Source organism: Mesoplodon densirostris, chromosome 6 (genome assembly GCF_025265405.1).
Source record: "Mesoplodon densirostris isolate mMesDen1 chromosome 6, mMesDen1 primary haplotype, whole genome shotgun sequence".
Lineage (NCBI taxonomy): Eukaryota > Metazoa > Chordata > Mammalia > Artiodactyla > Ziphiidae > Mesoplodon > Mesoplodon densirostris.
The window spans coordinates 98,602,920-98,675,008 of NC_082666.1; positions in this window are offsets into that span (position 1 = coordinate 98,602,920).

Here is a 72,089-nt window from a genome sequence, read left to right on the forward strand (position 1 = left end):
CTTTGTCCATTGATTCGTTTGCGAACGTTTTCGCCCATTCTGAGCGTTGCTTTTTTCCATTCCCGTTTTTTTTAACCAAAAAAGAAAGAAAGCAAAAGAAGCAGAACACTAATGTGCGTGAAATATGCCTCTTGAAACTGTCGTTTTGAAATATGGACGTCTTTTGAACTTTTTGGTTGATATATGACCCCAGGATTTGTTTTCAGGGCCGGTGTCATTTACAGGCCTGAAATGATTTGGAATATCCACTGACCATTAGCGCTGGGATTAAAGCTGCTGTTGTGTGAAACGGCCACAAGGTGGCAGCAGTTCTCCCTTAGCAAATCTGCTTACTAGGGCAACAGAGCCTCAATGGAAGCCGTGTTCTAGATTGGAATTTAGAATGGAATGTGCCAGGAGAAAGCCCCTCAAGTTTGTCTCACTACTTCTTGTTCGTGTTTTTAATTTAATTTTTAATTTTTTATTACAGCAAGTTTGATTACATCGTTTGGCTTGTTGTAGGTGTGCAAGATGTGGTTCTTTTACACATATACATATGTCTATTCTTCCTGGGACCCTTTTCCCATGTACGTTATGACAGAATGTTGAGTAGTCTTCTCTTGGCATTCCGTAGGTCTTTGGTGATTATATATTTCACCTGTGTTTGTATATGTCTCTTAACACCAATATTGTAATGAATCCAATCCTCACACCTTTCCATTGGTGAACCATAAGTTTGTTTAATGAATCTGTGATTGCCCTTCTCCGTGGAAATATCTGCCCTGGTATCCGTTTTTAGGTAACACCTGTAAGTGATATCCTACGATATGTGTCTTTCACTTTCTGACTTACTACAAGTCACGTGATTACCTGTAGACTCATCTACGGGGCTGCAAATGGCATTGTGTCCTTTTTTTCCTTGGCTAATATTCTGTCTTAGCGAGGTCCATTTTCTGCAATGTGATTCCCTGAGGGCTGAGGATTAGCTGACCTGGGCAGCCTGACCCTGCCGGCAAGCCCTCCCCAGGTGTGCCTGGGTTGAGGTCAATAGAAACAGCACTCCAGGCAGCAATAGCCCCTGCAGCTGTGCCTGACTCCATATTCTCTGCCCCGTCAGCAGTCTCGGGGCTGTGCTGGTGGGAGGGTGTGAGGGTCCATGGCTTTGTTGGTGGCCCGGTGTGAGTGGGGCTCTGCTGGACTTTCTGCAGGAGTTGCCAGGCTGCCACTTGTAAAGAAGAGGATGTGTCACCCATAAGTTCCGCTGGAATTTCTCTCCGGGTTGAGGTGAGGAAGGAAAAAAAGGAGTGGGGAACGGGACAGGAGGGGTATCTCAGGCAGGGAAATGGAAAGCTTCCAGAAGAGCACCCGGGGCCAGGACCATCCTGGCTGGCCTGCAGGCACCAAGTTGGCCTGCGTGCTGTCGCTGGTGTGGCTCCAAGACCCTTCCTCTAGGCTTTCAAGCCCTTGTACATATTCAGGTGTTTTACCTGGGAAGGGTGGGAACAGTTCAGCAACAGCTGGCCTGGGGCTCTGCTCACGTTTACTCACAGAGGCCCCGGCACGGTCCCCCAGCTTTGCAATGAGGACGCTCCTTGCGTGGAGGGGCTGGACTGCTGGCTGTATGGGAGATGATTCCCCACCTCTGACCAATTTCAGAATTGTTTATCGCTGGAGCAAGTGCCCTGATAGGGTTTTACTCTGTATAACTGCTGGGTTCAGGTTTTTTTTTTTCTTTTTTGGTTCAAGTTGGAATTTATTCATCTTTTATGTATTTATTGATATAAGCATGGAAATAATTCATTCATAGAAATACATCTGTGTGAAGGGAAGAACTTTATTCTGTTTTATTTTTAAATTTCATTTCTAAAAATTTTGAAGTTTAATTATTTTTATTTTTCTATACAGCAGGTTATTATTAATTATTTATTTTATTCATATACATATATACAGGTCAATACCTGTCTCCCAACTCATCTGACCACAACACCCCATGGCTTCCCCGACTTGGTGTCCATACGTCTGTTCTCTACCTCTGTTTCTCTATTTCTGCCCTGCAAACCTGTTCATCTGTACCATATATCTAGGTTCCACATACATGCATTAATACAGAATATTTGTTTTGCTCTTTCTGACTTACTTCATTCTGTATGACAGTCTCTAGATCCACCGACTTCTCTACAAACAACCCAGTTTCATTCCTTTTCATGGCTGAGTCATATCCCATTTTATATATGTACCACATCTTTATCCATTCGTCTGTCTATGGTCATTTAGGTTGCTTCTATTACCTGGCTATTGTAAATAGTGCTGCGATGAACATTGTGGTGAATGTGTGTTTTTGATTTATGGTTGTCTCTGGGTATATGCCCAGAAGTGGGATTGCTGGATCCTATGGTAATTCTATTTCTAGTTTCTTTAAGGAAACTCCATACTGTTCTCCATAGTGACTGTATCAATTTACCTTCCCACCAATAGTGGAAGAGGGTTCCTTTTGTCCACACCCTCCCCAGAATTTGTTGTTTGTAGATTTTCTGATGATGCCGATTCTAACAGGTGTGAGGTGATACCTCATTGTCGTTTTGATTTGCATTTCTCTAATAATTAGTGGTGTTGAGCAGCTTTTCATGTGCGTCTTGGCCGTCTCTGTGACTTCTTTGAAGAAAAGTCTATTTAGATCTTCTGCCCATTTTTGTATTGGGTTGTTTGTTTTATTAATATTAAGCTGCCTGAGCTGTTTATATATATTGGAGATTAAACCTTTGTCCATTGATTCGTTTGCGAACGTTTTCGCCCATTCTGAGGGTTGCCTTTTTCCATTCCCGTTTTTTTTAACCAAAAAATAAAGAAAGCAAAAGAAGCAGAACACTAATGTGCGTGAAATATGCCTCTTGAAACTGTCGTTTTGAAATATGGACGTCTTTTGAACTTTTTGGTGGATATATGACCCCAGGATTTGTTTTATGGGAAGGTGTCATTTACAGGGCTGCAATGATTTGGAATATCCACTGACCAGTAGCGCTGGGATTAAAGCTGCTGTTGTGTGAAACGGCCACAAGGTGGCAGCAGTTCTCCCTTAGCAAATCTGCTTACTAGGGCAACAGAGCCTCAATGGAAGCCGTGTTCTAGATTGGAATTTAGAATGGAATGTGCCAGGAGAAAGCCCCTCAAGTTTGTCTCACTACTTCTTGTTCGTGTTTTTAATTTAATTTTTAATTTTTATTACAGCAAGTTTGATTACAACGTTTGGCTTGTTGTAGGTGTGCAAGATGTGGTTCTTTTACACATATACATATGTCTGTTCTTCCTGGGACCCTTTTCCCATGTACGTTATGACAGAATGTTGAGTAGTCTTCTCTTGGCATTCCGTAGGTCTTTGGTGATTATATATTTCACCTGTGTTTGTATATGTCTCTTAACACCAATATCGTAATGAATCCAATCCTCACACCTTTCCATTGGTGAACCATAAGTTTGATTAATGAATCTGTGATTGCCCTTCTCCGTGGAAATATCTGCCCTGGTATCCGTTTTTAGGTAACACCTATAAGTGATATCCTACGATATGTGTCTTTCACTTTCTGACTTACTACAAGTCACGTGATTACCTGTAGACTCATCTACGGGGCTGCAAATGGCATTGTGTCCTTTTTTTTCCTTGGCTAATATTCTGTCTTAGCGAGGTCCATTTTCTGCAATGTGATTCCCTGAGGGCTGAGGATTAGCTGACCTGGGCAGCCTGACCCTGCTGGCAAGCCCTCCCCAGGTGTGCCTGGGTTGAGGTCAATAGAAACAGCACTCCAGGCAGAAATAGCCCCTGCAGCTGTGCCTGACTCCATATTCTCTGCCCCGTCAGCAGTCTCGGGGCTGTGCTGGTGGGTGGGTGTGAGGGTCCACGGCTTTGTTGGTGGCCCGGTGTGAGTGGGGCTCTGCTGGACTTTCTGCAGGAGTTGCCAGGCTGCCACTTGTAAAGAAGAGGATGTGTCACCCATAACTTCCGCTGGAATTTCTCTCCGGGCTGAGGTGAGGAAGGAAAAAAAGGAGTGAGGGCCGGGACAGGAGGGGTATCTCAGGCAGGGAAATGGAAAGCTTCCAGAAGAGCGCCCGGGGCGAGGACCATCCTGGCTTGCCTGCAGGCACCAAGTTGGCCTGCGTGCTGTCGCTGGTGTGGCTCCACGACCCTTCCTCTAGGCTTTCAAGCCGTTGTACATATTCAGGTGTTTTACCTGGGAAGGGTGGGAACAGTTCAGCAACAGCTGGCCTGGGGCTCTGCTCACGTTTACTCACAGAGGCCCCGGCACGGTCCCCCAGCTTTGCAATGAGGACGCTCCTTGCGTGGAGGGGCCGGGCTGCTGGCTGTATGGGAGATGATTCCCCACCTCTGACCAATTTCAGAATTGTTTACCGCTGGAGCAAGTGCCCTGATAGGGTTTTCCTCTGTATATCTGCTGGGTTCAGGTTTTTTTTTTTCTTTTTTGGTTCAACTTAGAATTTATTCATCTTTTATGTATTTATTGATATAAGCATGGAAATAATTCATTCATAGAAATACATCTGTGTGAAGGGAAGAACTTTTTTCTGTTTTATTTTTAAATTTCATTTCTAAAAATTTTGAAGTTTAATTATATTTATTTTTCTATACAGCAGGTTATTATTAGTTATCTATTTTATTCATATACATATATACAGGTCAATACCTATCTCCCAACTCATCTGACCACAACACCCCATGGCTTCCCCGACTTGGTGTCCATACGTTTGTTCTCTACCTCTGTTTCTCTATTTCTGCCCTGCAAACCTGTTCATCTGTACCATATATCTAGGTTCCATATACATGCATTAATACAGAATATTTGTTTTGCTCTTTCTGACTTACTTCATTCTGTATGACAGTCTCTAGATCCACCGACTTCTCTACAAACAACCCAGTTTCATTCCTTTTCATGGCTGAGTCATATCCCATTTTATATATGTACCACATCTTTATCCATTCGTCTGTCTGTGGGCATTTAGGTTGCTTCCATTACCTGGCTATTGTAAATAGTGCTGCAATGAACATTGTGGTGAATGTGTGTTTTTGATTTATGGTTGTCTCTGGGTATATGCCCAGAAGTGGGATTGCTGGATCCTATGGTAATTCTATTTCTAGTTTCTTTAAGGAAACTCCATACTGTTCTCCATAGTGACTGTATCAATTTACCTTCCCACCAATAGTGGAAGAGGGCTCCTTTTGTCCACACCCTCCCCAGAATTTGTTGTTTGTAGATTTTCTGATGATGCCGAGTCTAACAGGTGTGAGGTGATACCTCATTGTCGTTTTGATTTGCATTTCTCTAATAATTAGTGGTGTTGAGCAGCTTTTCATGTGCGTCTTGGCCGTCTCTGTGACTTCTTTGAAGAAAAGTCTATTTAGATCTTCTGCCCATTTTTTTATTGGGTTGTTTGTTTTATTAATATTAAGCTGCCTGAGCTGTTTATATATATTGGAGATTAAACCTTTGTCCATTGATTCGTTTGCGAACGTTTTCGCCCATTCTGAGGGTTGCCTTTTTCCATTCCCGTTTTTTTTAACCAAAAAAGAAAGACAGCAAAAGAAGCAGAACACTAATGTGCGTGAAATATGCCTCTTGAAACTGTCGTTTTGAAATATGGACGTCTTTTGAACTTTTTGGTTGATATATGACCCCAGGATTTGTTTTCAGGGCCGGTGTCATTTACAGGCCTGAAATGATTTGGAATATCCACTGACCATTAGCGCTGGGATTAAAGCTGCTGTTGTGTGAAACGGCCACAAGGTGGCAGCAGTTCTCCCTTAGCAAATCTGCTTACTAGGGCAACAGAGCCTCAATGGAAGCCGTGTTCTAGATTGGAATTTAGAATGGAATGTGCCAGGAGAAAGCCCCTCAAGTTTGTCTCACTACTTCTTGTTCGTGTTTTTAATTTAATTTTTTATTTTTTATTACAACAAGTTTGATTACATCGTTTGGCTTGTTGTAGGTGTTCAAGATGTGGTTCTTTTACACATATACATATGTCTGTTCTTCCTGGGACCCTTTTCCCATGTACGTTATGACAGAATGTTGAGTAGTCTTCTCTTGGCATTCCGTAGGTCTTTGGTGATTATATATTTCACCTGTGTTTGTATATGTCTCTTAACACCAATATAGTAATGAATCCAATCCTCACACCTTTCCATTGGTGAACCATAAGTTTGTTTAATGAATCTGTGATTGCCCTTCTCCGTGGAAATATCTGCCCTGGTATCCGTTTTTAGGTAACACCTATAAGTGATATCCTACGATATGTGTCTTTCACTTTCTGACTTACTACAAGTCACGTGATTACCTGTAGACTCATCTACGGGGCTGCAAATGGCATTGTGCCCTTTTTTTCCTTGGCTAATATTCTGTCTTAGTGAGGTCCATTTTCTGCAATGTGATTCCCTGAGGGCTGAGGATTAGCTGACCTGGGCAGCCTGACCCTGCCGGCAAGCCCTCCCCAGGTGTGCCTGGGTTGAGGTCAATAGAAACAGCACTCCAGGCAGCAATAGCCCCTGCAGCTGTGCCTGACTCCATATTCTCTGCCCCGTCAGCAGTCTCGGGGCTGAGCTGGTGGGTGGGTGTGAGGGTCCACGGCTTTGTTGGTGGCCCGGTGTGAGTGGGGCTCTGCTGGACTTTCTGCAGGAGTTGCCAGGCTGCCACTTGTAAAGAAGAGGATGTGTCACCCATAACTTCCGCTGGAATTTCTCTCCGGGCTGAGGTGAGGAAGGAAAAAAAGGAGTGGGGGCCGGGACAGGAGGGGTATCTCAGGCAGGGAAATGGAAAGCTTCCAGAAGAGCGCCCGGGGCCAGGACCATCCTGGCTGGCCTGCAGGCACCAAGTTGGCCTGCGTGCTGTCGCTGGTGTGGCTCCACGACCCTTCCTCTAGGCTTTCAAGCCCTTGTACATATTCAGGTGTTTTACCTGGGAAGGGTGGGAACAGTTCAGCAACAGCTGGCCTGGGGCTCTGCTCACGTTTACTCACAGAGGCCCCGGCACGGTCCCCCAGCTTTGCAATGAGGACGCTCCTTGCGTGGAGGGGCCGGGCTGCTGGCTGTATGGGAGATGATTCCCCACCTCTGACCAATTTCAGAATTGTTTACTGCTGGAGCAAGTGCCCTGATAGGGTTTTCCTCTGTATAACTGCTGGGTTCAGAATTTTTTTTTTCTTTTTTGGTTCAAGTTAGAATTTATTCATCTTTTATGTATTTATTGATATAAGCATGGAAATAATTCATTCATAGAAATACATCTGTGTGAAGGGAAGAACTTTTTTCTGTTTTATTTTTAAATTTCATTTCTAAAAATTTTGAAGTTTAATTATATTTATTTTTCAATACAGCAGGTTATTATTAATTATTTATTTTATTCATATACATATATACAGGTCAATACCTATCTCCCAACTCATCTGACCACAACACCCCATGGCTTCCCCGACTTGGTGTCCATACGTTTGTTCTCTACCTCAGTTTCTCATTTCTGCCCTGCAAACCTGTTCATCTGTACCATATATCTAGGTTCCACATACATGCATTAATACAGAATATTTGTTTTGCTCTTTCTGACTTACTTCATTCTGTATGACAGTCTCTAGATCCACCGACTTCTCTACAAACAACCCAGTTTCATTCCTTTTCATGGCTGAGTCATATCCCATTTTATATATGTACCACATCTTTATCCATTCGTCTGTCTGTGGGCATTTAGGTTGCTTCCATTACCTGGCTATTTATTGTAAATCGTGCTGCAATGAACATTGTGGTGAATGTGTGTTTTTGATTTATGGTTGTCTCTGGGTATATGCCCAGAAGTGGGATTGCTGGATCCTATGGTAATTCTATTTCTAGTTTCTTTAAGGAAACTCCATACTGTTCTCCATAGTGACTGTATCAATTTACCTTCCCACCAATAGTGGAAGAGGGCTCCTTTTGTCCACACCCTCCCCAGAATTTGTTGTTTGTAGATTTTCTGATGATGCCGAGTCTAACAGGTGTGAGGTGATACCTCATTGTCGTTTTGATTTGCATTTCTCTAATAATTAGTGGTGTTGAGCAGCTTTTCATGTGCGTCTTGGCCGTCTCTGTGACTTCTTTGAAGAAAAGTCTATTTAGATCTTCTGCCCATTTTTTTATTGGTTTGTTTGTTTTATTAATATTAAGCTGCCTGAGCTGTTTATATATATTGGAGATTAAACCTTTGTCCATTGATTCGTTTGCGAACGTTTTCGCCCATTCTGAGGGTGCCTTTTTCCATTCCCGTTTTTTTTAACCAAAAAAGAAAGACAGCAAAAGAAGCAGAACACTAATGTGCGTGAAATATGCCTCTTGAAACTGTCGTTTTGAAATATGGACGTCTTTTGAACTTTTTGGTCGATATATGACCCCAGGATTTGTTTTCAGGGCAGGTGTCATTTACAGGCCTGCAATGATTTGGAATATCCACTGACCATTAGCGCTGGGATTAAAGCTGCTGTTGTGTGAAACGGCCACAAGGTGGCAGCAGTTCTCCCTTAGCAAATCTGCTTACTAGGGCAACAGAGCCTCAATGGAAGCCGTGTTCTAGATTGGAATTTAGAATAGAATGTGCCAGGAGAAAGCCCCTCAAGTTTGTCTCACTACTTCTTGTTCGTGTTTTTAATTTAATTTTTTATTTTTTATTACAACAAGTTTGATTACATCGTTTGGCTTGTTGTAGGTGTGCAAGATGTGGTTCTTTTACACATATACATATGTCTGTTCTTCCTGGGACCCTTTTCCCATGTACGTTATGACAGAATGTTGAGTAGTCTTCTCTTGGCATTCCGTAGGTCTTTGGTGATTATATATTTCACCTGTGTTTGTATATGTCTCTTAACACCAATATAGTAATGAATCCAATCCTCACACCTTTCCATTGGTGAACCATAAGTTTGTTTAATGAATCTGTGATTGCCCTTCTCCGTGGAAATATCTGCCCTGGTATCCGTTTTTAGGTAACACCTATAAGTGATATCCTACGATATGTGTCTTTCACTTTCTGACTTACTACAAGTCACGTGATTACCTGTAGACTCATCTACGGGGCTGCAAATGGCATTGTGCCCTTTTTTTCCTTGGCTAATATTCTGTCTTAGCGAGGTCCATTTTCTGCAATGTGATTCCCTGAGGGCTGAGGATTAGCTGACCTGGGCAGCCTGACCCTGCCGGCAAGCCCTCCACAGGTGTGCCTGGTTTGAGGTCGATAGAAACAGCACTCCAGGCAGCAATAGCCCCTGCAGCTGTGCCTGACTCCATATTCTCTGCCCCGTCAGCAGTCTCGGGGCTGTGCTGGTGGGAGGGTGTGAGGGTCCACGGCTTTGTTGGTGGCCCGGTGTGAGTGGGGCTCTGCTGGACTTTCTGCAGGAGTTGCCAGGCTGCCACTTGTAAAGAAGAGGATGTGTCACCCATAACTTCCGCTGGAATTTCTCTCCGGGCTGAGGTGAGGAAGGAAAAAAAGGAGTGGGGGCCGGGACAGGACGGGTATCTCAGGCAGGGAAATGGAAAGCTTCCAGAAGAGCGCCCGGGGTCAGGACCATTCTGGCTGGCCTGCAGGCACCAAGTTGTCCTGCGTGCTGTCGCTGGTGTGGCTCCACGACCCTTCCTCTAGGCTTTCAAGCCCTTGTACATATTCAGGTGTTTTACCTGGGAAGGGTGGGAACAGTTCAGCAACAGCTGGCCTGGGGCTCAGCTCACGTTTACTCACAGAAGCCTCGGCACGGTCCCCCAGCTTTGCAATGAGGACGCTCCTTGCATGGGGGTGGCCGGGCTGCTGGCTGTATGGGAGATGATTCCCCACCTCTGACCAATTTCAGAATTGTTTACCGCTGGAGCAAGTGCCCTGATAGGGTTTTCCTCTGTATAACTGCTGGGTTCAGGTTTTTTTTTTCTTTTTTGGTTCAACTTAGAATTTATTCATCTTTTATGTATTTATTGATATAAGCATGGAAATAATTCATTCATAGAAATACATCTGTGTGAAGGGAAGAACTTTTTTCTGTTTTATTTTTAAATTTCATTTCTAAAAATTTTGAAGTTTAATTATATTTATTTTTCTATACAGCAGGTTATTATTAGTTATCTATTTTATTCATATACATATATACAGGTCAATACCTATCTCCCAACTCATCTGACCACAACACCCCATGGCTTCCCCGACTTGGTGTCCATACGTTTGTTCTCTACCTCTGTTTCTCTATTTCTGCCCTGCAAACCTGTTCATCTGTACCATATATCTAGGTTCCACATACATGCATTAATACAGAATATTTGTTTTGCTCTTTCTGACTTACTTCATTCTGTATGACAGTCTCTAGATCCACCGACTTCTCTACAAACAACCCAGTTTCATTCCTTTTCATGGCTGAGTCATATCCCATTTTATGTATGTACCACATCTTTATCCATTCGTCTGTCTGTGGGCATTTAGGTTGCTTCCATTACCTGGCTATTGTAAATCGTGCTGCAATGAACATTGTGGTGAATGTGTGATTTTGATTTATGGTTTTCTCTGGGTATATGCCCAGAAGTGGGATTGCTGGATCCTATGGTAATTCTATTTCTAGTTTCTTTAAGGAAACTCCACACTGTTCTCCATAGTGACTGTATCAATTGACCTTCCCACCAATAGTGGAAGAGGGTTCCTTTTGTCCACACCCTCCCCAGAATTTGTTGTTTGTAGATTTTCTGATGATGCCGAGTCTAACAGGTGTGAGGTGATACCTCATTGTCGTTTTGATTTGCATTTCTCTAATAATTAGAGGTGTTGAGCAGCTTTTCATGTGCGTCTTGGCCGTCTCTGTGACTTCTTTGAAGAAACGTCTATTTAGATCTTCTGCCCATTTTTGTATTGGGTTGTTTGTTTTATTAATATTAAGCTGCCTGATATGTTTATATATATTGGAGATTAAACCTTTGTCCATTGATTCGTTTGCGAACGTTTTCGCCCATTCTGAGCGTTGCTTTTTTCCATTCCCGTTTTTTTTAACCAAAAAAGAAAGAAAGCAAAAGAAGCAGAACACTAATGTGCGTGAAATATGCCTCTTGAAACTGTCGTTTTGAAATATGGACGTCTTTTGAACTTTTTGGTTGATATATGACCCCAGGATTTGTTTTCAGGGCCAGTGTCATTTACAGGCCTGAAATGATTTGGAATATCCACTGACCATTAGCGCTGGGATTAAAGCTGCTGTTGTGTGAAACGGCCACAAGGTGGCAGCAGTTCTCCCTTAGCAAATCTGCTTACTAGGGCAACAGAGCCTCAATGGAAGCCGTGTTCTAGATTGGAATTTAGAATGGAATGTGCCAGGAGAAAGCCCCTCAAGTTTGTCTCACTACTTCTTGTTCGTGTTTTTAATTTAATTTTTAATTTTTTATTACAGCAAGTTTGATTACATCGTTTGGCTTGTTGTAGGTGTGCAAGATGTGGTTCTTTTACACATATACATATGTCTATTCTTCCTGGGACCCTTTTCCCATGTACGTTATGACAGAATGTTGAGTAGTCTTCTCTTGGCATTCCGTAGGTCTTTGGTGATTATATATTTCACCTGTGTTTGTATATGTCTCTTAACACCAATATTGTAATGAATCCAATCCTCACACCTTTCCATTGGTGAACCATAAGTTTGTTTAATGAATCTGTGATTGCCCTTCTCCGTGGAAATATCTGCCCTGGTATCCGTTTTTAGGTAACACCTGTAAGTGATATCCTACGATATGTGTCTTTCACTTTCTGACTTACTACAAGTCACGTGATTACCTGTAGACTCATCTACGGGGCTGCAAATGGCATTGTGTCCTTTTTTTCCTTGGCTAATATTCTGTCTTAGCGAGGTCCATTTTCTGCAATGTGATTCCCTGAGGGCTGAGGATTAGCTGACCTGGGCAGCCTGACCCTGCCGGCAAGCCCTCCCCAGGTGTGCCTGGGTTGAGGTCAATAGAAACAGCACTCCAGGCAGCAATAGCCCCTGCAGCTGTGCCTGACTCCATATTCTCTGCCCCGTCAGCAGTCTCGGGGCTGTGCTGTTGGGTGGGTGTGAGGGTCCACGGCTTTGTTGGTGGCCCGGTGTGAGTGGGGCTCTGCTGGACTTTCTGCAGGAGTTGCCAGGCTGCCACTTGTAAAGAAGAGGATGTGTCACCCATAACTTCCGCTGGAATTTCTCTCCGGGCTGAGGTGAGGAAGGAAAAAAAGGAGTGGGGGCCGGGACAGGAGGGGTAACTCAGGCAGGGAAATGGAAAGCTTCCAGAAGAGCGCCCGGGGCCAGGACCATCCTGGCTGGCCTGCAGGCACCAAGTTGGCCTGTGTGCTGTCGCTGGTGTGGCTCCACGACCCTTCCTCTAGGCTTTCAAGCCCTTGTACATATTCAGGTGTTTTACCTGGGAAGGGTGGGAACAGTTCAGCAACAGCTGGCCTGGGGCTCTGCTCACGTTTACTCACAGAGGACCCGGCACGGTCCCCCAGCTTTGCAATGAGGACGCTCCTTGCGTGGAGGGGCCGGGCTGCTGGCTGTATGGGAGACGATTCCCCACCTCTGACCAATTTCAGAATTGTTTACCGCTGGAGCAAGTGCCCTGATAGGGTTTTCCTCTGTATAACTGCTGGGTTCAGGTTTTTTTTTTTCTTTTTTGGTTCAAGTTACAATTTATTCATCTTTTATGTATTTATTGATATAAGCATGGAAATAATTCATTCATAGAAATACATCTGTGTGAAGGGAAGAACTTTTTTCTGTTTTATTTTTAAATTTCATTTCTAAAAATTTTGAAGTTTAATTATTTTTATTTTTCTATACAGCAGGTTATTATTAATTATTTATTTTATTCATATACATATATACAGGTCAATACCTATCTCCCAACTCATCTGACCACAACACCCCATGGCTTCCCCGACTTGGTGTCCATACGTTTGTTCTCTACCTCTGTTTCTCTATTTCTGCCCTGCAAACCTGTTCATCTGTACCATATATCTAGGTTCCACATACATGCATTAATACAGAATATTTGTTTTGCTCTTTCTGGCTTACTTCATTCTGTATGACAGTCTCTAGATCCACCGACTTCTCTACAAACAACCCAGTTTCATTCCTTTTCATGGCTGAGTCATATCCCATTTTATGTATGTACCACATCTTTATCCATTCGTCTGTCTGTGGGCATTTAGGTTGCTTCCATTACCTGGCTATTGTAAATCGTGCTGCAATGAACATTGTGGTGAATGTGTGATTTTGATTTATGGTTTTCTCTGGGTATATGCCCAGAAGTGGGATTGCTGGATCCTATGGTAATTCTATTTCTAGTTTCTTTAAGGAAACTCCATACTGTTCTCCATAGTGACTGTATCAATTGACCTTCCCACCAATAGTGGAAGAGGGTTCCTTTTGTCCACACCCTCCCCAGAATTTGTTGTTTGTAGATTTTCTGATGATGCCGAGTCTAACAGGTGTGAGGTGATACCTCATTGTCGTTTTGATTTGCATTTCTCTAATAATTAGAGGTGTTGAGCAGCTTTTCATGTGCGTCTTGGCCGTCTCTGTGACTTCTTTGAAGAAACGTCTATTTAGATCTTCTGCCCATTTTTGTATTGGGTTGTTTGTTTTATTAATATTAAGCTGCCTGATATGTTTATATATATTGGAGATTAAACCTTTGTCCATTGATTCGTTTGCGAACGTTTTCGCCCATTCTGAGCGTTGCTTTTTTCCATTCCCGTTTTTTTTAACCAAAAAAGAAAGAAAGCAAAAGAAGCAGAACACTAATGTGCGTGAAATATGCCTCTTGAAACTGTCGTTTTGAAATATGGACGTCTTTTGAACTTTTTGGTTGATATATGACCCCAGGATTTGTTTTCAGGGCCGGTGTCATTTACAGGCCTGAAATGATTTGGAATATCCACTGACCATTAGCGCTGGGATTAAAGCTGCTGTTGTGTGAAACGGCCACAAGGTGGCAGCAGTTCTCCCTTAGCAAATCTGCTTACTAGGGCAACAGAGCCTCAATGGAAGCCGTGTTCTAGATTGGAATTTAGAATGGAATGTGCCAGGAGAAAGCCCCTCAAGTTTGTCTCACTACTTCTTGTTCGTGTTTTTAATTTAATTTTTAATTTTTTATTACAGCAAGTTTGATTACATCGTTTGGCTTGTTGTAGGTGTGCAAGATGTGGTTCTTTTACACATATACATATGTCTATTCTTCCTGGGACCCTTTTCCCATGTACGTTATGACAGAATGTTGAGTAGTCTTCTCTTGGCATTCCGTAGGTCTTTGGTGATTATATATTTCACCTGTGTTTGTATATGTCTCTTAACACCAATATTGTAATGAATCCAATCCTCACACCTTTCCATTGGTGAACCATAAGTTTGTTTAATGAATCTGTGATTGCCCTTCTCCGTGGAAATATCTGCCCTGGTATCCGTTTTTAGGTAACACCTGTAAGTGATATCCTACGATATGTGTCTTTCACTTTCTGACTTACTACAAGTCACGTGATTACCTGTAGACTCATCTACGGGGCTGCAAATGGCATTGTGTCCTTTTTTTCCTTGGCTAATATTCTGTCTTAGCGAGGTCCATTTTCTGCAATGTGATTCCCTGAGGGCTGAGGATTAGCTGACCTGGGCAGCCTGACCCTGCCGGCAAGCCCTCCCCAGGTGTGCCTGGGTTGAGGTCAATAGAAACAGCACTCCAGGCAGCAATAGCCCCTGCAGCTGTGCCTGACTCCATATTCTCTGCCCGGTCAGCAGTCTCGGGGCTGTGCTGGTGGGAGGGTGTGAGGGTCCATGGCTTTGTTGGTGGCCCGGTGTGAGTGGGGCTCTGCTGGACTTTCTGCAGGAGTTGCCAGGCTGCCACTTGTAAAGAAGAGGATGTGTCACCCATAACTTCCGCTGGAATTTCTCTCCGGGTTGAGGTGAGGAAGGAAAAAAAGGAGTGGGGAACGGGACAGGAGGGGTATCTCAGGCAGGGAAATGGAAAGCTTCCAGAAGAGCACCCGGGGCCAGGACCATCCTGGCTGGCCTGCAGGCACCAAGTTGGCCTGCGTGCTGTCGCTGGTGTGGCTCCAAGACCCTTCCTCTAGGCTTTCAAGCCCTTGTACATATTCAGGTGTTTTACCTGGGAAGGGTGGGAACAGTTCAGCAACAGCTGGCCTGGGGCTCTGCTCACGTTTACTCACAGAGGCCCCGGCACGGTCCCCCAGCTTTGCAATGAGGACGCTCCTTGCGTGGAGGGGCTGCACTGCTGGCTGTATGGGAGATGATTCCCCACCTCTGACCAATTTCAGAATTGTTTATCGCTGGAGCAAGTGCCCTGATAGGGTTTTACTCTGTATAACTGCTGGGTTCAGGTTTTTTTTTTTCTTTTTTGGTTCAAGTTGGAATTTATTCATCTTTTATGTATTTATTGATATAAGCATGGAAATAATTCATTCATAGAAATACATCTGTGTGAAGGGAAGAACTTTATTCTGTTTTATTTTTAAATTTCATTTCTAAAAATTTTGAAGTTTAATTATTTTTATTTTTCTATACAGCAGGTTATTATTAATTATTTATTTTATTCATATACATATATACAGGTCAATACCTGTCTCCAAACTCATCTGACCACAACACCCCATGGCTTCCCCGACTTGGTGTCCATACGTCTGTTCTCTACCTCTGTTTCTCTATTTCTGCCCTGCAAACCTGTTCATCTGTACCATATATCTAGGTTCCACATACATGCATTAATACAGAATATTTGTTTTGCTCTTTCTGACTTACTTCATTCTGTATGACAGTCTCTAGATCCACCGACTTCTCTACAAACAACCCAGTTTCATTCCTTTTCATGGCTGAGTCATATCCCATTTTATATATGTACCACATCTTTATCCATTCGTCTGTCTATGGGCATTTAGGTTGCTTCTATTACCTGGCTATTGTAAATAGTGCTGCGATGAACATTGTGGTGAATGTGTGTTTTTGATTTATGGTTGTCTCTGGGTATATGCCCAGAAGTGGGATTGCTGGATCCTATGGTAATTCTATTTCTAGTTTCTTTAAGGAAACTCCATACTGTTCTCCATAGTGACTGTATCAATTTACCTTCCCACCAATAGTGGAAGAGGGTTCCTTTTGTCCACACCCTCCCCAGAATTTGTTGTTTGTAGATTTTCTGATGATGCCGATTCTAACAGGTGTGAGGTGATACCTCATTGTCGTTTTGATTTGCATTTCTCTAATAATTAGTGGTGTTGAGCAGCTTTTCATGTGCGTCTTGGCCGTCTCTGTGACTTCTTTGAAGAAAAGTCTATTTAGATCTTCTGCCCATTTTTGTATTGGGTTGTTTGTTTTATTAATATTAAGCTGCCTGAGCTGTTTATATATATTGGAGATTAAACCTTTGTCCATTGATTCGTTTGCGAACGTTTTCGCCCATTCTGAGGGTTGCCTTTTTCCATTCCCGTTTTTTTTAACCAAAAAATAAAGAAAGCAAAAGAAGCAGAACACTAATGTGCGTGAAATATGCCTCTTGAAACTGTCGTTTTGAAATATGGACGTCTTTTGAAATTTTTGGTGGATATATGACCCCAGGATTTGTTTTATGGGAAGGTGTCATTTACAGGCCTGCAATGATTTGGAATATCCACTGACCAGTAGCGCTGGGATTAAAGCTGCTGTTGTGTGAAACGGCCACAAGGTGGCAGCAGTTCTCCCTTAGCAAATCTGCTTACTAGGGCAACAGAGCCTCAATGGAAGCCGTGTTCTAGATTGGAATTTAGAATGTAATGTGCCAGGAGAAAGCCCCTCAAGTTTGTCTCACTACTTCTTGTTCGTGTTTTTAATTTAATTTTTAATTTTTATTACAGCAAGTTTGATTACAACGTTTGGCTTGTTGTAGGTGTGCAAGATGTGGTTCTTTTACACATATACATATGTCTGTTCTTCCTGGGACCCTTTTCCCATGTACGTTATGACAGAATGTTGAGTAGTCTTCTCTTGGCATTCCGTAGGTCTTTGGTGATTATATATTTCACCTGTGTTTGTATATGTCTCTTAACACCAATATCGTAATGAATCCAATCCTCACACCTTTCCATTGGTGAACCATAAGTTTGATTAATGAATCTGTGATTGCCCTTCTCCGTGGAAATATCTGCCCTGGTATCCGTTTTTAGGTAACACCTATAAGTGATATCCTACGATATGTGTCTTTCACTTTCTGACTTACTACAAGTCACGTGATTACCTGTAGACTCATCTACGGGGCTGCAAATGGCATTGTGTCCTTTTTTTCCTTGGCTAATATTCTGTCTTAGCGAGGTCCATTTTCTGCAATGTGATTCCCTGAGGGCTGAGGATTAGCTGACCTGGGCAGCCTGACCCTGCTGGCAAGCCCTCCCCAGATGTGCCTGGGTTGAGGTCAATAGAAACAGCACTCCAGGCAGCAATAGCCCCTGCAGCTGTGCCTGACTCCATATTCTCTGCCCCGTCAGCAGTCTCGGGGCTGTGCTGGTGGGTGGGTGTGAGGGTCCACGGCTTTGTTGGTGGCCCGGTGTGAGTGGGGCTCTGCTGGACTTTCTGCAGGAGTTGCCAGGCTGCCACCTGTAAAGAAGAGGATGTGTCACCCATAACTTCCGCTGGAATTTCTCTCCGGGATGAGGTGAGGAAGGAAAAAAAGGAGTGAGGGCCGGGACAGGAGGGGTATCTCAGGCAGGGAAATGGAAAGCTTCCAGAAGAGCGCCCGGGGCGAGGACCATCCTGGCTTGCCTGCAGGCACCAAGTTGGCCTGCGTGCTGTCGCTGGTGTGGCTCCACGACCCTTCCTCTAGGCTTTCAAGCCGTTGTACATATTCAGGTGTTTTACCTGGGAAGGGTGGGAACAGTTCAGCAACAGCTGGCCTGTGGCTCTGCTCACGTTTACTCACAGAGGCCCCGGCACGGTCCCCCAGCTTTGCAATGAGGACGCTCCTTGCGTGGAGGGGCCGGGCTGCTGGCTGTATGGGAGATGATTCCCCACCTCTGACCAATTTCAGAATTGTTTACCGCTGGAGCAAGTGCCCTGATAGGGTTTTCCTCTGTATATCTGCTGGGTTCAGGTTTTTTTTTTTCTTTTTTGGTTCAACTTAGAATTTATTCATCTTTTATGTATTTATTGATATAAGCATGGAAATAATTCATTCATAGAAATACATCTGTGTGAAGGGAAGAACTTTTTTCTGTTTTATTTTTAAATTTCATTTCTAAAAATTTTGAAGTTTAATTATATTTATTTTTCTATACAGCAGGTTATTATTAGTTATCTATTTTATTCATATACATATATACAGGTCAATACCTATCTCCCAACTCATCTGACCACAACACCCCATGGCTTCCCCGACTTGGTGTCCATACGTTTGTTCTCTACCTCTGTTTCTCTATTTCTGCCCTGCAAACCTGTTCATCTGTACCATATATCTAGGTTCCATATACATGCATTAATACAGAATATTTGTTTTGCTCTTTCTGACTTACTTCATTCTGTATGACAGTCTCTAGATCCACCGACTTCTCTACAAACAACCCAGTTTCATTCCTTTTCATGGCTGAGTCATATCCCATTTTATATATGTACCACATCTTTATCCATTCATCTGTCTGTGGGCATTTAGGTTGCTTCCATTACCTGGCTATTGTAAATCGTGCTGCAATGAACATTGTGGTGAATGTGTGTTTTTGATTTATGGTTGTCTCTGGGTATATGCCCAGAAGTGGGATTGCTGGATCCTATGGTAATTCTATTTCTAGTTTCTTTAAGGAAACTCCATACTGTTCTCCATAGTGACTGTATCAATTTACCTTCCCACCAATAGTGGAAGAGGGCTCCTTTTGTCCACACCCTCCCCAGAATTTGTTGTTTGTAGATTTTCTGATGATGCCGAGTCTAACAGGTGTGAGGTGAAACCTCATTGTCGTTTTGATTTGCATTTCTCTAATAATTAGTGGTGTTGAGCAGCTTTTCATGTGCGTCTTGGCCGTCTCTGTGACTTCTTTGAAGAAAAGTCTATTTAGATCTTCTGCCCATTTTTTTATTGGTTTGTTTGTTTTATTAATATTAAGCTGCCTGAGCTGTTTATATATATTGGAGATTAAACCTTTGTCCATTGATTCGTTTGCGAACGTTTTCGCCCATTCTGAGGGTGCCTTTTTCCATTCCCGTTTTTTTTAACCAAAAAAGAAAGACAGCAAAAGAAGCAGAACACTAATGTGCGTGAAATATGCCTCTTGAAACTGTCGTTTTGAAATATGGACGTCTTTTGAACTTTTTGGTCGATATATGACCCCAGGATTTGTTTTCAGGGCAGGTGTCATTTACAGGCCTGCAATGATTTGGAATATCCACTGACCATTAGCGCTGGGATTAAAGCTGCTGTTGTGTGAAACGGCCACAAGGTGGCAGCAGTTCTCCCTTAGCAAATCTGCTTACTAGGGCAACAGAGCCTCAATGGAAGCCGTGTTCTAGATTGGAATTTAGAATAGAATGTGCCAGGAGAAAGCCCCTCAAGTTTGTCTCACTACTTCTTGTTCGTGTTTTTAATTTAATTTTTTATTTTTTATTACAACAAGTTTGATTACATCGTTTGGCTTGTTGTAGGTGTGCAAGATGTGGTTCTTTTACACATATACATATGTCTGTTCTTCCTGGGACCCTTTTCCCATGTACGTTATGACAGAATGTTGAGTAGTCTTCTCTTGGCATTCCGTAGGTCTTTGGTGATTATATATTTCACCTGTGTTTGTATATGTCTCTTAACACCAATATAGTAATGAATCCAATCCTCACACCTTTCCATTGGTGAACCATAAGTTTGTTTAATGAATCTGTGATTGCCCTTCTCCGTGGAAATATCTGCCCTGGTATCCGTTTTTAGGTAACACCTATAAGTGATATCCTACGATATGTGTCTTTCACTTTCTGACTTACTACAAGTCACGTGATTACCTGTAGACTCATCTACGGGGCTGCAAATGGCATTGTGCCCTTTTTTTCCTTGGCTAATATTCTGTCTTAGCGAGGTCCATTTTCTGCAATGTGATTCCCTGAGGGCTGAGGATTAGCTGACCTGGGCAGCCTGACCCTGCCGGCAAGCCCTCCACAGGTGTGCCTGGTTTGAGGTCGATAGAAACAGCACTCCAGGCAGCAATAGCCCCTGCAGCTGTGCCTGACTCCATATTCTCTGCCCCGTCAGCAGTCTCGGGGCTGTGCTGGTGGGAGGGTGTGAGGGTCCACGGCTTTGTTGGTGGCCCGGTGTGAGTGGGGCTCTGCTGGACTTTCTGCAGGAGTTGCCAGGCTGCCACTTGTAAAGAAGAGGATGTGTCACCCATAACTTCCGCTGGAATTTCTCTCCGGGCTGAGGTGAGGAAGGAAAAAAAGGAGTGGGGGCCGGGACAGGACGGGTATCTCAGGCAGGGAAATGGAAAGCTTCCAGAAGAGCGCCCGGGGTCAGGACCATTCTGGCTGGCCTGCAGGCACCAAGTTGTCCTGCGTGCTGTCGCTGGTGTGGCTCCACGACCCTTCCTCTAGGCTTTCAAGCCCTTGTACATATTCAGGTGTTTTACCTGGGAAGGGTGGGAACAGTTCAGCAACAGCTGGCCTGGGGCTCAGCTCACGTTTACTCACAGAGGCCTCGGCACGGTCCCCCAGCTTTGCAATGAGGACGCTCCTTGCATGGGGGTGGCCGGGCTGCTGGCTGTATGGGAGATGATTCCCCACCTCTGACCAATTTCAGAATTGTTTACCGCTGGAGCAAGTGCCCTGATAGGGTTTTCCTCTGTATAACTGCTGGGTTCAGGTTTTTTTTTTCTTTTTTGGTTCAACTTAGAATTTATTCATCTTTTATGTATTTATTGATATAAGCATGGAAATAATTCATTCATAGAAATACATCTGTGTGAAGGGAAGAACTTTTTTCTGTTTTATTTTTAAATTTCATTTCTAAAAATTTTGAAGTTTAATTATATTTATTTTTCTATACAGCAGGTTATTATTAGTTATCTATTTTATTCATATACATATATACAGGTCAATACCTATCTCCCAACTCATCTGACCACAACACCCCATGGCTTCCCCGACTTGGTGTCCATACGTTTGTTCTCTACCTCTGTTTCTCTATTTCTGCCCTGCAAACCTGTTCATCTGTACCATATATCTAGGTTCCACATACATGCATTAATACAGAATATTTGTTTTGCTCTTTCTGACTTACTTCATTCTGTATGACAGTCTCTAGATCCACCGACTTCTCTACAAACAACCCAGTTTCATTCCTTTTCATGGCTGAGTCATATCCCATTTTATGTATGTACCACATCTTTATCCATTCGTCTGTCTGTGGGCATTTAGGTTGCTTCCATTACCTGGCTATTGTAAATCGTGCTGCAATGAACATTGTGGTGAATGTGTGATTTTGATTTATGGTTTTCTCTGGGTATATGCCCAGAAGTGGGATTGCTGGATCCTATGGTAATTCTATTTCTAGTTTCTTTAAGGAAACTCCACACTGTTCTCCATAGTGACTGTATCAATTGACCTTCCCACCAATAGTGGAAGAGGGTTCCTTTTGTCCACACCCTCCCCAGAATTTGTTGTTTGTAGATTTTCTGATGATGCCGAGTCTAACAGGTGTGAGGTGATACCTCATTGTCGTTTTGATTTGCATTTCTCTAATAATTAGAGGTGTTGAGCAGCTTTTCATGTGCGTCTTGGCCGTCTCTGTGACTTCTTTGAAGAAACGTCTATTTAGATCTTCTGCCCATTTTTGTATTGGGTTGTTTGTTTTATTAATATTAAGCTGCCTGATATGTTTATATATATTGGAGATTAAACCTTTGTCCATTGATTCGTTTGCGAACGTTTTCGCCCATTCTGAGCGTTGCTTTTTTCCATTCCCGTTTTTTTTAACCAAAAAAGAAAGAAAGCAAAAGAAGCAGAACACTAATGTGCGTGAAATATGCCTCTTGAAACTGTCGTTTTGAAATATGGACGTCTTTTGAACTTTTTGGTTGATATATGACCCCAGGATTTGTTTTCAGGGCCAGTGTCATTTACAGGCCTGAAATGATTTGGAATATCCACTGACCATTAGCGCTGGGATTAAAGCTGCTGTTGTGTGAAACGGCCACAAGGTGGCAGCAGTTCTCCCTTAGCAAATCTGCTTACTAGGGCAACAGAGCCTCAATGGAAGCCGTGTTCTAGATTGGAATTTAGAATGGAATGTGCCAGGAGAAAGCCCCTCAAGTTTGTCTCACTACTTCTTGTTCGTGTTTTTAATTTAATTTTTAATTTTTTATTACAGCAAGTTTGATTACATCGTTTGGCTTGTTGTAGGTGTGCAAGATGTGGTTCTTTTACACATATACATATGTCTATTCTTCCTGGGACCCTTTTCCCATGTACGTTATGACAGAATGTTGAGTAGTCTTCTCTTGGCATTCCGTAGGTCTTTGGTGATTATATATTTCACCTGTGTTTGTATATGTCTCTTAACACCAATATTGTAATGAATCCAATCCTCACACCTTTCCATTGGTGAACCATAAGTTTGTTTAATGAATCTGTGATTGCCCTTCTCCGTGGAAATATCTGCCCTGGTATCCGTTTTTAGGTAACACCTGTAAGTGATATCCTACGATATGTGTCTTTCACTTTCTGACTTACTACAAGTCACGTGATTACCTGTAGACTCATCTACGGGGCTGCAAATGGCATTGTGTCCTTTTTTTCCTTGGCTAATATTCTGTCTTAGCGAGGTCCATTTTCTGCAATGTGATTCCCTGAGGGCTGAGGATTAGCTGACCTGGGCAGCCTGACCCTGCCGGCAAGCCCTCCCCAGGTGTGCCTGGGTTGAGGTCAATAGAAACAGCACTCCAGGCAGCAATAGCCCCTGCAGCTGTGCCTGACTCCATATTCTCTGCCCCGTCAGCAGTCTCGGGGCTGTGCTGTTGGGTGGGTGTGAGGGTCCACGGCTTTGTTGGTGGCCCGGTGTGAGTGGGGCTCTGCTGGACTTTCTGCAGGAGTTGCCAGGCTGCCACTTGTAAAGAAGAGGATGTGTCACCCATAACTTCCGCTGGAATTTCTCTCCGGGCTGAGGTGAGGAAGGAAAAAAAGGAGTGGGGGCCGGGACAGGAGGGGTAACTCAGGCAGGGAAATGGAAAGCTTCCAGAAGAGCGCCCGGGGCCAGGACCATCCTGGCTGGCCTGCAGGCACCAAGTTGGCCTGTGTGCTGTCGCTGGTGTGGCTCCACGACCCTTCCTCTAGGCTTTCAAGCCCTTGTACATATTCAGGTGTTTTACCTGGGAAGGGTGGGAACAGTTCAGCAACAGCTGGCCTGGGGCTCTGCTCACGTTTACTCACAGAGGACCCGGCACGGTCCCCCAGCTTTGCAATGAGGACGCTCCTTGCGTGGAGGGGCCGGGCTGCTGGCTGTATGGGAGACGATTCCCCACCTCTGACCAATTTCAGAATTGTTTACCGCTGGAGCAAGTGCCCTGATAGGGTTTTCCTCTGTATAACTGCTGGGTTCAGGTTTTTTTTTTTCTTTTTTGGTTCAAGTTACAATTTATTCATCTTTTATGTATTTATTGATATAAGCATGGAAATAATTCATTCATAGAAATACATCTGTGTGAAGGGAAGAACTTTTTTCTGTTTTATTTTTAAATTTCATTTCTAAAAATTTTGAAGTTTAATTATATTTATTTTTCTATACAGCAGGTTATTATTAGTTATCTATTTTATTCATATACATATATACAGGTCAATACCTATCTCCCAACTCATCTGACCACAACACCCCATGGCTTCCCCGACTTGGTGTCCATACGTTTGTTCTCTACCTCTGTTTCTCTATTTCTGCCCTGCAAACCTGTTCATCTGTACCATATATCTAGGTTCCATATACATGCATTAATACAGAATATTTGTTTTGCTCTTTCTGACTTACTTCATTCTGTATGACAGTCTCTAGATCCACCGACTTCTCTACAAACAACCCAGTTTCATTCCTTTTCATGGCTGAGTCATATCCCATTTTATATATGTACCACATCTTTATCCATTCATCTGTCTGTGGGCATTTAGGTTGCTTCCATTACCTGGCTATTGTAAATCGTGCTGCAATGAACATTGTGGTGAATGTGTGTTTTTGATTTATGGTTGTCTCTGGGTATATGCCCAGAAGTGGGATTGCTGGATCCTATGGTAATTCTATTTCTAGTTTCTTTAAGGAAACTCCATACTGTTCTCCATAGTGACTGTATCAATTTACCTTCCCACCAATAGTGGAAGAGGGCTCCTTTTGTCCACACCCTCCCCAGAATTTGTTGTTTGTAGATTTTCTGATGATGCCGAGTCTAACAGGTGTGAGGTGAAACCTCATTGTCGTTTTGATTTGCATTTCTCTAATAATTAGTGGTGTTGAGCAGCTTTTCATGTGCGTCTTGGCCGTCTCTGTGACTTCTTTGAAGAAAAGTCTATTTAGATCTTCTGCCCATTTTTTTATTGGTTTGTTTGTTTTATTAATATTAAGCTGCCTGAGCTGTTTATATATATTGGAGATTAAACCTTTGTCCATTGATTCGTTTGCGAACGTTTTCGCCCATTCTGAGGGTGCCTTTTTCCATTCCCGTTTTTTTTAACCAAAAAAGAAAGACAGCAAAAGAAGCAGAACACTAATGTGCGTGAAATATGCCTCTTGAAACTGTCGTTTTGAAATATGGACGTCTTTTGAACTTTTTGGTCGATATATGACCCCAGGATTTGTTTTCAGGGCAGGTGTCATTTACAGGCCTGCAATGATTTGGAATATCCACTGACCATTAGCGCTGGGATTAAAGCTGCTGTTGTGTGAAACGGCCACAAGGTGGCAGCAGTTCTCCCTTAGCAAATCTGCTTACTAGGGCAACAGAGCCTCAATGGAAGCCGTGTTCTAGATTGGAATTTAGAATAGAATGTGCCAGGAGAAAGCCCCTCAAGTTTGTCTCACTACTTCTTGTTCGTGTTTTTAATTTAATTTTTTATTTTTTATTACAACAAGTTTGATTACATCGTTTGGCTTGTTGTAGGTGTGCAAGATGTGGTTCTTTTACACATATACATATGTCTGTTCTTCCTGGGACCCTTTTCCCATGTACGTTATGACAGAATGTTGAGTAGTCTTCTCTTGGCATTCCGTAGGTCTTTGGTGATTATATATTTCACCTGTGTTTGTATATGTCTCTCAACACCAATATAGTAATGAATCCAATCCTCACACCTTTCCATTGGTGAACCATAAGTTTGTTTAATGAATCTGTGATTGCCCTTCTCCGTGGAAATATCTGCCCTGGTATCCGTTTTTAGGTAACACCTATAAGTGATATCCTACGATATGTGTCTTTCACTTTCTGACTTACTACAAGTCACGTGATTACCTGTAGACTCATCTACGGGGCTGCAAATGGCATTGTGCCCTTTTTTTCCTTGGCTAATATTCTGTCTTAGCGAGGTCCATTTTCTGCAATGTGATTCCCTGAGGGCTGAGGATTAGCTGACCTGGGCAGCCTGACCCTGCCGGCAAGCCCTCCACAGGTGTGCCTGGTTTGAGGTCGATAGAAACAGCACTCCAGGCAGCAATAGCCCCTGCAGCTGTGCCTGACTCCATATTCTCTGCCCCGTCAGCAGTCTCGGGGCTGTGCTGGTGGGAGGGTGTGAGGGTCCACGGCTTTGTTGGTGGCCCGGTGTGAGTGGGGCTCTGCTGGACTTTCTGCAGGAGTTGCCAGGCTGCCACTTGTAAAGAAGAGGATGTGTCACCCATAACTTCCGCTGGAATTTCTCTCCGGGCTGAGGTGAGGAAGGAAAAAAAGGAGTGGGGGCCGGGACAGGACGGGTATCTCAGGCAGGGAAATGGAAAGCTTCCAGAAGAGCGCCCGGGGTCAGGACCATTCTGGCTGGCCTGCAGGCACCAAGTTGTCCTGCGTGCTGTCGCTGGTGTGGCTCCACGACCCTTCCTCTAGGCTTTCAAGCCCTTGTACATATTCAGGTGTTTTACCTGGGAAGGGTGGGAACAGTTCAGCAACAGCTGGCCTGGGGCTCAGCTCACGTTTACTCACAGAGGCCTCGGCACGGTCCCCCAGCTTTGCAATGAGGACGCTCCTTGCATGGGGGTGGCCGGGCTGCTGGCTGTATGGGAGATGATTCCCCACCTCTGACCAATTTCAGAATTGTTTACCGCTGGAGCAAGTGCCCTGATAGGGTTTTCCTCTGTATAACTGCTGGGTTCAGGTTTTTTTTTTCTTTTTTGGTTCAACTTAGAATTTATTCATCTTTTATGTATTTATTGATATAAGCATGGAAATAATTCATTCATAGAAATACATCTGTGTGAAGGGAAGAACTTTTTTCTGTTTTATTTTTAAATTTCATTTCTAAAAATTTTGAAGTTTAATTATATTTATTTTTCTATACAGCAGGTTATTATTAGTTATCTATTTTATTCATATACATATATACAGGTCAATACCTATCTCCCAACTCATCTGACCACAACACCCCATGGCTTCCCCGACTTGGTGTCCATACGTTTGTTCTCTACCTCTGTTTCTCTATTTCTGCCCTGCAAACCTGTTCATCTGTACCATATATCTAGGTTCCACATACATGCATTAATACAGAATATTTGTTTTGCTCTTTCTGACTTACTTCATTCTGTATGACAGTCTCTAGATCCACCGACTTCTCTACAAACAACCCAGTTTCATTCCTTTTCATGGCTGAGTCATATCCCATTTTATGTATGTACCACATCTTTATCCATTCGTCTGTCTGTGGGCATTTAGGTTGCTTCCATTACCTGGCTATTGTAAATCGTGCTGCAATGAACATTGTGGTGAATGTGTGATTTTGATTTATGGTTTTCTCTGGGTATATGCCCAGAAGTGGGATTGCTGGATCCTATGGTAATTCTATTTCTAGTTTCTTTAAGGAAACTCCATACTGTTCTCCATAGTGACTGTATCAATTGACCTTCCCACCAATAGTGGAAGAGGGTTCCTTTTGTCCACACCCTCCCCAGAATTTGTTGTTTGTAGATTTTCTGATGATGCCGAGTCTAACAGGTGTGAGGTGATACCTCATTGTCGTTTTGATTTGCATTTCTCTAATAATTAGAGGTGTTGAGCAGCTTTTCATGTGCGTCTTGGCCGTCTCTGTGACTTCTTTGAAGAAACGTCTATTTAGATCTTCTGCCCATTTTTGTATTGGGTTGTTTGTTTTATTAATATTAAGCTGCCTGATATGTTTATATATATTGGAGATTAAACCTTTGTCCATTGATTCGTTTGCGAACGTTTTCGCCCATTCTGAGCGTTGCTTTTTTCCATTCCCGTTTTTTTTAACCAAAAAAGAAAGAAAGCAAAAGAAGCAGAACACTAATGTGCGTGAAATATGCCTCTTGAAACTGTCGTTTTGAAATATGGACGTCTTTTGAACTTTTTGGTTGATATATGACCCCAGGATTTGTTTTCAGGGCCGGTGTCATTTACAGGCCTGAAATGATTTGGAATATCCACTGACCATTAGCGCTGGGATTAAAGCTGCTGTTGTGTGAAACGGCCACAAGGTGGCAGCAGTTCTCCCTTAGCAAATCTGCTTACTAGGGCAACAGAGCCTCAATGGAAGCCGTGTTCTAGATAGGAATTTAGAATGGAATGTGCCAGGAGAAAGCCCCTCAAGTTTGTCTCACTACTTCTTGTTCGTGTTTTTAATTTAATTTTTAATTTTTTATTACAGCAAGTTTGATTACATCGTTTGGCTTGTTGTAGGTGTGCAAGATGTGGTTCTTTTACACATATACATATGTCTATTCTTCCTGGGACCCTTTTCCCATGTACGTTATGACAGAATGTTGAGTAGTCTTCTCTTGGCATTCCGTAGGTCTTTGGTGATTATATATTTCACCTGTGTTTGTATATGTCTCTTAACACCAATATTGTAATGAATCCAATCCTCACACCTTTCCATTGGTGAACCATAAGTTTGTTTAATGAATCTGTGATTGCCCTTCTCCGTGGAAATATCTGCCCTGGTATCCGTTTTTAGGTAACACCTGTAAGTGATATCCTACGATATGTGTCTTTCACTTTCTGACTTACTACAAGTCACGTGATTACCTGTAGACTCATCTACGGGGCTGCAAATGGCATTGTGTCCTTTTTTTCCTTGGCTAATATTCTGTCTTAGTGAGGTCCATTTTCTGCAATGTGATTCCCTGAGGGCTGAGGATTAGCTGACCTGGGCAGCCTGACCCTGCCGGCAAGCCCTCCCCAGGTGTGCCTGGGTTGAGGTCAATAGAAACAGCACTCCAGGCAGCAATAGCCCCTGCAGCTGTGCCTGACTCCATATTCTCTGCCCCGTCAGCAGTCTCGGGGCTGTGCTGGTGGGAGGGTGTGAGGGTCCATGGCTTTGTTGGTGGCCCGGTGTGAGTGGGGCTCTGCTGGACTTTCTGCAGGAGTTGCCAGGCTGCCACTTGTAAAGAAGAGGATGTGTCACCCATAACTTCCGCTGGAATTTCTCTCCGGGTTGAGGTGAGGAAGGAAAAAAAGGAGTGGGGAACGGGACAGGAGGGGTATCTCAGGCAGGGAAATGGAAAGCTTCCAGAAGAGCACCCGGGGCCAGGACCATCCTGGCTGGCCTGCAGGCACCAAGTTGGCCTGCGTGCTGTCGCTGGTGTGGCTCCAAGACCCTTCCTCTAGGCTTTCAAGCCCTTGTACATATTCAGGTGTTTTACCTGGGAAGGGTGGGAACAGTTCAGCAACAGCTGGCCTGGGGCTCTGCTCACGTTTACTCACAGAGGCCCCGGCACGGTCCCCCAGCTTTGCAATGAGGACGCTCCTTGCGTGGAGGGGCTGCACTGCTGGCTGTATGGGAGATGATTCCCCACCTCTGACCAATTTCAGAATTGTTTATCGCTGGAGCAAGTGCCCTGATAGGGTTTTACTCTGTATAACTGCTGGGTTCAGGTTTTTTTTTTCTTTTTTGGTTCAAGTTGGAATTTATTCATCTTTTATGTATTTATTGATATAAGCATGGAAATAATTCATTCATAGAAATACATCTGTGTGAAGGGAAGAACTTTATTCTGTTTTATTTTTAAATTTCATTTCTAAAAATTTTGAAGTTTAATTATTTTTATTTTTCTATACAGCAGGTTATTATTAATTATTTATTTTATTCATATACATATATACAGGTCAATACCTGTCTCCAAACTCATCTGACCACAACACCCCATGGCTTCCCCGACTTGGTGTCCATACGTCTGTTCTCTACCTCTGTTTCTCTATTTCTGCCCTGCAAACCTGTTCATCTGTACCATATATCTAGGTTCCACATACATGCATTAATACAGAATATTTGTTTTGCTCTTTCTGACTTACTTCATTCTGTATGACAGTCTCTAGATCCACCGACTTCTCTACAAACAACCCAGTTTCATTCCTTTTCATGGCTGAGTCATATCCCATTTTATATATGTACCACATCTTTATCCATTCGTCTGTCTATGGGCATTTAGGTTGCTTCTATTACCTGGCTATTGTAAATAGTGCTGCGATGAACATTGTGGTGAATGTGTGTTTTTGATTTATGGTTGTCTCTGGGTATATGCCCAGAAGTGGGATTGCTGGATCCTATGGTAATTCTATTTCTAGTTTCTTTAAGGAAACTCCATACTGTTCTCCATAGTGACTGTATCAATTTACCTTCCCACCAATAGTGGAAGAGGGTTCCTTTTGTCCACACCCTCCCCAGAATTTGTTGTTTGTAGATTTTCTGATGATGCCGATTCTAACAGGTGTGAGGTGATACCTCATTGTCGTTTTGATTTGCATTTCTCTAATAATTAGTGGTGTTGAGCAGCTTTTCATGTGCGTCTTGGCCGTCTCTGTGACTTCTTTGAAGAAAAGTCTATTTAGATCTTCTGCCCATTTTTGTATTGGGTTGTTTGTTTTATTAATATTAAGCTGCCTGAGCTGTTTATATATATTGGAGATTAAACCTTTGTCCATTGATTCGTTTGCGAACGTTTTCGCCCATTCTGAGGGTTGCCTTTTTCCATTCCCGTTTTTTTTAACCAAAAAATAAAGAAAGCAAAAGAAGCAGAACACTAATGTGCGTGAAATATGCCTCTTGAAACTGTCGTTTTGAAATATGGACGTCTTTTGAACTTTTTGGTGGATATATGACCCCAGGATTTGTTTTATGGGAAGGTGTCATTTACAGGGCTGCAATGATTTGGAATATCCACTGACCAGTAGCGCTGGGATTAAAGCTGCTGTTGTGTGAAACGGCCACAAGGTGGCAGCAGTTCTCCCTTAGCAAATCTGGTTACTAGGGCAACAGAGCCTCAATGGAAGCCGTGTTCTAGATTGGAATTTAGAATGTAATGTGCCAGGAGAAAGCCCCTCAAGTTTGTCTCACTACTTCTTGTTCGTGTTTTTAATTTAATTTTTAATTTTTATTACAGCAAGTTTGATTACAACGTTTGGCTTGTTGTAGGTGTGCAAGATGTGGTTCTTTTACACATATACATATGTCTGTTCTTCCTGGGACCCTTTTCCCATGTACGTTATGACAGAATGTTGAGTAGTCTTCTCTTGGCATTCCGTAGGTCTTTGGTGATTATATATTTCACCTGTGTTTGTATATGTCTCTTAACACCAATATCGTAATGAATCCAATCCTCACACCTTTCCATTGGTGAACCATAAGTTTGATTAATGAATCTGTGATTGCCCTTCTCCATGGAAATATCTGCCCTGGTATCCGTTTTTAGGTAACACCTATAAGTGATATCCTACGATATGTGTCTTTCACTTTCTGACTTACTACAAGTCACGTGATTACCTGTAGACTCATCTACGGGGCTGCAAATGGCATTGTGTCCTTTTTTTCCTTGGCTAATATTCTGTCTTAGCGAGGTCCATTTTCTGCAATGTGATTCCCTGAGGGCTGAGGATTAGCTGACCTGGGCAGCCTGACCCTGCTGGCAAGCCCTCCCCAGATGTGCCTGGGTTGAGGTCAATAGAAACAGCACTCCAGGCAGCAATAGCCCCTGCAGCTGTGCCTGACTCCATATTCTCTGCCCCGTCAGCAGTCTTGGGGCTGTGCTGGTGGGTGGGTGTGAGGGTCCACGGCTTTGTTGGTGGCCCGGTGTGAGTGGGGCTCTGCTGGACTTTCTGCAGGAGTTGCCAGGCTGCCACTTGTAAAGAAGAGGATGTGTCACCCATAACTTCCGCTGGAATTTCTCTCCGGGCTGAGGTGAGGAAGGAAAAAAAGGAGTGAGGGCCGGGACAGGAGGGGTATCTCAGGCAGGGAAATGGAAAGCTTCCAGAAGAGCGCCCGGGGCGAGGACCATCCTGGCTTGCCTGCAGGCACCAAGTTGGCCTGCGTGCTGTCGCTGGTGTGGCTCCACGACCCTTCCTCTAGGCTTTCAAGCCGTTGTACATATTCAGGTGTTTTACCTGGGAAGGGTGGGAACAGTTCAGCAACAGCTGGCCTGGGGCTCTGCTCACGTTTACTCACAGAGGCCCCGGCACGGTCCCCCAGCTTTGCAATGAGGACGCTCCTTGCGTGGAGGGGCCGGGCTGCTGGCTGTATGGGAGATGATTCCCCACCTCTGACCAATTTCAGAATTGTTTACCGCTGGAGCAAGTGCCCTGATAGGGTTTTCCTCTGTATATCTGCTGGGTTCAGGTTTTTTTTTTTCTTTTTTGGTTCAACTTAGAATTTATTCATCTTTTATGTATTTATTGATATAAGCATGGAAATAATTCATTCATAGAAATACATCTGTGTGAAGGGAAGAACTTTTTTCTGTTTTATTTTTAAATTTCATTTCTAAAAATTTTGAAGTTTAATTATATTTATTTTTCTATACAGCAGGTTATTATTAGTTATCTATTTTATTCATATACATATATACAGGTCAATACCTATCTCCCAACTCATCTGACCACAACACCCCATGGCTTCCCCGACTTGGTGTCCATACGTTTGTTCTCTACCTCTGTTTCTCTATTTCTGCCCTGCAAACCTGTTCATCTGTACCATATATCTAGGTTCCATATACATGCATTAATACAGAATATTTGTTTTGCTCTTTCTGACTTACTTCATTCTGTATGACAGTCTCTAGATCCACCGACTTCTCTACAAACAACCCAGTTTCATTCCTTTTCATGGCTGAGTCATATCCCATTTTATATATGTACCACATCTTTATCCATTCATCTGTCTGTGGGCATTTAGGTTGCTTCCATTACCTGGCTATTGTAAATCGTGCTGCAATGAACATTGTGGTGAATGTGTGTTTTTGATTTATGGTTGTCTCTGGGTATATGCCCAGAAGTGGGATTGCTGGATCCTATGGTAATTCTATTTCTAGTTTCTTTAAGGAAACTCCATACTGTTCTCCATAGTGACTGTATCAATTGACCTTCCCACCAATAGTGGAAGAGGGTTCCTTTTGTCCACACCCTCCCCAGAATTTGTTGTTTGTAGATTTTCTGATGATGCCGAGTCTAACAGGTGTGAGGTGATACCTCATTGTCGTTTTGATTTGCATTTCTCTAATAATTAGTGTTGTTGAGCAGCTTTTCATGTGCGTCTTGGCCGTCTCTGTGACTTCTTTGAAGAAAAGTCTGTTTAGATCTTCTGCCCATTTTTATATTGGGTTGTTTGTTTTCTTAATATTAAGCTGCCTGAGCTGTTTATATATATTGGAGATTAAACCTTTGTCCATTGATTCGTTTGCGAACGTTTTCGCCCATTCTGAGGGTTGCCTTTTTCCATTCCCGTTTTTTTTAACCAAAAAAGAAAGAAAGCAAAAGAAGCAGAACACTAATGTGCGTGAAATATGCCTCTTGAAACTGTCGTTTTGAAATATGGACGTCTTTTGAACTTTTTGGTCGATATATGACCCCAGGATTTGTTTTCAGGGCAGGTGTCATTTACAGGCCTGCAATGATTTGGAATATCCACTGACCATTAGCGCTGGGATTAAAGCTGCTGTTGTGTGAAACGGCCACAAGGTGGCAGCAGTTCTCCCTTAGCAAATCTGCTTACTAGGGCAACAGAGCCTCAATGGAAGCCGTGTTCTAGATTGGAATTTAGAATGGAATGTGCCAGGAGAAAGCCCCTCAAGTTTGTCTCACTACTTCTTGTTCGTGTTTTTAATTTAATTTTTTATTTTTTATTACAGCAAGTTTGATTACATCGTTTGGCTTGTTGTAGGTGTGCAAGATGTGGTTCTTTTACACATATACATATGTCTGTTCTTCCTGGGACCCTTTTCCCATGTACGTTATGACAGAATGTTGAGTAGTCTTCTCTTGGCATTCCGTAGGTCTTTGGTGATTATATATTTCACCTGTGTTTGTATATGTCTCTTAACACCAATATCGTAATGAATCCAATCCTCACACCTTTCCATTGGTGAACCATAAGTTTGTTTAATGAATCTGTGATTGCCCTTCTCCGTGGAAATATCTGCCCTGGTATCCGTTTTTAGGTAACACCTGTAAGTGATATCCTACGATATGTGTCTTTCACTTTCTGACTTACTACAAGTCATGTGATTACCTGTAGACTCATCTACGGGGCTGCAAATGGCATTGTGCCCTTTTTTTCCTTGGCTAATATTCTGTCTTAGCGAGGTCCATTTTCTGCAATGTGATTCCCTGAGGGCTGAGGATTAGCTGACCTGGGAAGCCTGACCCTGCCGGCAAGCCCTCCCCAGGTGTGCCTGGTTTGAGGTCGATAGAAACAGCACTCCAGGCAGCAATAGCCCCTGCAGCTGTGCCTGACTCCATATTCTCTGCCCCGTCAGCAGTCTCGGGGCTGTGCTGGTGGGAGGGTGTGAGGGTCCACGGCTTTGTTGGTGGCCCGGTGTGAGTGGGGCTCTGCTGGACTTTCAGCAGGAGTTGCCAGGCTGCCACTTGTAAAGAAGAGGATGTGTCACCCATAACTTCCGCTGGAATTTCTCTCCGGGCTGAGGTGAGGAAGGAAAAAAAGGAGTGGGGGCCGGGACAGGACGGGTATCTCAGGCAGGGAAATGGAAAGCTTCCAGAAGAGTGCCCAGGGCCAGGACCATTCTGGCTGGCCTACAGGCACCAAGTTGGCCTGCGTGCTGTCGCTGGTGTGGCTCCACGACCCTTCCTCTAGGCTTTCAAGCCCTTGTACATATTCAGGTGTTTTACCTGGGAAGGGTGGGAACAGTTCAGCAACAGCTGGCCTGGGGCTCAGCTCACGTTTACTCACAGAGGCCTCGGCACGGTCCCCCAGCTTTGCAATGAGGACGCTCCTTGCATGGGGGAGGGGCGGGCTGCTGGCTGTATGGGAGATGATTCCCCACCTCTGACCAATTTCAGAATTGTTTACCGCTGGAGCAAGTGCCCTGATAGGGTTTTCCTCTGTATAACTGCTGGGTTCAGGTTTTTTTTCTCTTTTTTGGTTCAAGTTAGAATTTATTCATCTTTTATGTATTTATTGATATAAGCATGGAAATAATTCATTCATATAAATACATCTGTGTGAAGGGAAGAACTTTTTTCTGTTTTATTTTTAAATTTTATTTCTAAAAATTTTGAAGTTTAATTATATTTATTTTTCTATACAGCAGGTTATTATTGATTATTTATTTTATTCATATACATATATACAGGTCAATACCTATCTCCCAACTCATCTGACCACAACACCCCATGGCTTCCCCGACTTGGTGTCCATACGTTTGTTCTCTACCTCTGTTTCTCTATTTCTGCCCTGCAAACCTGTTCATCTGTACCATATATCTAGGTTCCACATACATGCATTAATACAGAATATTTGTTTTGCTCTTTCTGACTTACTTCATTCTGTATGACAGTCTCTAGATCCACCGACTTCTCTACAAACAACCCAGTTTCATTCCTTTTCATGGCTGAGTCATATCCCATTTTATATATGTACCACATCTTTATCCATTCGTCTGTCTGTGGGCATTTAGGTTGCTTCCATTACCTGGCTATTGTAAATAGTGCTGCAATGAACATTGTGGTGAATGTGTGTTTTTGATTTATGGTTGTCTCTGGGTATATGCCCAGAAGTGGGATTGCTGGATCCTATGGTAATTCTATTTCTAGTTTCTTTAAGGAAACTCCATACTGTTCTCCATAGTGACTGTATCAATTTACCTTCCCACCAATAGTGGAAGAGGGTTCCTTTTGTCCACACCCTCCCCAGAATTTGTTGTTTGTAGATTTTCTGATGATGCCGAGTCTAACAGGTGTGAGGTGATACCTCATTGTCGTTTTGATTTGCATTTCTCTAATAATTAGAGGTGTTGAGCAGCTTTTCATGTGCGTCTTGGCCGTCTCTGTGACTTATTTGAAGAAACGTCTATTTAGATCTTCTGCCCATTTTTGTATTGGGTTGTTTGTTTTATTAATATTAAGCTACCTGAGCTGTTTATATATATTGGAGATTAAACCTTTGTCCATTGATTCGTTTGCGAACGTTTTCGCCCATTCTGAGCGTTGCTTTTTTCCATTCCCGTTTTTTTTAACCAAAAAAGAAAGAAAGCAAAAGAAGCAGAACACTAATGTGTGTGAAATATGCCTCTTGAAACTGTCGTTTTGAAATATGGACGTCTTTTGAACTTTTTGGTTGATATATGACCCCAGGATTTGTTTTCAGGGCCGGTGTCATTTACAGGCCTGAAATGATTTGGAATATCCACTGACCATTAGCGCTGGGATTAAAGCTGCTGTTGTGTGAAACGGCCACAAGGTGGCAGCAGTTCTCCCTTAGCAAATCTGGTTACTAGGGCAACAGAGCCTCAATGGAAGCCGTGTTCTAGATTGGAATTTAGAATGGAATGTGCCAGGAGAAAACCCCTCAAGTTTGTCTCACTACTTCTTGTTCGTGTTTTTAATTTAATTTTTAATTTTTTATTACAGCAAGTTTGATTACATCATTTGGCTTGTTGTAGGTGTGCAAGATGTGGTTCTTTTACACATATACATATGTCTGTTCTTCCTGGGACCCTTTTCCCATGTACGTTATGACAGAATGTTGAGTAGTCTTCTCTTGGCATTCCGTAGGTCTTTGGTGATTATATATTTCACCTGTGTTTGTATATGTCTCTTAACACCAATATCGTAATGAATCCAATCCTCACACCTTTCCATTGGTGAACCATAAGTTTGTTTAATGAATCTCTTATTGCCCTTCTCCGTGGAAATATCTGCCCTTTTATCCGTTTTTAGGTAACACCTATAAGTGATATCCTACGATATGTGTCTTTCACTTTCTGACTTTCTACAAGTCACGTGATTACCTGTAGACTCATCTACGGGGCTGTAAATGGCATTGTGCCTTTTTTTTCCTTGGCTAATATTCTGTCTTAGCGAGGTCCATTTTCTGCAATGTGATTCCCTGAGGGCTGAGGATTAGCTGACCTGGGCAGCCTGACCCTGCCAGCAAGCCCTCCCCAGGTGTGCCTGGGTTGAGGTCAATAGAAACAGCACTCCAGGCAGCAATAGCCCCTGCAGCTGTGCCTGACTCCATATTCTCTGCCCCGTCAGCAGTCTCGGGGCTGTGCTGTTGGGTGGGTGTGAGGGTCCACGGCTTTGTTGGTGGCCCGGTGTGAGTGGGGCTCTGCTGGACTTTCTGCAGGAGTTGCCAGGCTGCCACTTGTAAAGAAGAGGATGTGTCACCCATAACTTCCGCTGGAATTTCTCTCCGGGCTGAGGTGAGGAAGGAAAAAAAGGAGTGGGGGCCGGGACAGGACGGGTATCTCAGGCAGGGAAATGGAAAGCTTCCAGAAGAGCGCCCGGGGCCAGGACCATCCTGGCTGGCCTGCAGGCACCAAGTTGGCCTGCGTGCTGTCGCTGGTGTGGCTCCACGACCCTTCCTCTAGGCTTTCAAGCCCTTGTACATATTCAGGTGTTTTACCTGGGAAGGGTGGGAACAGTTCAGCAACAGCTGGCCTGGGGCTCTGCTCACGTTTACTCACAGAGGCCCCGGCACGGTCCCCCAGCTTTGCAATGAGGACGCTCCTTGCGTGGAGGGGCCGGGCTGCTGGCTGTATGGGAGACGATTCCCCACCTCTGACCAATTTCAGAATTGTTTACCGCTGGAGCAAGTGCCCTGATAGGGTTTTCCTCTGTATAACTGCTGGGTTCAGGTTTTTTTTTTTCTTTTTTGGTTCAAGTTACAATTTATTCATCTTTTATGTATTTATTGATATAAGCATGGAAATAATTCATTCATAGAAATACATCTGTGTGAAGGGAAGAACTTTTTTCTGTTTTATTTTTAAATTTCATTTCTAAAAATTTTGAAGTTTAATTATATTTATTTTTCTATACAGCAGGTTATTATTAGTTATCTATTTTATTCATATACATATATACAGGTCAATACCTGTCTCCCAACTCATCTGACCACAACACCCCATGGCTTCCCCGACTTGGTGTCCATACGTTTGTTCTCTACCTCTGTTTCTCTATTTCTGCCCTGCAAACCTGTTCATCTGTACCATATATCTAGGTTCCATATACATGCATTAATACAGAATATTTGTTTTGCTCTTTCTGACTTACTTCATTCTGTATGACAGTCTCTAGATCCACCGACTTCTCTACAAACAACCCAGTTTCATTCCTTTTCATGGCTGAGTCATATCCCATTTTATATATGTACCACATCTTTATCCATTCATCTGTCTGTGGGCATTTAGGTTGCTTCCATTACCTGGCTATTGTAAATCGTGCTGCAATGAACATTGTGGTGAATGTGTGTTTTTGATTTATGGTTGTCTCTGGGTATATGCCCAGAAGTGGGATTGCTGGATCCTATGGTAATTCTATTTCTAGTTTCTTTAAGGAAACTCCATACTGTTCTCCATAGTGACTGTATCAATTTACCTTCCCACCAATAGTGGAAGAGTGTTCCTTTTGTCCACACCCTCCCCAGAATTTGTTGTTTGTAGATTTTCTGATGATGCCGAGTCTAACAGGTGTGAGGTGATACCTCATTGTCGTTTTGATTTGCATTTCTCTAATAATTAGAGGTGTTGAGCAGCTTTTCATGTGCGTCTTGGCCGTCTCTGTGACTTCTTTGAAGAAACGTCTATTTAGATCTTCTGCCCATTTTTGTATTGGTTTGTTTGTTTTATTAATATTAAGCTGCCTGAGCTGTTTATATATATTGGAGATTAAACCTTTGTCCATTGATTCGTTTGCGAACGTTTTCGCCCATTCTGAGCGTTGCTTTTTTCCATTCCCGTTTTTTTTAACCAAAAAAGAAAGAAAGCAAAAGAAGCAGAACACTAATGTGCGTGAAATATGCCTCTTGAAACTGTCGTTTTGAAATATGGACGTCTTTTGAACTTTTTGGTTGATATATGACCCCAGGATTTGTTTTCAGGGCCGGTGTCATTTACAGGCCTGAAATGATTTGGAATATCCACTGACCATTAGCGCTGGGATTAAAGCTGCTGTTGTGTGAAACGGCCACAAGGTGGCAGCAGTTCTCCCTTAGCAAATCTGCTTACTAGGGCAACAGAGCCTCAATGGAAGCCGTGTTCTAGATTGGAATTTAGAATGGAATGTGCCAGGAGAAAGCCCCTCAAGTTTGTCTCACTACTTCTTGTTCGTGTTTTTAATTTAATTTTTAATTTTTTATTACAACAAGTTTGATTACATCGTTTGGCTTGTTGTAGGTGTGCAAGATGTGGTTCTTTTACACATATACATATGTCTGTTCTTCCTGGGACCGTTTTCCCATGTACGTTATGACAGAATGTTGAGTAGTCTTCTCTTGGCATTCCATAGGTCTTTGGTGATTATATATTTCACCTGTGTTTGTATATGTCTCTTAACCCCAATATCGTAATGAATCCAATCCTCACACCTTTCCATTGGTGAACCATAAGTTTGTTTAATGAATCTGTGATTGCCCTTCTCCGTGGAAATATCTGCCCTGGTATCCGTTTTTAGGTAACACCTGTAAGTGATATCCTACGATATGTGTCTTTCACTTTCTGACTTACTACAAGTCACGTGATTACCTGTAGACTCATCTACGGGGCTGCAAATGGCATTGTGTCCTTTTTTTCCTTGGCTAATATTCTGTCTTAGCGAGGTCCATTTTCTGCAATGTGATTCCCTGAGGGCTGAGGATTAGCTGACCTGGGCAGCCTGACCCTGCCGGCAAGCCCTCCCCAAGTGTGCCTGGGTTGAGGTCAATAGAAACAGCACTCCAGGCAGCAATAGCCCCTGCAGCTGTGCCTGACTCCATATTCTCTGCCCCGTCAGCAGTCTCGGGGCTGTGCTGTTGGGTGGGTGTGAGGGTCCACGGCTTTGTTGGTGGCCCGGTGTGAGTGGGGCTCTGCTGGACTTTCTGCAGGAGTTGCCAGGCTGCCACTTGTAAAGAAGAGGATGTGTCACCCATAACTTCCGCTGGAATTTCTCTCCGGGCTGAGGTGAGGAAGGAAAAAAAGGAGTGGGGGCCGGGACAGGAGGGGTATCTCAGGCAGGGAAATGGAAAGCTTCCAGAAGAGCGCCCGGGGCCAGGACCATCCTGGCTGGCCTGCAGGCACCAAGTTGGCCTGTGTGCTGTCGCTGGTGTGGCTCCACGACCCTTCCTCTAGGCTTTCAAGCCCTTGTACATATTCAGGTGTTTTACCTGGGAAGGGTGGGAACAGTTCAGCAACAGCTGGCCTGGGGCTCTGCTCACGTTTACTCACAGAGGACCCGGCACGGTCCCCCAGCTTTGCAATGAGGACGCTCCTTGCGTGGAGGGGCCGGGCTGCTGGCTGTATGGGAGATGATTCCCCACCTCTGACCAATTTCAGAATTGTTTACCGCTGGAGCAAGTGCCCTGATAGGGTTTTCCTCTGTATAACTGCTGGGTTCAGTTTTTTTTTTTTTCTTTTTTGGTTCAAGTTACAATTTATTCATCTTTTATGTATTTATTGATATAAGCATGGAAATAATTCATTCATAGAAATACATCTGTGTGAAGGGAAGAACTTTTTTCTGTTTTATTTTTAAATTTCATTTCTAAAAATTTTGAAGTTTAATTATTTTTATTTTTCTATACAGCAGGTTATTATTAATTATTTATTTTATTCATATACATATATACAGGTCAATACCTATCTCCCAACTCATCTGACCACAACACCCCATGGCTTCCCCGACTTGGTGTCCATACGTTTGTTCTCTACCTCTGTTTCTCTATTTCTGCCCTGCAAACCTGTTCATCTGTACCATATATCTAGGTTCCACATACATGCATTAATACAGAATATTTGTTTTGCTCTTTCTGACTTACTTCATTCTGTATGACAGTCTCTAGATCCACCGACTTCTCTACAAACAACCCAGTTTCATTCCTTTTCATGGCTGAGTCATATCCCATTTTATGTATGTACCACATCTTTATCCATTCGTCTGTCTGTGGGCATTTAGGTTGCTTCCATTACCTGGCTATTGTAAATCGTGCTGCAATGAACATTGTGGTGAATGTGTGATTTTGATTTATGGTTTTCTCTGGGTATATGCCCAGAAGTGGGATTGCTGGATCCTATGGTAATTCTATTTCTAGTTTCTTTAAGGAAACTCCATACTGTTCTCCATAGTGACTGTATCAATTTACCTTCCCACCAATAGTGGAAGAGGGTTCCTTTTGTCCACACCCTCCCCAGAATTTGTTGTTTGTAGATTTTCTGATGATGCCGAGTCTAACAGGTGTGAGGTGATACCTCATTGTCGTTTTGATATGCATTTCTCTAATAATTAGAGGTGTTGAGCAGCTTTTCATGTGCGTCTTGGCCGTCTCTGTGACTTCTTTGAAGAAACGTCTATTTAGATCTTCTGCCCATTTTTGTATTGGGTTGTTTGTTTTATTAATATTAAGCTGCCTGATATGTTTATATATATTGGAGATTAAACCTTTGTCCATTGATTCGTTTGCGAACGTTTTCGCCCATTCTGAGCATTGCTTTTTTCCATTCCCGTTTTTTTTAACCAAAAAAGAAAGAAAGCAAAAGAAGCAGAACACTAATGTGCGTGAAATATGCCTCTTGAAACTGTCGTTTTGAAATATGGACGTCTTTTGAACTTTTTGGTTGATATATGACCCCAGGATTTGTTTTCAGGGCCGGTGTCATTTACAGGCCTGAAATGATTTGGAATATCCACTGACCATTAGCGCTGGGATTAAAGCTGCTGTTGTGTGAAACGGCCACAAGGTGGCAGCAGTTCTCCCTTAGCAAATCTGCTTACTAGGGCAACAGAGCCTCAATGGAAGCCGTGTTCTAGATTGGAATTTAGAATGGAATGTGCCAGGAGAAAGCCCCTCAAGTTTGTCTCACTACTTCTTGTTCGTGTTTTTAATTTAATTTTTAATTTTTTATTACAGCAAGTTTGATTACATCGTTTGGCTTGTTGTAGGTGTGCAAGATGTGGTTCTTTTACACATATACATATGTCTATTCTTCCTGGGACCCTTTTCCCATGTACGTTATGACAGAATGTTGAGTAGTCTTCTCTTGGCATTCCGTAGGTCTTTGGTGATTATATATTTCACCTGTGTTTGTATATGTCTCTTAACACCAATATCGTAATGAATCCAATCCTCACACCTTTCCATTGGTGAACCATAAGTTTGTTTAATGAATCTGTGATTGGCCTTCTCCGTGGAAATATCTGCCCTGGTATCCGTTTTTAGGTAACACCTGTAAGTGATATCCTACGATATGTGTCTTTCACTTTCTGACTTACTACAAGTCACGTGATTACCTGTAGACTCATCTACGGGGCTGCAAATGGCATTGTGTCCTTTTTTTCCTTGGCTAATATTCTGTCTTAGCGAGGTCCATTTTCTGCAATGTGATTCCCTGAGGGCTGAGGATTAGCTGACCTGGGAAGCCTGACCCTGCCGGCAAGCCCTCCCCAGGTGTGCCTGGTTTGAGGTCGATAGAAACAGCACTCCAGGCAGCAATAGCCCCTGCAGCTGTGCCTGACTCCATATTCTCTGCCCCGTCAGCAGTCTCGGGGCTGTGCTGGTGGGAGGGTGTGAGGGTCCACGGCTTTGTTGGTGGCCCGGTGTGAGTGGGGCTCTGCTGGACTTTCTGCAGGAGTTGCCAGGCTGCCACTTGTAAAGAAGAGGATGTGTCACCCATAACTTCCGCTGGAATTTCTCTCCGGGCTGAGGTGAGGAAGGAAAAAAAGGAGTGGGGGCCGGGACAGGACGGGTATCTCAGGCAGGGAAATGGAAAGCTTCCAGAAGAGCGCCCGGGGCCAGGACCATTCTGGCTGGCCTGCAGGCACCAAGTTGGCCTGCGTGCTGTCGCTGGTGTGGCTCCACGACCCTTCCTCTAGGCTTTCAAGCCCTTGTACATATTCAGGTGTTTTACCTGGGAAGGGTGGGAACAGTTCAGCAACAGCTGGCCTGGGGCTCAGCTCACGTTTACTCACAGAGGCCTCGGCACGGTCCCCCAGCTTTGCAATGAGGACGCTCCTTGCATGGGGGGGGGGCCGGGCTGCTGGCTGTATGGGAGATGATTCCCCACCTCTGACCAATTTCAGAATTGTTTACCGCTGGAGCAAGTGCCCTGATAGGGTTTTCCTCTGTATAACTGCTGGGTTCAGGTTTTTTTTCTCTTTTTTGGTTCAAGTTAGAATTTATTCATCTTTTATGTATTTATTGATATAAGCATGGAAATAATTCATTCATATAAATACATCTGTGTGAAGGGAAGAACTTTTTTCTGTTTTATTTTTAAATTTTATTTCTAAAAATTTTGAAGTTTAATTATATTTATTTTTCTATACAGCAGGTTATTATTGATTATTTATTTTATTCATATACATATATACAGGTCAATACCTATCTCCCAACTCATCTGACCACAACACCCCATGGCTTCCCCGACTTGGTGTCCATACGTTTGTTCTCTACCTCTGTTTCTCTATTTCTGCCCTGCAAACCTGTTCATCTGTACCATATATCTAGGTTCCACATACATGCATTAATACAGAATATTTGTTTTGCTCTTTCTGACTTACTTCATTCTGTATGACAGTCTCTAGATCCACCAACTTCTCTACAAACAACCCAGTTTCATTCCTTTTAATGGCTGAGTCATATCCCATTTTATATATGTACCACATCTTTATCCATTCGTCTGTCTGTGGGCATTTAGGTTGCTTCCATTACCTGGCTATTGTAAATAGTGCTGCAATGAACATTGTGGTGAATGTGTGTTTTTGATTTATGGTTGTCTCTGGGTATATGCCCAGAAGTGGGATTGCTGGATCCTATGGTAATTCTATTTCTAGTTTCTTTAAGGAAACTCCATACTGTTCTCCATAGTGACTGTATCAATTTACCTTCCCACCAATAGTGGAAGAGGGTTCCTTTTGTCCACACCCTCCCCAGAATTTGTTGTTTGTAGATTTTCTGATGATGCCGAGTCTAACAGGTGTGAGGTGATACCTCATTGTCGTTTTGATTTGCATTTCTCTAATAATTAGAGGTGTTGAGCAGCTTTTCATGTGCGTCTTGGCCGTCTCTGTGACTTATTTGAAGAAACGTCTATTTAGATCTTCTGCCCATTTTTGTATTGGGTTGTTTGTTTTATTAATATTAAGCTACCTGAGCTGTTTATATATATTGGAGATTAAACCTTTGTCCATTGATTCGTTTGCGAACGTTTTCGCCCATTCTGAGCGTTGCTTTTTTCCATTCCCGTTTTTTTTAACCAAAAAAGAAAGAAAGCAAAAGAAGCAGAACACTAATGTGCGTGAAATATGCCTCTTGAAACTGTCGTTTTGAAATATGGACGTCTTTTGAACTTTTTGGTTGATATATGACCCCAGGATTTGTTTTCAGGGCCGGTGTCATTTACAGGCCTGAAATGATTTGGAATATCCACTGACCATTAGCGCTGGGATTAAAGCTGCTGTTGTGTGAAACGGCCACAAGGTGGCAGCAGTTCTCCCTTAGCAAATCTGCTTACTAGGGCAACAGAGCCTCAATGGAAGCCGTGTTCTAGATTGGAATTTAGAATGGAATGTGCCAGGAGAAAGCCCCTCAAGTTTGTCTCACTACTTCTTGTTCGTGTTTTTAATTTAATTTTTAATTTTTTATTACAGCAAGTTTGATTACATCGTTTGGCTTGTTGTAGGTGTGCAAGATGTGGTTCTTTTACACATATACATATGTCTGTTCTTCCTGGGACCCTTTTCCCATGTACGTTATGACAGAATGTTGAGTAGTCTTCTCTTGGCATTCCGTAGGTCTTTGGTGATTATATATTTCACCTGTGTTTGTATATGTCTCTTAACACCAATATCATAATGAATCCAATCCTCACACCTTTCCATTGGTGAACCATAAGTTTGTTTAATGAATCTGTGATTGCCCTTCTCCGTGGAAATATCTGCCCTGGTATCCGTTTTTAGGTAACACCTGTAAGTGATATCCTACGATATGTGTCTTTCACTTTCTGACTTACTACAAGTCACGTGATTACCTGTAGACTCATCTACGGGGCTGCAAATGGCATTGTGCCCTTTTTTTCCTTGGCTAATATTCTGTCTTAGCGAGGTCCATTTTCTGCAATGTGATTCCCTGAGGGCTGAGGATTAGCTGACCTGGGAAGCCTGACCCTGCCGGCAAGCCCTCCCCAGGTGTGCCTGGTTTGAGGTCGATAGAAACAGCACTCCAGGCAGCAATAGCCCCTGCAGCTGTGCCTGACTCCATATTCTCTGCCCCGTCAGCAGTCTCGGGGCTGTGCTGGTGGGAGGGTGTGAGGGTCCACGGCTTTGTTGGTGGCCCGGTGTGAGTGGGGCTCTGCTGGACTTTCTGCAGGAGTTGCCAGGCTGCCACTTGTAAAGAAGAGGATGTGTCACCCATAACTTCCGCTGGAATTTCTCTCCGGGCTGAGGTGAGGAAGGAAAAAAAGGAGTGGGGGCCGGGACAGGACGGGTATCTCAGGCAGGGAAATGGAAAGCTTCCAGAAGAGCGCCCGGGGCCAGGACCATTCTGGCTGGCCTGCAGGCACCAAGTTGGCCTGCGTGCTGTCGCTGGTGTGGCTCCACGACCCTTCCTCTAGGCTTTCAAGCCCTTGTACATATTCAGGTGTTTTACCTGGGAAGGGTGGGAACAGTTCAGCAACAGCTGGCCTGGGGCTCAGCTCACGTTTACTCACAGAGGCCTCGGCACGGTCCCCCAGCTTTGCAATGAGGACGCTCCTTGCATGGGGGGGGGCCGGGCTGCTGGCTGTATGGGAGATGATTCCCCACCTCTGACCAATTTCAGAATTGTTTACCGCTGGAGCAAGTGCCCTGATAGGGTTTTCCTCTGTATAACTGCTGGGTTCAGGTTTTTTTTCTCTTTTTTGGTTCAAGTTAGAATTTATTCATCTTTTATGTATTTATTGATATAAGCATGGAAATAATTCATTCATATAAATACATCTGTGTGAAGGGAAGAACTTTTTTCTGTTTTATTTTTAAATTTTATTTCTAAAAATTTTGAAGTTTAATTATATTTATTTTTCTATACAGCAGGTTATTATTGATTATTTATTTTATTCATATACATATATACAGGTCAATACCTATCTCCCAACTCATCTGACCACAACACCCCATGGCTTCCCCGACTTGGTGTCCATACGTTTGTTCTCTACCTCTGTTTCTCTATTTCTGCCCTGCAAACCTGTTCATCTGTACCATATATCTAGGTTCCACATACATGCATTAATACAGAATATTTGTTTTGCTCTTTCTGACTTACTTCATTCTGTATGACAGTCTCTAGATCCACCGACTTCTCTACAAACAACCCAGTTTCATTCCTTTTAATGGCTGAGTCATATCCCATTTTATATATGTACCACATCTTTATCCATTCGTCTGTCTGTGGGCATTTAGGTTGCTTCCATTACCTGGCTATTGTAAATAGTGCTGCAATGAACATTGTGGTGAATGTGTGTTTTTGATTTATGGTTGTCTCTGGGTATATGCCCAGAAGTGGGATTGCTGGATCCTATGGTAATTCTATTTCTAGTTTCTTTAAGGAAACTCCATACTGTTCTCCATAGTGACTGTATCAATTTACCTTCCCACCAATAGTGGAAGAGGGTTCCTTTTGTCCACACCCTCCCCAGAATTTGTTGTTTGTAGATTTTCTGATGATGCCGAGTCTAACAGGTGTGAGGTGATACCTCATTGTCGTTTTGATTTGCATTTCTCTAATAATTAGAGGTGTTGAGCAGCTTTTCATGTGCGTCTTGGCCGTCTCTGTGACTTATTTGAAGAAACGTCTATTTAGATCTTCTGCCCATTTTTGTATTGGGTTGTTTGTTTTATTAATATTAAGCTACCTGAGCTGTTTATATATATTGGAGATTAAACCTTTGTCCATTGATTCGTTTGCGAACGTTTTCGCCCATTCTGAGCGTTGCTTTTTTCCATTCCCGTTTTTTTTAACCAAAAAAGAAAGAAAGCAAAAGAAGCAGAACACTAATGTGCGTGAAATATGCCTCTTGAAACTGTCGTTTTGAAATATGGACGTCTTTTGAACTTTTTGGTTGATATATGACCCCAGGATTTGTTTTCAGGGCCGGTGTCATTTACAGGCCTGCAATGATTTGGAATATCCACTGACCAGTAGCGCTGGGATTAAAGCTGCTGTTGTGTGAAACGGCCACAAGGTGGCAGCAGTTCTCCCTTAGCAAATCTGGTTACTAGGGCAACAGAGCCTCAATGGAAGCAGTGTTCTAGATTGGAATTTAGAATGGAATGTGCCAGGAGAAAGCCCCTCAAGTTTGTCTCACTACTTCTTGTTCGTGTTTTTAATTTAATTTTTAATTTTTATTACAGCAAGTTTGATTACAACGTTTGGCTTGTTGTAGGTGTGCAAGATGTGGTTCTTTTACACATATACATATGTCTGTTCTTCCTGGGACCCTTTTCCCATGTACGTTATGACAGAATGTTGAGTAGTCTTCTCTTGGCATTCCGTAGGTCTTTGGTGATTATATATTTCACCTGTGTTTGTATATGTCTCTTAACACCAATATCGTAATGAATCCAATCCTCACACCTTTCCATTGGTGAACCATAAGTTTGATTAATGAATCTGTGATTGCCCTTCTCCGTGGAAATATCTGCCCTGGTATCCGTTTTTAGGTAACACCTATAAGTGATATCCTACGATATGTGTCTTTCACTTTCTGACTTACTACAAGTCACGTGATTACCTGTAGACTCATCTACGGGGCTGCAAATGGCATTGTGTCCTTTTTTTCCTTGGCTAATATTCTGTCTTAGCGAGGTCCATTTTCTGCAATGTGATTCCCTGAGGGCTGAGGATTAGCTGACCTGGGCAGCCTGACCCTGCTGGCAAGCCCTCCCCAGGTGTGCCTGGGTTGAGGTCAATAGAAACAGCACTCCAGGCAGCAATAGCCCCTGCAGCTGTGCCTGACTCCATATTCTCTGCCCCGTCAGCAGTCTCGGGGCTGTGCTGGTGGGTGGGTGTGAGGGTCCACGGCTTTGTTGGTGGCCCGGTGTGAGTGGGGCTCTGCTGGACTTTCTGCAGGAGTTGCCAGGCTGCCACTTGTAAAGAAGAGGATGTGTCACCCATAACTTCCGCTGGAATTTCTCTCCGGGCTGAGGTGAGGAAGGAAAAAAAGGAGTGAGGGCCGGGACAGGAGGGGTATCTCAGGCAGGGAAATGGAAAGCTTCCAGAAGAGCGCCCGGGGCGAGGACCATCCTGGCTTGCCTGCAGGCACCAAGTTGGCCTGCGTGCTGTCGCTGGTGTGGCTCCACGACCCTTCCTCTAGGCTTTCAAGCCCTTGTACATATTCAGGTGTTTTACCTGGGAAGGGTGGGAACAGTTCAGCAACAGCTGGCCTGGGGCTCTGCTCACGTTTACTCACAGAGGCCCCGGCACGGTCCCCCAGCTTTGCAATGAGGACGCTCCTTGCGTGGAGGGGCCGGGCTGCTGGCTGTATGGGAGATGATTCCCCACCTCTGACCAATTTCAGAATTGTTTACCGCTGGAGCAAGTGCCCTGATAGGGTTTTCCTCTGTATATCTGCTGGGTTCAGGTTTTTTTTTTTCTTTTTTGGTTCAACTTAGAATTTATTCATCTTTTATGTATTTATTGATATAAGCATGGAAATAATTCATTCATAGAAATACATCTGTGTGAAGGGAAGAACTTTTTTCTGTTTTATTTTTAAATTTCATTTCTAAAAATTTTGAAGTTTAATTATATTTATTTTTCTATACAGCAGGTTATTATTAGTTATCTATTTTATTCATATACATATATACAGGTCAATACCTATCTCCCAACTCATCTGACCACAACACCCCATGGCTTCCCCGACTTGGTGTCCATACGTTTGTTCTCTACCTCTGTTTCTCTATTTCTGCCCTGCAAACCTGTTCATCTGTACCATATATCTAGGTTCCATATACATGCATTAATACAGAATATTTGTTTTGCTCTTTCTGACTTACTTCATTCTGTATGACAGTCTCTAGATCCACCGACTTCTCTACAAACAACCCAGTTTCATTCCTTTTCATGGCTGAGTCATATCCCATTTTATATATGTACCACATCTTTATCCATTCATCTGTCTGTGGGCATTTAGGTTGCTTCCATTACCTGGCTATTGTAAATCGTGCTGCAATGAACATTGTGGTGAATGTGTGTTTTTGATTTATGGTTGTCTCTGGGTATATGCCCAGAAGTGGGATTGCTGGATCCTATGGTAATTCTATTTCTAGTTTCTTTAAGGAAACTCCATACTGTTCTCCATAGTGACTGTATCAATTGACCTTCCCACCAATAGTGGAAGAGGGTTCCTTTTGTCCACACCCTCCCCAGAATTTGTTGTTTGTAGATTTTCTGATGATGCCGAGTCTAACAGGTGTGAGGTGATACCTCATTGTCGTTTTGATTTGCATTTCTCTAATAATTAGTGTTGTTGAGCAGCTTTTCATGTGCGTCTTGGCCGTCTCTGTGACTTCTTTGAAGAAAAGTCTGTTTAGATCTTCTGCCCATTTTTATATTGGGTTGTTTGTTTTCTTAATATTAAGCTGCCTGAGCTGTTTATATATATTGGAGATTAAACCTTTGTCCATTGATTCGTTTGCGAACGTTTTCGCCCATTCTGAGGGTTGCCTTTTTCCATTCCCGTTTTTTTTAACCAAAAAAGAAAGAAAGCAAAAGAAGCAGAACACTAATGTGCGTGAAATATGCCTCTTGAAACTGTCGTTTTGAAATATGGACGTCTTTTGAACTTTTTGGTCGATATATGACCCCAGGATTTGTTTTCAGGGCAGGTGTCATTTACAGGCCTGCAATGATTTGGAATATCCACTGACCATTAGCGCTGGGATTAAAGCTGCTGTTGTGTGAAACGGCCACAAGGTGGCAGCAGTTCTCCCTTAGCAAATCTGCTTACTAGGGCAACAGAGCCTCAATGGAAGCCGTGTTCTAGATTGGAATTTAGAATGGAATGTGCCAGGAGAAAGCCCCTCAAGTTTGTCTCACTACTTCTTGTTCGTGTTTTTAATTTAATTTTTAATTTTTTATTACAGCAAGTTTGATTACATCGTTTGGCTTGTTGTAGGTGTGCAAGATGTGGTTCTTTTACACATATACATATGTCTGTTCTTCCTGGTGACCCTTTTCCCATGTACGTTATGACAGAATGTTGAGTAGTCTTCTCTTGGCATTCCGTAGGTCTTTGGTGATTATATATTTCACCTGTGTTTGTATATGTCTCTTAACACCAATATCATAATGAATCCAATCCTCACACCTTTCCATTGGTGAACCATAAGTTTGTTTAATGAATCTGTGATTGCCCTTCTCCGTGGAAATATCTGCCCTGGTATCCGTTTTTAGGTAACACCTGTAAGTGATATCCTACGATATGTGTCTTTCACTTTCTGACTTACTACAAGTCACGTGATTACCTGTAGACTCATCTACGGGGCTGCAAATGGCATTGTGCCCTTTTTTTCCTTGGCTAATATTCTGTCTTAGCGAGGTCCATTTTCTGCAATGTGATTCCCTGAGGGCTGAGGATTAGCTGACCTGGGCAGCCTGACCCTGCCGGCAAGCCCTCCCCAGGTGTGCCTGGTTTGAGGTCGATAGAAACAGCACTCCAGGCAGCAATAGCCCCTGCAGCTGTGCCTGACTCCATATTCTCTGCCCCGTCAGCAGTCTCGGGGCTGTGCTGGTGGGAGGGTGTGAGGGTCCACGGCTTTGTTGGTGGCCCGGTGTGAGTGGGGCTCTGCTGGACTTTCTGCAGGAGTTGCCAGGCTGCCACTTGTAAAGAAGAGGATGTGTCACCCATAACTTCCGCTGGAATTTCTCTCCGGGCTGAGGTGAGGAAGGAAAAAAAGGAGTGGGGGCCGGGACAGGACGGGTATCTCAGGCAGGGAAATGGAAAGCTTCCAGAAGAGCGCCCGGGGCCAGGACCATTCTGGCTGGCCTGCAGGCACCAAGTTGGCCTGCGTGCTGTCGCTGGTGTGGCTCCACGACCCTTCCTCTAGGCTTTCAAGCCCTTGTACATATTCAGGTGTTTTACCTGGGAAGGGTGGGAACAGTTCAGCAACAGCTGGCCTGGGGCTCAGCTCACGTTTACTCACAGAGGCCTCGGCACGGTCCCCCAGCTTTGCAATGAGGACGCTCCTTGCATGGGGGGGGGCCGGGCTGCTGGCTGTATGGGAGATGATTCCCCACCTCTGACCAATTTCAGAATTGTTTACCGCTGGAGCAAGTGCCCTGATAGGGTTTTCCTCTGTATAACTGCTGGGTTCAGGTTTTTTTTCTCTTTTTTGGTTCAAGTTAGAATTTATTCATCTTTTATGTATTTATTGATATAAGCATGGAAATAATTCATTCATATAAATACATCTGTGTGAAGGGAAGAACTTTTTTCTGTTTTATTTTTAAATTTTATTTCTAAAAATTTTGAAGTTTAATTATATTTATTTTTCTATACAGCAGGTTATTATTGATTATTTATTTTATTCATATACATATATACAGGTCAATACCTATCTCCCAACTCATCTGACCACAACACCCCATGGCTTCCCCTACTTGGTGTCCATACGTTTGTTCTCTACCTCTGTTTCTCTATTTCTGCCCTGCAAACCTGTTCATCTGTACCATATATCTAGGTTCCACATACATGCATTAATACAGAATATTTGTTTTGCTCTTTCTGACTTACTTCATTCTGTATGACAGTCTCTAGATCCACCGACTTCTCTACAAACAACCCAGTTTCATTCCTTTTAATGGCTGAGTCATATCCCATTTTATATATGTACCACATCTTTATCCATTCGTCTGTCTGTGGGCATTTAGGTTGCTTCCATTACCTGGCTATTGTAAATAGTGCTGCAATGAACATTGTGGTGAATGTGTGTTTTTGATTTATGGTTGTCTCTGGGTATATGCCCAGAAGTGGGATTGCTGGATCCTATGGTAATTCTATTTCTAGTTTCTTTAAGGAAACTCCATACTGTTCTCCATAGTGACTGTATCAATTTACCTTCCCACCAATAGTGGAAGAGGGTTCCTTTTGTCCACACCCTCCCCAGAATTTGTTGTTTGTAGATTTTCTGATGATGCCGAGTCTAACAGGTGTGAGGTGATACCTCATTGTCGTTTTGATTTGCATTTCTCTAATAATTAGAGGTGTTGAGCAGCTTTTCATGTGCGTCTTGGCCGTCTCTGTGACTTATTTGAAGAAACGTCTATTTAGATCTTCTGCCCATTTTTGTATTGGGTTGTTTGTTTTATTAATATTAAGCTACCTGAGCTGTTTATATATATTGGAGATTAAACCTTTGTCCATTGATTCGTTTGCGAACGTTTTCGCCCATTCTGAGCGTTGCTTTTTTCCATTCCCGTTTTTTTTTAACCAAAAAAGAAAGAAAGCAAAAGAAGCAGAACACTAATGTGCGTGAAATATGCCTCTTGAAACTGTCGTTTTGAAATATGGGACGTCTTTTGAACTTTTTGGTTGATATATGACCCCAGGATTTGTTTTCAGGGCCGGTGTCATTTACAGGCCTGCAATGATTTGGAATATCCACTGACCAGTAGCGCTGGGATTAAAGCTGCTGTTGTGTGAAACGGCCACAAGGTGGCAGCAGTTCTCCCTTAGCAAATCTGGTTACTAGGGCAACAGAGCCTCAATGGAAGCAGTGTTCTAGATTGGAATTTAGAATGGAATGTGCCAGGAGAAAGCCCCTCAAGTTTGTCTCACTACTTCTTGTTCGTGTTTTTAATTTAATTTTTAATTTTTATTACAGCAAGTTTGATTACAACGTTAGGCTTGTTGTAGGTGTGCAAGATGTGGTTCTTTACACAATATACATATGTCTGTTCTTCCTGGGACCCTTTTCCCATGTACGTTATGACAGAATGTTGAGTAGTCTTCTCTTGGCATTCCGTAGGTCTTTGGTGATTATATATTTCACCTGTGTTTGTATATGTCTCTTAACACCAATATCGTAATGAATCCAATCCTCACACCTTTCCATTGGTGAACCATAAGTTTGATTAATGAATCTGTGATTGCCCTTCTCCGTGGAAATATCTGCCCAGGTATCCGTTTTTTAGGTAACACCTATAAGTGATATCCTACGATATGTGTCTTTCACTTTCTGACTTACTACAAGTCACGTGATTACCTGTAGACTCATCTACGGGGGCTGCAAATGGCATTGTGTCCTTTTTTTCCTTGGCTAATATTCTGTCTTAGCGAGGTCCATTTTCTGCAATGTGATTCCCTGAGGGCTGAGGATTAGCTGACCTGGGCAGCCTGACCCTGCTGGCAAGCCCTCCCCAGGTGTGCCTGGGTTGAGGTCAATAGAAACAGCACTCCAGGCAGCAATAGCCCCTGCAGCTGTGCCTGACTCCATATTCTCTGCCCCGTCAGCAGTCTCGGGGCTGTGCTGGTGGGTGGGTGTGAGGGTCCACGGCTTTGTTGGTGGCCCGGTGTGAGTGGGGCTCTGCTGGACTTTCTGCAGGAGTTGCCAGGCTGCCACTTGTAAAGAAGAGGATGTGTCACCCATAACTTCCGCTGGAATTTCTCTCCGGGCTGAGGTGAGGAAGGAAAAAAAGGAGTGAGGGCCGGGACAGGAGGGGTATCTCAGGCAGGGAAATGGAAAGCTTCCAGAAGAGCGCCCGGGGCGAGGACCATCCTGGCTTGCCTGCAGGCACCAAGTTGGCCTGCGTGCTGTCGCTGGTGTGGCTCCACGACCCTTCCTCTAGGCTTTCAAGCCCTTGTACATATTCAGGTGTTTTACCTGGGAAGGGTGGGAACAGTTCAGCAACAGCTGGCCTGGGGCTCTGCTCACGTTTACTCACAGAGGCCCCGGCACGGTCCCCCAGCTTTGCAATGAGGACGCTCCTTGCGTGGAGGGGCCGGGCTGCTGGCTGTATGGGGAGATGATTCCCCACCTCTGACCAATTTCAGAATTGTTTACCGCTGGAGCAAGTGCCCTGATAGGGTTTTCCTCTGTATATCTGCTGGGTTCAGGTTTTTTTTTTTCTTTTTTGGTTCAACTTAGAATTTATTCATCTTTTATGTATTTATTGATATAAGCATGGAAATAATTCATTCATAGAAATACATCTGTGTGAAGGGAAGAACTTTTTTCTGTTTTATTTTTAAATTTCATTTCTAAAAATTTTGAAGTTTAATTATATTTATTTTTCTATACAGCAGGTTATTATTAGTTATCTATTTTATTCATATACATATATACAGGTCAATACCTATCTCCCAACTCATCTGACCACAACACCCCATGGCTTCCCCGACTTGGTGTCCATACGTTTGTTCTCTACCTCTGTTTCTCTATTTCTGCCCTGCAAACCTGTTCATCTGTACCATATATCTAGGTTCCATATACATGCATTAATACAGAATATTTGTTTTGCTCTTTCTGACTTACTTCATTCTGTATGACAGTCTCTAGATCCACCGACTTCTCTACAAACAACCCAGTTTCATTCCTTTTCATGGCTGAGTCATATCCCATTTTATATATGTACCACATCTTTATCCATTCATCTGTCTGTGGGCATTTAGGTTGCTTCCATTACCTGGCTATTGTAAATCGTGCTGCAATGAACATTGTGGTGAATGTGTGTTTTTGATTTATGGTTGTCTCTGGGTATATGCCCAGAAGTGGGATTGCTGGATCCTATGGTAATTCTATTTCTAGTTTCTTTAAGGAAACTCCATACTGTTCTCCATAGTGACTGTATCAATGACCTTCCCACCAATAGTGGAAGAGGGTTCCTTTTGTCCACACCCTCCCCAGAATTTGTTGTTTGTAGATTTTCTGATGATGCCGAGTCTAACAGGTGTGAGGTGATACCTCATTGTCGTTTTGATTTGCATTTCTCTAATAATTAGTGTTGTTGAGCAGCTTTTCATGTGCGTCTTGGCCGTCTCTGTGACTTCTTTGAAGAAAAGTCTGTTTAGATCTTCTGCCCATTTTTATATTGGGTTGTTTGTTTTCTTAATATTAAGCTGCCTGAGCTGTTTATATATATTGGAGATTAAACCTTTGTCCATTGATTCGTTTGCGAACGTTTTCGCCCATTCTGAGGGTTGCCTTTTTCCATTCCCGTTTTTTTTTAACCAAAAAAGAAAGAAAGCAAAAGAAGCAGAACACTAATGTGCGTGAAATATGCCTCTTGAAACTGTCGTTTTGAAATATGGACGTCTTTTGAACTTTTTGGTCGATATATGACCCCAGGATTTGTTTTCAGGGCAGGTGTCATTTACAGGCCTGCAATGATTTGGAATATCCACTGACCATTAGCGCTGGGATTAAAGCTGCTGTTGTGTGAAACGGCCACAAGGTGGCAGCAGTTCTCCCTTAGCAAATCTGCTTACTAGGGCAACAGAGCCTCAATGGAAGCCGTGTTCTAGATTGGAATTTAGAATGGAATGTGCCAGGAGAAAGCCCCTCAAGTTTGTCTCACTACTTCGTTGTTCGTGTTTTTAATTTAATTTTTAATTTTTTATTACAGCAAGTTTGATTACATCGTTTGGGCTTGTTGTAGGTGTGCAAGATGTGGTTCTTTTACACATATACATATGTCTGTTCTTCCTGGGACCCTTTTCCCAGGTACGTTATGACAGAATGTTGAGTAGTCTTCTCTTGGCATTCCGTAGGTCTTTGGTGATTATATATTTCACCTGTGTTTGTATATGTCTCTTAACACCAATATCATAATGAATCCAATCCTCACACCTTTCCATTGGTGAACCATAAGTTTGTTTAATGAATCTGTGATTGCCCTTCTCCGTGGAAATATCTGCCCTGGTATCCGTTTTTAGGTAACACCTGTAAGTGATATCCTACGATATGTGTCTTTCACTTTCTGACTTACTACAAGTCACGTGATTACCTGTAGACTCATCTACGGGGCTGCAAATGGCATTGTGCCCTTTTTTTCCTTGGCTAATATTCTGTCTTAGCGAGGTCCATTTTCTGCAATGTGATTCCCTGAGGGCTGAGGATTAGCTGACCTGGGCAGCCTGACCCTGCCGGCAAGCCCTCCCCAGGTGTGCCTGGTTTGAGGTCGATAGAAACAGCACTCCAGGCAGCAATAGCCCCTGCAGCTGTGCCTGACTCCATATTCTCTGCCCCGTCAGCAGTCTCGGGGCTGTGCTGGTGGGAGGGTGTGAGGGTCCACGGCTTTGTTGGTGGCCCGGTGTGAGTGGGGCTCTGCTGGACTTTCTGCAGGAGTTGCCAGGCTGCCACTTGTAAAGAAGAGGATGTGTCACCCATAACTTCCGCTGGAATTTCTCTCCGGGCTGAGGTGAGGAAGGAAAAAAAGGAGTGGGGGCCGGGGACAGGACGGGTATCTCAGGCAGGGAAATGGAAAGCTTCCAGAAGAGCGCCCGGGGCCAGGACCATTCTGGCTGGCCTGCAGGCACCAAGTTGGCCTGCGTGCTGTCGCTGGTGTGGCTCCACGACCCTTCCTCTAGGCTTTCAAGCCCTTGTACATATTCAGGTGTTTTACCTGGGAAGGGTGGGAACAGTTCAGCAACAGCTGGCCTGGGGCTCAGCTCACGTTTACTCACAGAGGCCTCGGCACGGTCCCCCAGCTTTGCAATGAGGACGCTCCTTGCATGGGGGGGGGCCGGGCTGCTGGCTGTATGGGAGATGATTCCCCACCTCTGACCAATTTCAGAATTGTTTACCGCTGGAGCAAGTGCCCTGATAGGGTTTTCCTCTGTATAACTGCTGGGTTCAGGTTTTTTTTCTCTTTTTTGGTTCAAGTTAGAATTTATTCATCTTTTATGTATTTATTGATATAAGCATGGAAATAATTCATTCATATAAATACATCTGTGTGAAGGGAAGAACTTTTTTCTGTTTTATTTTTAAATTTTATTTCTAAAAATTTTGAAGTTTAATTATATTTATTTTTCTATACAGCAGGTTATTATTGATTATTTATTTTATTCATATACATATATACAGGTCAATACCTATCTCCCAACTCATCTGACCACAACACCCCATGGCTTCCCCGACTTGGTGTCCATACGTTTGTTCTCTACCTCTGTTTCTCTATTTCTGCCCTGCAAACCTGTTCATCTGTACCATATATCTAGGTTCCACATACATGCATTAATACAGAATATTTGTTTTGCTCTTTCTGACTTACTTCATTCTGTATGACAGTCTCTAGATCCACCGACTTCTCTACAAACAACCCAGTTTCATTCCTTTTAATGGCTGAGTCATATCCCATTTTATATATGTACCACATCTTTATCCATTCGTCTGTCTGTGGGCATTTAGGTTGCTTCCATTACCTGGCTATTGTAAATAGTGCTGCAATGAACATTGTGGTGAATGTGTGTTTTTGATTTATGGTTGTCTCTGGGTATATGCCCAGAAGTGGGATTGCTGGATCCTATGGTAATTCTATTTCTAGTTTCTTTAAGGAAACTCCATACTGTTCTCCATAGTGACTGTATCAATTTACCTTCCCACCAATAGTGGAAGAGGGTTCCTTTTGTCCACACCCTCCCCAGAATTTGTTGTTTGTAGATTTTCTGATGATGCCGAGTCTAACAGGTGTGAGGTGATACCTCATTGTCGTTTTGATTTGCATTTCTCTAATAATTAGAGGTGTTGAGCAGCTTTTCATGTGCGTCTTGGCCGTCTCTGTGACTTATTTGAAGAAACGTCTATTTAGATCTTCTGCCCATTTTTGTATTGGGTTGTTTGTTTTATTAATATTAAGCTACCTGAGCTGTTTATATATATTGGAGATTAAACCTTTGTCCATTGATTCGTTTGCGAACGTTTTCGCCCATTCTGAGCGTTGCTTTTTTCCATTCCCGTTTTTTTTAACCAAAAAAGAAAGAAAGCAAAAGAAGCAGAACACTAATGTGCGTGAAATATGCCTCTTGAAACTGTCGTTTTGAAATATGGACGTCTTTTGAACTTTTTGGTTGATATATGACCCCAGGATTTGTTTTCAGGGCCGGTGTCATTTACAGGCCTGCAATGATTTGGAATATCCACTGACCAGTAGCGCTGGGATTAAAGCTGCGGTTGTGTGAAACGGCCACAAGGTGGCAGCAGTTCTCCCTTAGCAAATCTGGTTACTAGGGCAACAGAGCCTCAATGGAAGCAGTGTTCTAGATTGGAATTTAGAATGGAATGTGCCAGGAGAAAGCCCCTCAAGTTTGTCTCACTACTTCTTGTTCGTGTTTTTAATTTAATTTTTAATTTTTATTACAGCAAGTTTGATTACAACGTTTGGCTTGTTGTAGGTGTGCAAGATGTGGTTCTTTTACACATATACATATGTCTGTTCTTCCTGGGACCCTTTTCCCATGTACGTTATGACAGAATGTTGAGTAGTCTTCTCTTGGCATTCCGTAGGTCTTTGGTGATTATATATTTCACCTGTGTTTGTATATGTCTCTTAACACCAATATCGTAATGAATCCAATCCTCACACCTTTCCATTGGTGAACCATAAGTTTGATTAATGAATCTGTGATTGCCCTTCTCCGTGGAAATATCTGCCCTGGTATCCGTTTTTAGGTAACACCTATAAGTGATATCCTACGATATGTGTCTTTCACTTTCTGACTTACTACAAGTCACGTGATTACCTGTAGACTCATCTACGGGGCTGCAAATGGCATTGTGTCCTTTTTTTCCTTGGCTAATATTCTGTCTTAGCGAGGTCCATTTTCTGCAATGTGATTCCCTGAGGGCTGAGGATTAGCTGACCTGGGCAGCCTGACCCTGCTGGCAAGCCCTCCCCAGGTGTGCCTGGGTTGAGGTCAATAGAAACAGCACTCCAGGCAGCAATAGCCCCTGCAGCTGTGCCTGACTCCATATTCTCTGCCCCGTCAGCAGTCTCGGGGCTGTGCTGGTGGGTGGGTGTGAGGGTCCACGGCTTTGTTGGTGGCCCGGTGTGAGTGGGGCTCTGCTGGACTTTCTGCAGGAGTTGCCAGGCTGCCACTTGTAAAGAAGAGGATGTGTCACCCATAACTTCCGCTGGAATTTCTCTCCGGGCTGAGGTGAGGAAGGAAAAAAACGAGTGAGGGCCGGGACAGGAGGGGTATCTCAGGCAGGGAAATGGAAAGCTTCCAGAAGAGCGCCCGGGGCGAGGACCATCCTGGCTTGCCTGCAGGCACCAAGTTGGCCTGCGTGCTGTCGCTGGTGTGGCTCCACGACCCTTCCTCTAGGCTTTCAAGCCCTTGTACATATTCAGGTGTTTTACCTGGGAAGGGTGGGAACAGTTCAGCAACAGCTGGCCTGGGGCTCTGCTCACGTTTACTCACAGAGGCCCCGGCACGGTCCCCCAGCTTTGCAATGAGGACGCTCCTTGCGTGGAGGGGCCGGGCTGCTGGCTGTATGGGAGATGATTCCCCACCTCTGACCAATTTCAGAATTGTTTACCGCTGGAGCAAGTGCCCTGATAGGGTTTTCCTCTGTATATCTGCTGGGTTCAGGTTTTTTTTTTTCTTTTTTGGTTCAACTTAGAATTTATTCATCTTTTATGTATTTATTGATATAAGCATGGAAATAATTCATTCATAGAAATACATCTGTGTGAAGGGAAGAACTTTTTTCTGTTTTATTTTTAAATTTCATTTCTAAAAATTTTGAAGTTTAATTATATTTATTTTTCTATACAGCAGGTTATTATTAGTTATCTATTTTATTCATATACATATATACAGGTCAATACCTATCTCCCAACTCATCTGACCACAACACCCCATGGCTTCCCCGACTTGGTGTCCATACGTTTGTTCTCTACCTCTGTTTCTCTATTTCTGCCCTGCAAACCTGTTCATCTGTACCATATATCTAGGTTCCATATACATGCATTAATACAGAATATTTGTTTTGCTCTTTCTGACTTACTTCATTCTGTATGACAGTCTCTAGATCCACCGACTTCTCTACAAACAACCCAGTTTCATTCCTTTTAATGGCTGAGTCATATCCCATTTTATATATGTACCACATCTTTATCCATTCATCTGTCTGTGGGCATTTAGGTTGCTTCCATTACCTGGCTATTGTAAATCGTGCTGCAATGAACATTGTGGTGAATGTGTGTTTTTGATTTATGGTTGTCTCTGGGTATATGCCCAGAAGTGGGATTGCTGGATCCTATGGTAATTCTATTTCTAGTTTCTTTAAGGAAACTCCATACTGTTCTCCATAGTGACTGTATCAATTGACCTTCCCACCAATAGTGGAAGAGGGTTCCTTTTGTCCACACCCTCCCCAGAATTTGTTGTTTGTAGATTTTCTGATGATGCCGAGTCTAACAGGTGTGAGGTGATACCTCATTGTCGTTTTGATTTGCATTTCTCTAATAATTAGTGTTGTTGAGCAGCTTTTCATGTGCGTCTTGGCCGTCTCTGTGACTTCTTTGAAGAAAAGTCTGTTTAGATCTTCTGCCCATTTTTATATTGGGTTGTTTGTTTTCTTAATATTAAGCTGCCTGAGCTGTTTATATATATTGGAGATTAAACCTTTGTCCATTGATTCGTTTGCGAACGTTTTCGCCCATTCTGAGGGTTGCCTTTTTCCATTCCCGTTTTTTTTAACCAAAAAAGAAAGAAAGCAAAAGAAGCAGAACACTAATGTGCGTGAAATATGCCTCTTGAAACTGTCGTTTTGAAATATGGACGTCTTTTGAACTTTTTGGTCGATATATGACCCCAGGATTTGTTTTCAGGGCAGGTGTCATTTACAGGCCTGCAATGATTTGGAATATCCACTGACCATTAGCGCTGGGATTAAAGCTGCTGTTGTGTGAAACGGCCACAAGGTGGCAGCAGTTCTCCCTTAGCAAATCTGCTTACTAGGGCAACAGAGCCTCAATGGAAGCCGTGTTCTAGATTGGAATTTAGAATGGAATGTGCCAGGAGAAAGCCCCTCAAGTTTGTCTCACTACTTCTTGTTCGTGTTTTTAATTTAATTTTTAATTTTTTATTACAGCAAGTTTGATTACATCGTTTGGCTTGTTGTAGGTGTGCAAGATGTGGTTCTTTTACACATATACATATGTCTGTTCTTCCTGGGACCCTTTTCCCATGTACGTTATGACAGAATGTTGAGTAGTCTTCTCTTGGCATTCCGTAGGTCTTTGGTGATTATATATTTCACCTGTGTTTGTATATGTCTCTTAACACCAATATCATAATGAATCCAATCCTCACACCTTTCCATTGGTGAACCATAAGTTTGTTTAATGAATCTGTGATTGCCCTTCTCCGTGGAAATATCTGCCCTGGTATCCGTTTTTAGGTAACACCTGTAAGTGACATCCTACGATATGTGTCTTTCACTTTCTGACTTACTACAAGTCACGTGATTACCTGTAGACTCATCTACGGGGCTGCAAATGGCATTGTGCCCTTTTTTTCCTTGGCTAATATTCTGTCTTAGCGAGGTCCATTTTCTGCAATGTGATTCCCTGAGGGCTGAGGATTAGCTGACCTGGGCAGCCTGACCCTGCCGGCAAGCCCTCCCCAGGTGTGCCTGGTTTGAGGTCGATAGAAACAGCACTCCAGGCAGCAATAGCCCCTGCAGCTGTGCCTGACTCCATATTCTCTGCCCCGTCAGCAGTCTCGGGGCTGTGCTGGTGGGAGGGTGTGAGGGTCCACGGCTTTGTTGGTGGCCCGGTGTGAGTGGGGCTCTGCTGGACTTTCTGCAGGAGTTGCCAGGCTGCCACTTGTAAAGAAGAGGATGTGTCACCCATAACTTCCGCTGGAATTTCTCTCCGGGCTGAGGTGAGGAAGGAAAAAAAGGAGTGGGGGCCGGGACAGGACGGGTATCTCAGGCAGGGAAATGGAAAGCTTCCAGAAGAGCGCCCGGGGCCAGGACCATTCTGGCTGGCCTGCAGGCACCAAGTTGGCCTGCGTGCTGTCGCTGGTGTGGCTCCACGACCCTTCCTCTAGGCTTTCAAGCCCTTGTACATATTCAGGTGTTTTACCTGGGAAGGGTGGGAACAGTTCAGCAACAGCTGGCCTGGGGCTCAGCTCACGTTTACTCACAGAGGCCTCGGCACGGTCCCCCAGCTTTGCAATGAGGACGCTCCTTGCATGGGGGGGGGGGCCGGGCTGCTGGCTGTATGGGAGATGATTCCCCACCTCTGACCAATTTCAGAATTGTTTACCGCTGGAGCAAGTGCCCTGATAGGGTTTTCCTCTGTATAACTGCTGGGTTCAGGTTTTTTTTCTCTTTTTTGGTTCAAGTTAGAATTTATTCATCTTTTATGTATTTATTGATATAAGCATGGAAAGAATTCATTCATATAAATACATCTGTGTGAAGGGAAGAACTTTTTTCTGTTTTATTTTTAAATTTTATTTCTAAAAATTTTGAAGTTTAATTATATTTATTTTTCTATACAGCAGGTTATTATTGATTATTTATTTTATTCATATACATATATACAGGTCAATACCTATCTCCCAACTCATCTGACCAAAACACCCCATGGCTTCCCCGACTTGGTGTCCATACGTTTGTTCTCTACCTCTGTTTCTCTATTTCTGCCCTGCAAACCTGTTCATCTGTACCATATATCTAGGTTCCACATACATGCATTAATACAGAATATTTGTTTTGCTCTTTCTGACTTACTTCATTCTGTATGACAGTCTCTAGATCCACCAACTTCTCTACAAACAACCCAGTTTCATTCCTTTTAATGGCTGAGTCATATCCCATTTTATATATGTACCACATCTTTATCCATTCGTCTGTCTGTGGGCATTTAGGTTGCTTCCATTACCTGGCTATTGTAAATAGTGCTGCAATGAACATTGTGGTGAATGTGTGTTTTTGATTTATGGTTGTCTCTGGGTATATGCCCAGAAGTGGGATTGCTGGATCCTATGGTAATTCTATTTCTAGTTTCTTTAAGGAAACTCCATACTGTTCTCCATAGTGACTGTATCAATTTACCTTCCCACCAATAGTGGAAGAGGGTTCCTTTTGTCCACACCCTCCCCAGAATTTGTTGTTTGTAGATTTTCTGATGATGCCGAGTCTAACAGGTGTGAGGTGATACCTCATTGTCGTTTTGATTTGCATTTCTCTAATAATTAGAGGTGTTGAGCAGCTTTTCATGTGCGTCTTGGCCGTCTCTGTGACTTATTTGAAGAAACGTCTATTTAGATCTTCTGCCCATTTTTGTATTGGGTTGTTTGTTTTATTAATATTAAGCTACCTGAGCTGTTTATATATATTGGAGATTAAACCTTTGTCCATTGATTCGTTTGCGAACGTTTTCGCCCATTCTGAGCGTTGCTTTTTTCCATTCCCGTTTTTTTTAACCAAAAAAGAAAGAAAGCAAAAGAAGCAGAACACTAATGTGCGTGAAATATGCCTCTTGAAACTGTCGTTTTGAAATATGGACGTCTTTTGAACTTTTTGGTTGATATATGACCCCAGGATTTGTTTTCAGGGCCGGTGTCATTTACAGGCCTGAAATGATTTGGAATATCCACTGACCATTAGCGCTGGGATTAAAGCTGCTGTTGTGTGAAACGGCCACAAGGTGGCAGCAGTTCTCCCTTAGCAAATCTGCTTACTAGGGCAACAGAGCCTCAATGGAAGCCGTGTTCTAGATTGGAATTTAGAATGGAATGTGCCAGGAGAAAGCCCCTCAAGTTTGTCTCACTACTTCTTGTTCGTGTTTTTAATTTAATTTTTAATTTTTTATTACAGCAAGTTTCATTACATCGTTTGGCTTGTTGTAGGTGTGCAAGATGTGGTTCTTTTACACATATACATATGTCTGTTCTTCCTGGGACCCTTTTCCCATGTACGTTATGACAGAATGTTGAGTAGTCTTCTCTTGGCATTCCGTAGGTCTTTGGTGATTATATATTTCACCTGTGTTTGTATATGTCTCTTAACACCAATATCGTAATGAATCCAATCCTCACACCTTTCCATTGGTGAACCATAAGTTTGTTTAATGAATCTCTTATTGCCCTTCTCCGTGGAAATATCTGCCCTGGTATCCGTTTTTAGGTAACACCTATAAGTGATATCCTACGTTATGTGTCTTTCACTTTCTGACTTACTACAAGTCACGTGATTACCTGTAGACTCATCTACGGGGCTGCAAATGGCATTGTGCCCTTTTTTTCCTTGGCTAATATTCTGTCTTAGTGAGGTCCATTTTCTGCAATGTGATTCCCTGAGGGCTGAGGATTAGCTGACCTGGGCAGCCTGACCCTGCCGGCAAGCCCTCCCCAGGTGTGCCTGGGTTGAGGTCAATAGAAACAGCACTCCAGGCAGCAATAGCCCCTGCAGCTGTGCCTGACTCCATATTCTCTGCCCCGTCAGCAGTCTCGGGGCTGTGCTGTTGGGTGGGTGTGAGGGTCCACGGCTTTGTTGGTGGCCCGGTGTGAGTGGGGCTCTGCTGGACTTTCTGCCGGAGTTGCCAGGCTGCCACTTGTAAAGAAGAGGATGTGTCACCCATAACTTCCGCTGGAATTTCTCTCCGGGCTGAGGTGAGGAAGGAAAAAAAGGAGTGGGGGCCGGGACAGGACGGGTATCTCAGGCAGGGAAATGGAAAGCTTCCAGAAGAGCGCCCGGGGCCAGGACCATCCTGGCTGGCCTGCAGGCACCAAGTTGGCCTGCGTGCTGTCGCTGGTGTGGCTCCACGACCCTTCCTCTAGGCTTTCAAGCCCTTGTACATATTCAGGTGTTTTACCTGGGAAGGGTGGGAACAGTTCAGCAACAGCTGGCCTGGGGCTCTGCTCACGTTTACTCACAGAGGCCCCGGCACGGTCCCCCAGCTTTGCAATGAGGACGCTCCTTGCGTGGAGGGGCCGGGCTGCTGGCTGTATGGGAGACGATTCCCCACCTCTGACCAATTTCAGAATTGTTTACCGCTGGAGCAAGTGCCCTGATAGGGTTTTCCTCTGTATAACTGCTGGGTTCAGGTTTTTTTTTTTCTTTTTTGGTTCAAGTTACAATTTATTCATCTTTTATGTATTTATTGATATAAGCATGGAAATAATTCATTCATAGAAATACATCTGTGTGAAGGGAAGAACTTTTTTCTGTTTTATTTTTAAATTTCATTTCTAAAAATTTTGAAGTTTAATTATTTTTATTTTTCTATACAGCAGGTTATTATTAATTATTTATTTTATTCATATACATATATACAGGTCAATACCTGTCTCCCAACTCATCTGACCACAACACCCCATGGCTTCCCCGACTTGGTGTCCATACGTCTGTTCTCTACCTCTGTTTCTCTATTTCTGCCCTGCAAACCTGTTCATCTGTACCATATATCTAGGTTCCACATACATGCATTAATACAGAATATTTGTTTTGCTCTTTCTGACTTACTTCATTCTGTATGACAGTCTCTAGATCCACCGACTTCTCTACAAACAACCCAGTTTCATTCCTTTTCATGGCTGAGTCATATCCCATTTTATATATGTACCACATCTTTATCCATTCGTCTGTCTGTGGGCATTTAGGTTGCTTCTATTACCTGGCTATTGTAAATAGTGCTGCAATGAACATTGTGGTGAATGTGTGTTTTTGATTTATGGTTGTCTCTGGGTATATGCCCAGAAGTGGGATTGCTGGATCCTATGGTAATTCTATTTCTAGTTTCTTTAAGGAAACTCCATACTGTTCTGCATAGTGACTGTATCAATTTACCTTCCCACCAATAGTGGAAGAGGGTTCCTTTTGTCCACACCCTCCCCAGAATTTGTTGTTTGTAGATTTTCTGATGATGCCGATTCTAACAGGTGTGAGGTGATACCTCATTGTCGTTTTGATTTGCATTTCTCTAATAATTAGTGGTGTTGAGCAGCTTTTCATGTGCGTCTTGGCCGTCTCTGTGACTTCTTTGAAGAAAAGTCTATTTAGATCTTCTGCCCATTTTTGTATTGGGTTGTTTGTTTTATTAATATTAAGCTGCCTGAGCTGTTTATATATATTGGAGATTAAACCTTTGTCCATTGATTCGTTTGCGAACGTTTTCGCCCATTCTGAGGGTTGCCTTTTTCCATTCCCGTTTTTTTTAACCAAAAAATAAAGAAAGCAAAAGAAGCAGAACACTAATGTGCGTGAAATATGCCTCTTGAAACTGTCGTTTTGAAATATGGACGTCTTTTGAACTTTTTGGTGGATATATGACCCCAGGATTTGTTTTATGGGAAGGTGTCATTTACAGGCCTGCAATGATTTGGAATATCCACTGACCAGTAGCGCTGGGATTAAAGCTGCTGTTGTGTGAAACGGCCACAAGGTGGCAGCAGTTCTCCCTTAGCAAATCTGGTTACTAGGGCAACAGAGCCTCAATGGAAGCAGTGTTCTAGATTGGAATTTAGAATGGAATGTGCCAGGAGAAAGCCCCTCAAGTTTGTCTCACTACTTCTTGTTCGTGTTTTTAATTTAATTTTTAATTTTTATTACAGCAAGTTTGATTACAACGTTTGGCTTGTTGTAGGTGTGCAAGATGTGGTTCTTTTACACATATACATATGTCTGTTCTTCCTGGGACCCTTTTCCCATGTACGTTATGACAGAATGTTGAGTAGTCTTCTCTTGGCATTCCGTAGGTCTTTGGTGATTATATATTTCACCTGTGTTTGTATATGTCTCTTAACACCAATATCGTAATGAATCCAATCCTCACACCTTTCCATTGGTGAACCATAAGTTTGATTAATGAATCTGTGATTGCCCTTCTCCGTGGAAATATCTGCCCTGGTATCCGTTTTTAGGTAACACCTGTAAGTGATATCCTACGATATGTGTCTTTCACTTTCTGACTTACTACAAGTCACGTGATTACCTGTAGACTCATCTACGGGGCTGCAAATGGCATTGTGTCCTTTTTTTCCTTGGCTAATATTCTGTCTTAGCGAGGTCCATTTTCTGCAATGTGATTCCCTGAGGGCTGAGGATTAGCTGACCTGGGCAGCCTGACCCTGCTGGCAAGCCCTCCCCAGGTGTGCCTGGGTTGAGGTCAATAGAAACAGCACTCCAGGCAGCAATAGCCCCTGCAGCTGTGCCTGACTCCATATTCTCTGCCCCGTCAGCAGTCTCGGGGCTGTGCTGTTGGGTGGGTGTGAGGGTCCACGGCTTTGTTGGTGGCCCGGTGTGAGTGGGGCTCTGCTGGACTTTCTGCAGGAGTTGCCAGGCTGCCACTTGTAAAGAAGAGGATGTGTCACCCATAACTTCCGCTGGAATTTCTCTCCGGGCTGAGGTGAGGAAGGAAAAAAAGGAGTGAGGGCCGGGACAGGAGGGGTATCTCAGGCAGGGAAATGGAAAGCTTCCAGAAGAGCGCCCGGGGCGAGGACCATCCTGGCTTGCCTGCAGGCACCAAGTTGGCCTGCGTGCTGTCGCTGGTGTGGCTCCACGACCCTTCCTCTAGGCTTTCAAGCCCTTGTACATATTCAGGTGTTTTACCTGGGAAGGGTGGGAACAGTTCAGCAACAGCTGGCCTGGGGCTCTGCTCACGTTTACTCACAGAGGCCCCGGCACGGTCCCCCAGCTTTGCAATGAGGACGCTCCTTGCGTGGAGGGGCCGGGCTGCTGGCTGTATGGGAGATGATTCCCCACCTCTGACCAATTTCAGAATTGTTTACCGCTGGAGCAAGTGCCCTGATAGGGTTTTCCTCTGTATAACTGCTGGGTTCAGGTTTTTTTTTTTCTTTTTTGGTTCAACTTAGAATTTATTCATCTTTTATGTATTTATTGATATAAGCATGGAAATAATTCATTCATAGAAATACATCTGTGTGAAGGGAAGAACTTTTTTCTGTTTTATTTTTAAATTTCATTTCTAAAAATTTTGAAATTTAATTATATTAATTTTTCTATACAGCAGGTTATTATTAGTTATCTATTTTATTCATATACATATATACAGGTCAATACCTATCTCCCAACTCATCTGACCACAACACCCCATGGCTTCCCCGACTTGGTGTCCATACGTTTGTTCTCTACCTCTGTTTCTCTATTTCTGCCCTGCAAACCTGTTCATCTGTACCATATATCTAGGTTCCATATACATGCATTAATACAGAATATTTGTTTTGCTCTTTCTGACTTACTTCATTCTGTATGACAGTCTCTAGATCCACCGACTTCTCTACAAACAACCCAGTTTCATTCCTTTTCATGGCTGAGTCATATCCCATTTTATATATGTACCACATCTTTATCCATTCATCTGTCTGTGGGCATTTAGGTTGCTTCCATTACCTGGCTATTGTAAATCGTGCTGCAATGAACATTGTGGTGAATGTGTGTTTTTGATTTATGGTTGTCTCTGGGTATATGCCCAGAAGTGGGATTGCTGGATCCTATGGTAATTCTATTTCTAGTTTCTTTAAGGAAACTCCATACTGTTCTCCATAGTGACTGTATCAATTGACCTTCCCACCAATAGTGGAAGAGGGTTCCTTTTGTCCACACCCTCCCCAGAATTTGTTGTTTGTAGATTTTCTGATGATGCCGAGTCTAACAGGTGTGAGGTGATACCTCATTGTCGTTTTGATTTGCATTTCTCTAATAATTAGTGGTGTTGAGCAGCTTTTCATGTGCGTCTTGGCCGTCTCTGTGACTTCTTTGAGGAAAAGTCTGTTTAGATCTTCTGCCCATTTTTATATTGGGTTGTTTGTTTTCTTAATATTAAGCTGCCTGAGCTGTTTATATATATTGGAGATTAAACCTTTGTCCATTGATTCGTTTGCGAATGTTTTCGCCCATTCTGAGGGTTGCCTTTTTCCATTCCCGTTTTTTTTAACCAAAAAAGAAAGAAAGCAAAAGAAGCAGAACACTAATGTGCGTGAAATATGCCTCTTGAAACTGTCGTTTTGAAATATGGACGTCTTTTGAACTTTTTGGTTGATATATGACCCCAGGATTTGTTTTCAGGGCAGGTGTCATTTACAGGCCTGCAATGATTTGGAATATCCACTGACCATTAGCGCTGGGATTAAAGCTGCTGTTGTGTGAAACGGCCACAAGGTGGCAGCAGTTCTCCCTTAGCAAATCTGCTTACTAGGGCAACAGAGCCTCAATGGAAGCCGTGTTCTAGATTGGAATTTAGAATGGAATGTGCCAGGAGAAAGCCCCTCAAGTTTGTCTCACTACTTCTTGTTCGTGTTTTTAATTTAATTTTTTATTTTTTATTACAGCAAGTTTGATTACATCGTTTGGCTTGTTGTAGGTGTGCAAGATGTGGTTCTTTTACACATATACATATGTCTGTTCTTCCTGGGACCCTTTTCCCATGTACGTTATGACAGAATGTTGAGTAGTCTTCTCTTGGCATTCCGTAGGTCTTTGGTGATTATATATTTCACCTGTGTTTGTATATGTCTCTTAACACCAATATCATAATGAATCCAATCCTCACACCTTTCCATTGGTGAACCATAAGTTTGTTTAATGAATCTGTGATTGCCCTTCTCCGTGGAAATATCTGCCCTGGTATCCGTTTTTAGGTAACACCTGTAAGTGATATCCTATGATATGTGTCTTTCACTTTCTGACTTACTACAAGTCACGTGATTACCTGTAGACTCATCTACGGGGCTGCAAATGGCATTGTGCCCTTTTTTTCCTTGGCTAATATTCTGTCTTAGCGAGGTCCATTTTCTGCAATGTGATTCCCTGAGGGCTGAGGATTAGCTGACCTGGGAAGCCTGACCCTGCCGGCAAGCCCTCCCCAGGTGTGCCTGGGTTGAGGTCGATAGAAACAGCACTCCAGGCAGCAATAGCCCCTGCAGCTGTGCCTGACTCCATATTCTCTGCCCCGTCAGCAGTCTCGGGGCTGTGCTGGTGGGAGGGTGTGAGGGTCCACGGCTTTGTTGGTGGCCCGGTGTGAGTGGGGCTCTGCTGGACTTTCTGCAGGAGTTGCCAGGCTGCCACTTGTAAAGAAGAGGATGTGTCACCCATAACTTCCGCTGGAATTTCTCTCCGGGCTGAGGTGAGGAAGGAAAAAAAGGAGTGGGGGCCGGGACAGGACGGGTATCTCAGGTAGGGAAATGGAAAGCTTCCAGAAGAGCGCCCAGGGCCAGGACCATTCTGGCTGGCCTGCAGGCACCAAGTTGGCCTGCGTGCTGTCGCTGGTGTGGCTCCACGACCCTTCCTCTAGGCTTTCAAGCCCTTGTACATATTCAGGTGTTTTACCTGGGAAGGGTGGGAACAGTTCAGCAACAGCTGGCCTGGGGCTCAGCTCACGTTTACTCACAGAGGCCTCGGCACGGTCCCCCAGCTTTGCAATGAGGACGCTCCTTGCATGCGGGGGGGCGGGCTGCTGGCTGTATGGGAGATGATTCCCCACCTCTGACCAATTTCAGAATTGTTTACCGCTGGAGCAAGTGCCCTGATAGGGTTTTCCTCTGTATAACTGCTGGGTTCAGGTTTTTTTTCTCTTTTTTGGTTCAAGTTAGAATTTATTCATCTTTTATGTATTTATTGATATAAGCATGGAAATAATTCATTCATAGAAATACATCTGTGTGAAGGGAAGAACTTTTTTCTGTTTTATTTTTAAATTTTATTTCTAAAAATTTTGAAGTTTAATTATATTTATTTTTCTATACAGCAGGTTATTATTGATTATTTATTTTATTCATATACATATATACAGGTCAATACCTATCTCCCAACTCATCTGACCACAACACCCCATGGCTTCCCCGACTTGGTGTCCATACGTTTGTTCTCTACCTCTGTTTCTCTATTTCTGCCCTGCAAACCTGTTCATCTGTACCATATATCTAGGTTCCACATACATGCATTAATACAGAATATTTGTTTGGCTCTTTCTGACTTACTTCATTCTGTATGACAGTCTCTAGATCCACCGACTTCTCTACAAACAACCCAGTTTCATTCCTTTTCATGGCTGAGTCATATCCCATTTTATATATGTACCACATCTTTATCCATTCGTCTGTCTGTGGGCATTTAGGTTGCTTCCATTTCCTGGCTATTGTAAATAGTGCTGCAATGAACATTGTGGTGAATGTGTGTTTTTGATTTATGGTTGTCTCTGGGTATATGCCCAGAAGTGGGATTGCTGGATCCTATGGTAATTCTATTTCTAGTTTCTTTAAGGAAACTCCATACTGTTCTCCATAGTGACTGTATCAATTTACCTTCCCACCAATAGTGGAAGAGGGTTCCTTTTGTCCACACCCTCCCCAGAATTTGTTGTTTGTAGATTTTCTGATGATGCCGAGTCTAACAGGTGTGAGGTGATAACTCATTGTCGTTTTGATTTGCATTTCTCTAATAATTAGAGGTGTTGAGCAGCTTTTCATGTGCGTCTTGGCCGTCTCTGTGACTTATTTGAAGAAACGTCTATTTAGATCTTCTGCCCATTTTTGTATTGGTTTGTTTGTTTTATTAATATTAAGCTACCTGAGCTGTTTATATATATTGGAGATTAAACCTTTGTCCATTGATTCGTTTGCGAACGTTTTCGCCCATTCTGAGCGTTGCTTTTTTCCATTCCCGTTTTTTTTAACCAAAAAAGAAAGAAAGCAAAAGAAGCAGAACACTAATGTGCGTGAAATATGCCTCTTGAAACTGTCGTTTTGAAATATGGACGTCTTTTGAACTTTTTGGTTGATATATGACCCCAGGATTTGTTTTCAGGGCCGGTGTCATTTACAGGCCTGAAATGATTTGGAATATCCACTGACCATTAGCGCTGGGATTAAAGCTGCTGTTGTGTGAAACGGCCACAAGGTGGCAGCAGTTCTCCCTTAGCAAATCTGCTTACTAGGGCAACAGAGCCTCAATGGAAGCCGTGTTCTAGATTGGAATTTAGAATGGAATGTGCCAGGAGAAAGCCCCTCAAGTTTGTCTCACTACTTCTTGTTCGTGTTTTTAATTTAATTTTTAATTTTTTATTACAGCAAGTTTGATTACATCGTTTGGCTTGTTGTAGGTGTGCAAGATGTGGTTCTTTTACACATATACATATGTCTGTTCTTCCTGGGACCCTTTTCCCATGTACGTTATGACAGAATGTTGAGTAGTCTTCTCTTGGCATTCCGTAGGTCTTTGGTGATTATATATTTCACCTGTGTTTGTATATGTCTCTTAACACCAATATCGTAATGAATCCAATCCTCACACCTTTCCATTGGTGAACCATAAGTTTGTTTAATGAATCTCTTATTGCCCTTCTCCGTGGAAATATCTGCCCTGGTATCCGTTTTTAGGTAACACCTATAAGTGATATCCTACGATATGTGTCTTTCACTTTCTGACTTACTACAAGTCACGTGATTACCTGTAGACTCATCTACGGGGCTGCAAATGGCATTGTGCCCTTTTTTTCCTTGGCTAATATTCTGTCTTAGCGAGGTCCATTTTCTGCAATAT